Source organism: Corvus moneduloides, chromosome Z (assembly GCF_009650955.1).
Source record: "Corvus moneduloides isolate bCorMon1 chromosome Z, bCorMon1.pri, whole genome shotgun sequence".
In the NCBI taxonomy this organism is placed as follows: Eukaryota; Metazoa; Chordata; class Aves; order Passeriformes; family Corvidae; genus Corvus; species Corvus moneduloides.
Window position 1 is genome coordinate 22,831,587 of NC_045511.1, and position 72,089 is coordinate 22,903,675.

At 41.2% G+C, this 72,089-nt stretch overlaps 1 protein-coding gene across 6 annotated transcripts; it reads right to left on the reverse strand.

The window, feature by feature from the left end:
• Positions 1-7,578: 7,578 nt before the first annotated feature.
• SMAD2 (SMAD family member 2) lies at positions 7,579-58,001 on the reverse strand. 6 transcript variants are annotated; one of them, XM_032096197.1, is made up of 12 exons: positions 57,868-58,000; positions 46,714-47,006; positions 24,610-24,699; positions 23,277-23,470; positions 22,660-22,794; positions 19,050-19,124; positions 18,063-18,125; positions 17,426-17,479; positions 16,142-16,354; positions 14,251-14,388; positions 13,949-14,093; positions 7,579-9,586 (listed from the first exon to the last, which is right to left on the reverse strand). In XM_032096197.1, the coding sequence occupies exons 2-12, from the start codon at positions 46,947-46,949 to the stop codon at positions 9,463-9,465; spliced, it is 1,467 nt and encodes a 488-aa protein (XP_031952088.1). In that variant the 5' UTR covers positions 46,950-47,006; positions 57,868-58,000; the 3' UTR covers positions 7,579-9,462. The 6 variants fall into 6 exon arrangements, with proteins under 6 accessions (XP_031952088.1, XP_031952089.1, XP_031952092.1 ...); XM_032096198.1 differs by lacking the exon at positions 57,868-58,000 and adding an exon at positions 57,432-57,455; XM_032096201.1 differs by lacking the exon at positions 24,610-24,699 and having other exon boundaries at positions 57,868-58,001.
• Between the last annotated feature and the right edge of the window lie 14,088 nt (positions 58,002-72,089).

Consider the following 72,089-nt stretch of genomic DNA (forward strand, 5'->3'; position numbering starts at 1 on the left):
TCCATGACTCAGAGTTACGGGCTGCCAACGGTGGTGCCGCCAGAAAAATACTGTGGCTTCATGAAATCAGCCTGAGGCTGGAAGGCAGGAAGACGTGGGTTTAAATGCTGGTGCTGCAGACGCATCCTCGGGTGATGGCAACAGAGAAACTCCCCAGGAGTTTAACCTTATTTGAAAGTACATGGGGCTGACACAGGCAAGAAGTACCCGAGGACTCCAGCAAAACAAGGGCATAAAACACTACCCACTGACTGCACTTATCTGCTTTCCATCTGTACACAGATACTGCTCATCTCAGTCTGCCTCCCCTGGCACTCCTCCACATAAACTTTCAGCAGATTGCTTTCCCTCCCATGGCTGTGGAGGTTTGACGCCCGCGTGCAGAGAATCTGATGCCTCTTCTGGATGAAACAACCCATACAAACACCTTTTAAGGGAGTGAGGCTGAGAAAAGAGATCTCTTTTTTTAACTTCTGAAATTACGGTATTACCTCGATCATGTTCAGTATGAGTATTTAATTGGTTTTTAATCTGCACACTCAATCAGTTCTTTTCTGGAGGGAAGAGGCTCTGAAGGACCTGGCTTGTCACAGAGTTGACATTTTCTTGACCACATGGATAACAAGAAGACAAAATACAAAAAAAATCCCATACTACTCAGTGAAAGGCTTTTTCACCCAAGCCAGCCAGAGCACAGGACAGTAGAGAATATAAAATGAGGGGGAATACCTGCTGTACACCTCAAAAGGCACATCTTGAAAATCATTAGTTTCCGAATTGGCTCAATCACAGCTGGGGAAAAGTCTTACAGACAGAGCTCTTTGGATGAAGGCACACCAGTATTAGCATCCTGTACATGAATTTTGGGTTGAACTGGATGTGCCACTAAAACACCCCCTGCCAAGGGAAGAAGTCCACAAATTAGTCCCTTGCTCCTCCATTGTTTTAATGCACCTCCTTAACTAGATGATTTTTTCCATAATTAGATGACTTTCAATGATTTGGATTAATATCAAAGAAATATAAATGCTTTTCAAAAGTTGGCCCACCCACAGAACTGGCATTTGACAGGGCCATGGGAAATTTTAGGCTAGCAGCACCCTCTGCAAGGACACTGGAGCTCCTCAGGCCACAGACAGAAAAACATCTGTCTTTATTTTTTGTTAGACACACAGCTGGACACAACAGGCCCATCACTAGCAATTGGTGTGACCAGTGCCACCTACTGCAGAGCCAATTAACAAGACATCAGTTTTAAACACACCCAGATCTTTTGACAGCAGCAGACCTGGAGGCTGGGGGCAGACAAGGGCAATCTTTGCTTCTCCCATGCCAGGGATACAACTTCCCAAAATTCTGCTCATTGTCCCAAAGTCAGGATAAATCATTCTGTCTGCTCATGTGTCTCAGCCCTTGGAACATGCCTGGGGGAAGCACTGGGTACAAACAGATCCCAAAACGTTACAGTCACCTTTTGGATGAGCTCCAGGGTTTTGACTCCCAGGGGTCCAGTTGTATAAACTCATCACAGCAGGTAGAGCTCAGCGAGAACACAAAAATTATGGTCATTATCATTTAATTGTGGCATTACTGCAGGAAACCTCTGTTGGACCCCCTTGATTTCAACATGATCAGAAATAAGGTCCAAGAGAGTACGTGTGAATGTGCACATGGGAAATGAGAGTACTGATCTTGAGTTTGCGTCCTTGGGATGGTACTGAGATCAGAACTGCCTTCCCAGAGGCACCAAGTTAGTTTCTTACATCACACAAAATCAATAATTCAACCGATGGCTGACCTGTTTCCAAGAGTCTTCAGTGGAGAGAGAACACCTTTGTCACACCGCCTTTGTCAGCCAAGTAAAACTACACAGAACAAGGGTGTCTGTTGACACAGCAAACTAAAAATATAATGCACATTTAGGACCAAGTGTCCTATGCTTGAAATTAAGTCTCTTCAAGCTTCAGTTTGTCAAGGCTTTGGTCCATCAGCCAGGCAAGTTTCAACCCAGTGCAATTCAAACACAATTAAAATCTTTAAACTGTTACTTGCACGCTAATTCCATTCCTACCTCCCCCGCCCTGTTTTAAAGCAGAAAACTTTGAAGCTGGTTTTTTCTTCCCCCTAATAGTACTTCCTGCTATTGGCAACTAAGTATTCTGGAAAAATTTCCTCTTTAATATTCTTCCTCAGGGCCTCAGAGGAGCATAGTGTTTTCTCCACATTTTACAAGCATGGCTGCTGTCATGCAACACTCCACTAATTTTGTACTAAGCATTTTTAGAACAAAAGCAGGAGACAAAAAAGTTTTTTGACTTACTTTCAGTAAGTCAGTCTCTCTCCAAATCCCTCAAATACAAAGCTATCCCTCCCAAAACCCCACCACAAAACACCTTCACGCTACAGGATGAGATGTATTATTTGCCAATGAGCACTTGAACACTTCCAAGGACTGTCCAAGCATTAAAGAAAAAGCTAAAAACGTCTTTTTCAGAATAAAAAGTAATGCAGACATTACAGAAAACCTCTTCCCACAGAGGTTGTGGGGTATTTATTATAATTTATTTATAAGACTGCTTATCCTCGTAGTCAGGTCACCACCGGGAGACAGGACAAGTCCTGTCGGTTCTTCCGTCTTGAACTCAAGTTGCTCCAGAAGAGACAATGCTGAGCCTTATCTTTGACAATAAGAGAAGCAAAACTGGATTTGTGCTCCTCAGCCCCATTTCCATTTAACCTGCTCCTGTGCTCCAACAACTCTTTCAGTGCTGTAACAAAAGGAAAATGAGTTTTATGATCTTTAACGAGCAGATGCCTATCACGAGCGTTCAGGGAGCTGCCCAGAGTGCCTTTGTGGCCACGTATCACTGCTGAGGCTGAGCATCAGCCACCCTCTCATTCTTTTTTTCAGCTCCACCACTTTTCCTGTTTTACTAAACCTTAGTATTTCTCAGCCTTGGCTCTTTGCCCATTTTAATTTCGTACGCTGCACAAACCTCAAAGTCTGAATACATTACGAAGACATTTTCCCTCCCATCAATACTAACAGCAGCGTTGCTAATTGCTGTGGTTTTTCTTCCCATTGGACTCTTAGACTTCTGAAGCTGTAGAAGAAAAGATAAGTGTACTTGTCTACAAGGAAATTATTGTTTCTAAATTAATGTTATCATTTCCCAGGCCTAAGTACCAACAGAGATGCTGGGTTATGAACATACACTTCCATGATGGAGATGCATCTCCTGTGCAAAACTGGATCCTGTTAGGAATGTCCAGTCTGGATGTGGACACTCTCCAGAGTGACCACAGTGCTTCCCAACCCACAGCCTGCCCCAGTGCCTGAGAGTCCTGACATGCTGCTGAGCTCCTCAGATGCCTGACAACTCTTCATCCAAAAGACATTTTAATTTGTTCCTCACTACAATTATTTTTTTCTTCCAGGACCTCCTCTACCAAACTTAATGCCCATTGCTATTCATCAGACCACTTACAAAAACACATGGCAAAAGTCCTTTTTCCACTGTTAGGCAGCAGCCTGGGTAGTGATTATTCATTCAGCCCTCAAGTGGATCTTGTTGATCAGTACCCATTTATGCCTGCAGGGGAGACCAGCCCAGGCCCCCCACCTTTGCCAGCTTTGGAACCAAGCACATGAGGAAGCACAGCACAGGCACACAGCACAACTAATTCTATCTGTGAACAACCTGGCTCAGGCCTGTAAGAAGTTTCACTTGGGCCTGTACCTGAATCAACAGGCCCTGTGACAGTACACTGTTCTTCACATGGTGTTACCCAGCAGGGTAATTCTTCCTGCAGCTCACAGATCTCTTCGCAGCAAGATCAGGGTGATTCTTCCCAGAGCTTCACTACAATCACATCCTGCCCCTCTCCCAAGAAGCTCACCTCTGCTGCCTGAGGCTTTTTGTTCTTAACCACAGACTCCATCAGTGATCGCATGGGGGAAAAAAAATACACCAACACACAGGTGTGAAAGAACCGGGGAATCTGCACTGAGTAACCCCCACATGAATCTCACCAGCTCACACACACACATTTTTCTCAGCTTCACTTTGTGAATTCTGAAGATCCACTCTTCAAGGACATGCAACACAAATGGAAGAGGAGACAGGACTTTGAAGTGTTTCTAAAGTCATTATGCATTGGTGTCATTTCAAAGTCATTAATGGGTCTAGACAATTCCAGTGTATCTGTCCAACTGTTTGGTATCTCTGAAGAGTTCTAAGTGTGTGGCAGATATCTGGGGTGCTTGCAATTCCCTGGTCCAGGACTTGGCTCTACACCTTGACCGGCCTCTACTCCAGTTTCCTCAGAAATTGCATGCACATTTGAGGCACCAGCCTCCCTGTGTAGTTACTCCTTAATCAAAGGTGACCATCTTCTAAACAACTCCTCTTCAAGATTAAATATGAACTGATATTATGATATATAACTGATTACCCAAAGATAAACTGCAACTGCTGGCAACCTACATTTAATAAGCCTCTACACTAAGTGCACAACAGCTGTTCTTGGAATTTTACTTCAAAATGAAAAGGCAAGCAAACAAGACTTTAAAGCAGAGTAAGTTTTAAAATCAAACTGAATTTGCAGCCTCAGGTACACATTACTCATAAGCTCAATTAATTCATGAGACATAAATTCCTTATGATACCTTATTATAGTTTTAGGCACGCAAATAGAGCAAAAATTCTGCTGCTAACAGAAAAATCAAGAGCGTCAGAAGCTTGCTTTGTTTCACCTTCCCCTGCTGGGAAAACAGTAGGGCCAGAATGTCTATGCCCATAGACAGTTTGGGTCCTATTCCACAAGGAACAGGATAAGCAACTGGGCTTTATCAAATCCATTCTGACTCAATCTTCTACACGGCGGAGAAGGATCAAGAGGACCAAGGTCTGACATCATTACATATCTGTTGTCATTCACTTTTCTTCTGCCAGCTATCTAGATTTAATCCCGATTACAGTTAATGAAACAACAGCTAATGCAACATCAAAGACTGCTTTCAGCTTTGAAGCCTTGGTTCTAGCACCTGTAGCTGTGACAATCCAGGACTAGAACCTTGCTCCACACACTGTGCTTTCCCAGGAGAAGAAATGTCAACCTTACTCAGATAGCTTTTTACCTAAGAGAGATGGAAAAGAGGGCCAACATGACTGAAGGGTTTTTTAAATGGCCTTCTTTAATATGGTTTATGACAGTTATTCACTAGCCAAGCTAAAGTGGTCAGGGAAAACACATTTCATTAATATTTTCTTAATAGTGATAAAGTTTCAGACCAGCTGCAAATTAAATCCCTGAGAAGGTCCTTCCAGAAGCAGTTACTAATGCAGCTGGCATGTTATTTGCTATTTTTATAATTTTTTTAACAAAGACAGTACTTCAATGATGCTTCAGAGCTAGCACTGAAGCTTCAGCCTCCCCAAAATTAGGCAAGTCAAACTTGTTTTGGTAAAAAGAAAAGTGCTTCATACTCAAGTAGAACACTGTGTGGGTGGAGTATAGTGAAATCCTGTATTTCACAGTATTTTAACTCAAAACCCAGCTGCAGTAAGCTTTCAGTTTGCAATGCTAAAAAAAAAAAAAAAAAAGCTGTAACCACAACGAAGTGTGACAAGTTCGAAGGCTAAAACAAAACACAGTTCATTGTGCCAGCTATTCAGAGCTGCAGATGATTATCAAACCCCCAAACTTCACACCCTCCCACTTCAACATGAGAAGTTGGACACATGAAAATAAAGAGCTTGGTGAAGTATAGTAGTTGTGATTTCTAGCTGTGTGTTAATTAGTTTAAACCTATTATTCCTAAACATCTTAGCTGACTACTTTGATAGCTTCAGAGAACCTTTTAAGGGAGATATTTATATTTACTTTATGCACTTAAAACAGGCCCCTCAGCCAACAGCCTATGCTACCAGACAGCCAAATTCAGATTTTACCTCTCCCTGTCGATTTCACAGGGAGTCTGAAGTTAAATTATTTACTCTCCTTGCCTGCAATTGGTCTCAAGGAGGTTAAGTTCTGGTTAAACACAATATTCTGAATAAAAACAAGAGAACACTACAGCTGTCAAGGTGTTCTGGATTTGTGCAGCACCGCCTGGAAGTCAAAGGACCCCACACAAAATCATGAAGTACAAGAGAATTCCTGTTGCAGGGAGCTTGCCACCTAAACAGGAACCATGCACAACAGGAAGGGGGATGACTCTGCTATCAATTCTCACAGTTTAAAGCTGCAAAAGTCCAGGCATTTGACATTGCTATCACAGCTTCAGCCCTGAGACAACTTATAAACGAAATCAGGTTTTTCTTTGGAGGAAGAGTTCAGAAAAGTCAACTCTGCGCCTCCAAGCTGACAAAAGGCAACTCAAAAGTAATTTTTAGGCTTAGATGTTTACATCAACTACCTGGTGTTTGGTCACTTGGCTTTGGCAATACTATGAAAATCAAGCTCAGGCAGGGCTAGTGACAAGAGATCAGGACCCAGGCTCATGGAATTAAAGTCAGTGCAACCCAGAGTCTGTACAGAGTTTTTCCAGCTCTGATACAGGTAAGGAGCTGGCTACCCATACTTTAGTGAAAGCATCTCCACTCGAGTACTCCCTGCTTGCTATGTGTTATATTCTAGAAAATAGCCTCACTGAAAAAAAAATTAACTTTTTATTTGTATTTTGGACATCAGTACTTTGGCAGAACCGGAGAGGGAGGAAGTCACATTCCTTAGATACAATGGGCATTCTGCATTAAGATGCTGGGGTTATCTGCATGATTTTGAAGAAGAGCATAACAGCACTGGCTAAGTCAGAAAGGCAGTGGATTAAGAAACAGGGGTAGGTTAAAGTTAGTAAAGAACTGCCAAAGGCATTTAAATGGAACACAGACAAGCAAACATTACAAATACAGCTAAGTTCCCTTGTACCTCTAATCTGTGGCTGGCAGCAATGGCAGAACATTTCAGTGGCACAAGCAGAAGTCAAAAACAGTGACTTCAACACAGACCAGAACGGTCCTGCACACAGGCAGCACCACAGGCAATGTCTGCAGGGTCCTGGCACTCTCCTTGGAAGCACCCACCACGAGGAGGCAGAGTCAAGATTACTACAATGTTCAAGGCAAAGCAACTAACACTGCCACAGTGTTGGGCACATTCAGAAATCCACAGCAAGGAGACCACAGAATTAGGCCACCCAACTGATTCAAGTTGCAACCTGCTCAAAAACGTGAGTCTGACCCAGACAAGTTGCTCTTATCTGTCTCAAAGGTGAAAGTAAACACCGGAGATAGTAGGATGCAATTTGATTGTGGTAGGGAAAACCAACTGCTTCAATAAACTCCATCAGGAGTAGGAGTCTGCACCACCAAACACACACAGACCCAGAACCTCCACAACAGCTGCATGGAAAGTGGTATTAATATCTAAACTCTACCTTTCCACCCACCACATGAAGGACACTTGTGTCATTTATCTGGGTGGGTTAGGGTAACTTCTAACCTTCAACCAAAAAATAGACAGCAATTAATTAATTTTAAAAAAACCCAAAAAAACAACAAAAAACCAAACAGCCATTGTGAGAATTAAAACTTTTATTAGTGTATTCACATATTAGGCAAATGCAACACGCATGAAGCTTATCTCTTAGGTTCACAAGTTCTACCAATACATTAGTCTACTGGTAAAACTAGCACAAACTGGTAACTGCTTTGCCAATTTTTGAAAGGTGTCTGGCCCACTTTTTCAAGGCTTGATTTTTGGTATTGCTTCTATGCCCTAGTCATTATGGCATAAAAATATCCATCACTATCATCAATTCAGTCAAGTGATTAAAAGCTGTAACACTGGCCACATTTTTGTTCTCAAAGCTAAGTTATCACTAGCTGTACTTACGAAGTACAGAACTAGTGTAATTGATGAAACAATGGAAAAAAACAGACAAAGGCAATCCTGCTACTGCCACAATAACAAAAGAATGACAGACAGCTAGATCACAAGATTGTTAGTAAGATGTGTATTTTTCAAGTCAGAATAACCCTTCTATACAGTTTCCCAACCCAGCCCCAACCCAGACTTATTTGTAGAATATATTTCAGAATATTTTTAATATGGTGCAGCTGTAGTGTCCAAGGGTTCACAATAACATGCACTGTCATGAAGAACCTGGAAGTCCTCCTTCGCTGGTCATACCTCAGCAACCACTATCCTAGAGGTTTTGCAGAAGCAACTACTTTTAATAACAAGGCCCATTATGACATAATGAATGCATATGATCTGGTGTGTAAGTAAACTATAGAAGCGACTCAGATAAGAAATTTAAATTCTGTTACTGAAATATGTTAAGAAGCTGCATCTATTTAAAACCTAAACAAAAAGAGTCTAGCTTACCCCAGGAAATGATTTCTCAAGGTATATGGCTCCAAAAACTAAACCCCATTATTTTTAGTGACATATGAAAAAAATGAAAAAAATACAGATAGGAAGGGGTAAGACTTATTCAATGAAAAAAATACAGATGTAAGGTTTAAGCCAATAACCTTGTGCACTTAATCAAATATCCAAAGCCATGGTAAATTCCCATTCCATGAGAAAAACCACTCATTTCAATGATTCAAGGTACAAAAAAAGTCCCAAATTACAGCACTGCCAGCAATACTGCTGGCAACAGATGCATCAGCTCAGATGGGTATCAAAAAGTAACTGCTAGTGTGATGGATACTCAGAATTTTTAATATGAATTCACTTTAGGCCCCATTAAGTATATAAAGTGTCTTAAGCCTTCACAGATGAATCTCAAGACGTTTCTTTCCCTTCCAATGGAGGGACTTTCTTTTTCTTTAAGAACGCAGCAAAAAATTAAGCTTTTCTATAAGGAAAGTTTTTTTATGATTAGGACAACTTGAAAACCTGCTTATATAAAAAAAAAATATAAAAGAATAAGGGAGCAAAGTCTTGGAATTTTATGGGATACTTGCCCCAATCAAAAAACCAAAATGACTATTTATGGGAACTAAAATGTAGAACAGCACAATATCGTGATATTTGAGATTGTGATACATTATCTGTATATATACTTAGCTATTCATGTTATTGATAACCATTAGGACACTCAATTATATACCCAATAAAAAACACCATTAAAGAGTCTTTAGAACTGTCCCTTCTTTCTGAAGAAGGCTTTTCTATACACTAAATTTTCATCTAGTATCAGAGTATAGGAAACAGAATCCACAAGGTGCTTTAACTGATGAGACCTCAAGTGCTGTTTTTTCTTTTTTTTTTCCTTTTCTTTTTTTTTTTTTTTTCATTTTATTTTTTTTTTTTTTGTTTTTAAAAAACCTTTTTAGATAGTAAACAGTTCATGGGGACCACACACAAATACTACGACAGACGAGCTGTTATATTAAGTCTGTTGACTGGACTCGATTTTTAGCCCACTGGTGAGAGAGGAGAGTTTTAGGACATGCTGGAGCAGCGAACTGAAGGGGAACCCATCTGAGTCAATACTTTGTCCAGCCACTGTAGAGGCCCGTTCAGGTGAAGCTCAATCCAGCAAGGAGTGCTTGTTACTGTCTGCCGCCTAGAAAACAAAGAATAGGGAAAAGTCACTGTACTGGGTTGGGGTGGCCAGGTTTTGGTAGTTGCAGGGGTGGCTTCTGTGAGAAGCTGCCAGAAGCTTCCTCCATGTCTGGCAGAGTCCATCCTTGGCAGCTGCAAAGATGGATGTGTTGCTGGTCAAGTCTGGGCCAGTTAGGAATGGTGATGCCTCTGGGATACCAATTTAAGAAGAAAATAAAGTTGTTGCCCAGTTGTAATTGTGGCCAGAGAGAGAGGGGTGAGAACATGTGAGAGGAACAACTCTGCAGACACCAAGGTCAGGCCAGGAGGAGGAGGGGCAGGAGCTGCTCCAGGTGCCAGAGCTGAGATTCCCCTGCAGCCCCTGGTGCAGCCCATGGTGAGGCAGCTGTGCCCCTGAGGCCATGGAGGGCACCAGGATGCAGAGATGCACCTGACTGCAGAAGTTCATGGTGAATTGTTGCCCACGGGACAGACTCACACCAGAGGAGTTCATGTGAAAACTGTCTCCCATGGCAGGGACCTCACACTGGAGCAGGGGAAGGATTCCGACTCCTCCCTAAGCAGTGGCAGGAACAACATGTGAGGAACTGACCACGACACCCATTCCTACCTCCCTTCACAGCTGGGGGAGGAGGAAGAGCTGGCAAGCTGGCAAGGAGGGGAAGGTGCTTAAAGTCTTATTTTACTTCTCATTATCTTGCTCTGATTATGTTAGCAATAAATTCATTCAGTAACTCTGATTCAAGTCTGTTTTTCCCACGATGGTATTTGGTGAGGGATCTCTCACGGTCCTTATCTCAACTCACGACCATTCTGCTACATTTTCTCTCCCCTGTCCAGCTGTGAAGAGGAGTGAGAGAGCTGCTTTGGTGGCTGCCTGGAATCCAGCCAGAGTCAACCCACTACAGCCAGAAAGCAGGTTAAGCTGCCACAAATTCTGCATCATATGAATAAATACATTTCAGAGAAAAAACAGAGATATAAAAATCTGTAACCATTATTATAACTGTTACTAAACTTTTTCCAGGAAAAAAAAAAAAAAGCCTCAAAACTCCAAAGCACTTCACTTATGTAAGACACATCAATAATTACATGTTTGTCCATAATACATCAAGAGAATATTCCACTCTGGAGAATAGTAACAGCAGTATTTCCTTCAAGTGCCACACCAAGCGCCTGACTTCTAAAAGGAAATTAAGAAATGAAGGTTGTCCAACCAATGCAGTGTTCACACCACAAACAACTGTGTGCAGCTGTATCTCAACCTTCCAGGAGTCTGCATGCATAACTGGATTTGAATTTTACAGACAGCTACTGAGAAATATAGAATAAAAACCCTTGGCTCTGCACTGCCAGGTGGCAAAATAGCACAATGCTATGGTGATCATAAGGTCTGGCTTTTTGAAGAAAATGACATGACAAATGTATAAGGAAATTGGTAGATGTTGTCAGAAACACTGTATCAAAACACACTGTGTGGTTATACTCTGCTAACTGACGGTATCTCAAAAGAACACCAAACTTTATCTCTGATTTCCTGTAATCTTACACTTCTGTATGTGTTTTGTACTGTAACATCCTCACACAAACAACTGAAGCAGATACTGTGTTTCTCTTGTCTTCTATACTAACTTGCCCATAATTTTCCACAATAGAAGCCCTTAATTAAACACCATATAGCAACTTCCAGTAAGGACTGGAAGGACTGACAACCATGAAAGCTTCATTCTCTCTCCCATGTTCCTTTGTTTCAGAGACCTGTTATTCAAACATCTTCCTTCTCATCTCCAAAGTAAAGAAATCAGTATTGGACATACTCTGACTGAGAAATCCTGTTATTTCACTGCACCCACTCCAGGCATGGGAGTTTTCCCTAACTAGATTGGCAAGACTGTTGTTGCTAAGCCAGTTTTTCCTAGTAATTCCAGCTATCCCAAGATTCAAAGGCAGCAGATTAGTCAGACACAAACCCAGCTCCTTCATTTTTACAGCTGGCACTGCAGTCCTTTGCTTTAAGGAAAGATGTTTATATAAACAGAGGAACTGAAAAGGCAGAAAGATTAAGACAGTGAAGATTGATTTCAAAAGTTTCACATTTTCTAGGAGAAGACAGCAGCTGGGGTCTGTGCTCTTTCAGCACTCTACAAAACAGTTATCTTAGCCCCAAATGCCTATGCCAGAACAAAGTGATACAACAGAAAAACAAGTCTGAACCACAGGAAATATAATTCCATTTACTCTTGAATCCTCTCCCAAAAAAGGAAGTTCATTATTCCACCACTGTAAACTCCCCTACGATGTATTTCACAACACACTTCCTCAAAATTTTACAACTGGGTCTGTTCAACAACCCTGGCTTTGCACTAGGCTGGCAAAAATTGATTAAATACTGACAGTCACTAAGCAACCATCTTAAAGCTAAAAACTCAGCTTCTTCAGCCCACAGACTTCCAGTTCAAAGATCACTAATTACCTCTACTGAACTTTCTCTAAAAGATGATCCTGGATCTGGATAGTTCCTGCACGAACATGAACACTTAACTGGTGATCTGACCTTCTAAACTTCTACCATCCCCAATTTGGGCCAACATGTAACACAGCAAAAAGCTTTGTAAGGTATTTTGTCTACCAAGCCTATAAAACGTATTACCTTGCCATACCTGCACATTTATGCACATATGCCTAAAGTGCAAGCAATGCTTTGCCTTTGTCCAAGCCTGTTCTATGATAATAACGAAGCATGGAGGTTTTAACAAGAGTGATGGGGTTTACAGTGTTCTTTGGTCCATTTTGACAAGTCAGACTACGTTAATTTAAATTCAAGGTTGAGTTTGCTGGAGCTACCTCTTCTTGCTCTAATCCCAACTGCAGCATATTTACAAGCTTTGTGTATCAGTAATTTATTAGCATCATCTAAAAGAGAGGTGCAAAGAAACTAGTTCAGTATTACTCAGCATCCAGTTTTTGTGCTATTTTGGCAGTGCTACTACTGCACTTTTTCAATCCTATGGTCTACAAACAGTTTATAGACCAACCACCAACATTCTCCCCACTCAGAAGTAACTTTAACAAAAGCCTCCCCACAGTTTTAAACCAGCACTTACACTCTGTTCACTTCAAGATGCTTCTATATAATCTGCCTGATTAAGCCTTTCTTCTGCTCAGATTTGAATGCTGTATTTAATTATGTCTAAGTGTATACATACTCCTCCAGAGCCAAATCCAATAGCTCTTTAAACCTGAGCCAGATTTTTTGTGTACCTCTTCCTAACAAAGAGGTACCAATTTATTCCATTACTCAAATTTCTTATTTCATCTCATTAGACTATTACAAAGTTGGCTTCATTTAGCTGAGAAACCTCCCCCACATACTGGCACTGCTATTTACATGTATGTATTTCAAGAGCAGATAAAGGAATCAACCCAAGTGGAGCCTACATGCCATTATTCAACTTCAGAAATTATACGGCATTAAAAAAATCATTATGTACTGCATTAGGGTACAGACAGGTCAGACTTCATTCCTTCAGAGGACAGTTTCTAGAGAGGCTTAAGAGATTTGTTTAAAACCTCAGTTACAGTTCTCCAAAATAATGAAATCTTTAAAACTGCTCAGTTAGAAGTCAATTCCTTTTCTTCCTGAATTTCCATACTACATTAAAAACAGGCACTGTCCTCAACTACAGCTTTTTATTTGTGCTAATAGAGAATACAATTGGAATCTATTCAAAAGCAGATAGAGTGCTATTTTTTCCACTCAAAGAACTGTTTTTAGAAGTTTTACTACATAAACAGTCATCTTACTCCTGCAAAGCTTTTTCCACTACAAGTTCCAAAATACTTGCCATCCCTTAGATGCATGCTCTCCACAGCTATTTCATTCTGCAATAGGCACTGCAAGTCTCTCCGTTGGGTACCACCACCCCATCCTGCATCAAAACCTAAGGAACTCATGCTACATTGCAGAACAGGACAGAGACCAAAATGACTGCAGGTCTAACAAACAGCAAATAATCTCACAGCACAAACTGTGAAACTTCAAGATGTTGTCATGGATTTCACCACAACATGCAAGCCAGCAGGACTGAGCAAGGGAACGGAACTTTGACAACACTCCTTGCTCAACAGTTGGCTTCAATGCAACACTAAAATCAGTTTATGGACTTTGTAACTTAGCGGTTCCATAGCTGAGGGAGACAAAAAAGGAAAATATGGGTTCAATTTGCAGACAGCATATCCACAATAGCAGCAAGAGGTGTGTAAGTATTCTGTATGGCTTTCAAGCCAGACAGAAATGGTATACTAGTGAAAGAACAAAAATAACTAACTCTAAATTTAAGAACAAAGGGTTTTCTTTTCTTACCTGTATTCAGCCCCCCATCCTTTAACAAAGCTCATTCTTATGGTACACATTCTAGTAAGCTGATAAACTGCTTCAAAGCCCTGATTCACAGATTGAGCCAGAAGAGCAGCAAATTCTTGGTTATTAAAGATTTTTAGATTGCATCCTATGAAGAGTCAAAAAAGGTACAGTTAGTGAATACATTTGTGTTTGCTACACAGAAGACTGAATCAATGAAGAAATTACAAAAAAGGAATGCAAATGTCCTTCAGTGAATAACTCCACTGGGTACTTTCACACGAGACTTTTGGTAGGCTACTAACCTGGTGGAATTTTGCACACAGTTGCAGGATGCCAGCCGTATCTTTGATTACAGTTGGGGCTCTGAACGAAGATCGCGCTATCACTCAGGCACTCAGCAAAAACTTCTCCGCCAATGTAATACAGACGCACTCCCCTCCCTGTAGCAAAATCCAAAGGAACTCTAGTTATGACACTAGCAGATTAGGGAAAAAGGGAGTTTATTTTTCAGAGAAGGCCAAGGTTTTTCTTTACAACAAAAACAGAAATCAATTATCTACAGAACCTCACTGCTGTGCTAACAGCTGTAGCAGGAGCAGAACACAATTAAGTTGCACTTTTCTCCCACGAATGCACAATATATGAAGGAGAAGCAGAATTATTTTTGGTCAAAAGTGAAAGAGAATTTTCCAGCCAAATAATGGCTTGTAACGAAATCCAAGCTCAGAAGCAGTGTTCATTAAAACAGAATTAAAACTTGTGCTAATATTAAAGCATTGTATGTGAAGCAGTACAGGCCACTATGGTCAAAAGAGAAAACACAAGATCACCACTGCAATACTCTTGCTTACATGCAGCCACAGTTTCACAACCTACTGCATACACCCCCATACAAAAACGGTATGATTTCATTTAGCCCTATTACAAAAAAAAAAAACCCTGAGAAAAAACCCCCAGTTGCCCACTTTTAAATTGTTATTTTGTTCTGTCCCTCTGAGTGGAAAAAAATCTGCGTGGTTTATTTCTAGCAGAAAGTAAATAATGTGCAATTGATCTCCCAGAGAGAACTATTTATAATTAACAGACCCTTTATAGCCCGTAGTTTCCATTTGCCTTTTTTGTTAAAACAATTTTTCAAACAAAATGTGAGCTCCTCTATCAAAGAGTGAGGGCTCATGAGATTCTTGCTTTTCACCATCATTGATCATTTTGACCAGTCAGCACAGGCACAGCCTGCGTTTCTGCACATGTAAAATTTTATTAAGATGAGCATTTGGATTTGGCATTTGGACTTGGCATAAAAGGTTCAGTTCTACTGAAGAGGTTGAAATTTTACTGAAAGTAAAAACAACAACAACAACAACAACAACAAAATCTCATAAGTGTTGCTAATGAAAGTATCCAGAAAAAAAAAAAAGAATGAAGGTAGTTTACTGAAGAACCCAAAGTCAAGACACTGTGTTGTGGAAAACAACATTCTTGATTAACTGTTACAAAGAAAATCTTAATCATGTCAAAACAATGTGCTCTCAACAATAGTTTTTTCTCAATAGCAGCTTTTCCCATTTGAGAAAAGAATTCAGAATTTCATCCTGTCAGTGTCCATTCTGCATTTTATAAACTACAATAAACTAAGCAACATGTTAATATTTTGTAATTAAAGCTTAAATTTCAATTCTGAATATAAATGCTGCCCAGGGCAGAGCAGCCCATTGAGGAGCCTGGGACCCAAGAATCTGCCCCCCAGGATGCTTTGGTGCATCATCATTTTCCAGAAGGCAAGAACAGCAACGTGAGCAACAGGAATGCCATACAGCAGTGGCTTCCTCCTGTGCTGCTCTCAGCGTGACAGCTGTGTGACTGCTGCTGCCACCAGCTTAGGGGCTACTGAGTGAGGAAAGGCAGCTCCTTTCAGCTCCAGACATCACTACATCTCTTCCCAATTTAAACTGGCTTCAGTGGCAGAGGATGCTACATTTCTCCCTAATTTCAGAAGCAGTGACTCTGTGTCTTTCCACTTCTGTTCTCAGCCAGAGAGACCAAACTATCCTTGACAAGCCCTGAGATACAATATAAGGCTGATGGCTGGCTGCACAAGGGTGAAAGGAACCCAACACACATCCTACCTGGATCACCCCAGATAATTTAACCAACAAAATGAAATTTAATAGTTAAAAGATCAGAGATCTTTACCTATATGTCGCCTTGTCATTTCCACTGTAGCATTTCTGTTTACATTGGAAAGCAGACCTAGACAAAATCGTTCTGAATTTGATGGATCTGTAAAGCCATCTACAGTCAGGGAAGGCTGAGACGCATGGAAGGTTTCTCCCACTCTTTGATTCAATTCATAATATGCTATTGAACACCAAAACGCAGGCTCCGAGTAAGTAACTGGTTGCAAGTCTAAAAAAAAATTTTAAAAACCAAGCTTAACACAGATTTTGAGGCTGAATGTAGATCGATCTACCCTGCTATTTGTCTCTCCCAGAAATGAAAGCAGTAGTCTCCTCAAACTACTTAAACTATATTTTGCTTGCTGTCCTTTTTACCTACTTCAGTAAACAGAATGGAATTCAATCTTCCACACAAAGGAAGGAGGAGGGGAAGAAGGAGTGATCTAATCTGACCACAGCTCATTTAGTTCAGTACTTGCATTTTGCCCGGCAAAATGATTAAGCTAATGGTGCTCTGAGCGCCAGACGTTGAGACATTCCTGTTGCATTTTCTATAGCTTGCAAACATTCTGGCAGCATTAAAGATTAAAGTATCAAACACTGAACAACAAAAAGGGGGAAAAAAAAATGAAAATCACGTTCTTTTGTATTACACTATCTCTTTAGATAAAGGTACTTCTAAGATATTTCATTGTCCCCTGCTAGAGTGCAGTATCTTCCCAGTGTATCTCCAGTCTTTTCTTCACTGCTTCCCCTTTTTACCTACCCTAATTACTTACTCAGCGTTCTGAACAGCATTTTCCTGTCACATCCTGTCACCATTCCTTAAACAAACCCATGGCAATCTGATCTTCCTGAGGCACTTACACAGACACACAGCAATGGCACCGGATCAAAGCAGGTGGGCTACTAATGTGGGAGCAACAACTGTGTTGTGGTTATAGGTGAAACAGTACATGAGAAGAGCAGCAGAGCACACACACAAGGGAGACAGCAAGTCTAGCCAGCATTATGGACAGGCAAACATCCTTTAAGCTATTTATTTTATAAATGCAATTCTTGCACACACAAAAATATCACTCTTTCTCTTTGCTGGGAGCTCAACAGGTACAGAAACACAGTAATTGTTAACAAGTGATTAACCCAGCCCCATCATACTTAACATCAGGAAGCCAACCCAACAGTCACCTCTTAATATAGCCCTTAATTTCTTACAGTGCATTTTCACTTTTAAAGTAATTACATACATAATGAAGTGTCACCACACATAGAGAAATAATTGTAAGTATTTCCAGCTTACCCAGGCTATGATTAACTGGAGAGAGAGTACTAGGAGACAGCTCTGCCGGAGATCCTGTTGAAGCAAGACAGACAGGTTTCAGAGCAAATGGTTTTCATTATTTCAGATCAGTAGGCATAACCATTATCTAAATCAGGTTTACATTTAAGTTTTTCAGAGTAAGAAACCTCAGTTTTCTGGAATATCACACACTTACTCTGAATTAGGATTTCATTCAATTTTCCAGACTTCTGAGAACCCACCCCTCCTCATAAAGACTCAATTAACTTAGCATTGTATTTGGTAGAACTCTCACTTCGTGCACACTCTTTAACATTATTTATGCACTTATCCAGTGAGAAGGTAGTGTCTTCCCAAATTCAGTGAAAAAGCAGGTAAGAAAGAGAGGATGAGAGAAGACATATCTGTTCTCAAAGGAGAAAGTTTATCTTGAGAAAGACCTTCCAGTATCTGAAGGGAGCCTTCAAGAAAGTTGGAAAGGGACTGTTTACAAGAGTAGGTGGTGACAGGACAAGAGGGAAAGGCTTCAAACTGAAAGAGGAGAAATTTAGATTAGATATTGGGAAAAAAAATCTTTATGCTGAGGATGGTGAGGCCCTGGTACAGGTTTCCCAGAGAAGCTGTGGCTGCCCCATACCTGGAAGTGTCCAAGGCCAGGCTGGACAGGGCTTGGAGCAACATGGGGTAGTGCAAGGTGTCCCTGGTGGAAAGAGAGGGTCTCTAAGGTACCTTTTATCCCAAACCATTCTGTAATTTACGATTCTATGATCTCCAGAAAAGAGCAAGCTAGATTTCCTCATTTGAGGAAATAATTCTTTCCCAGAAGGAGGATTAAAAACTCAGAAAAACATGAACCCTACAATACAATTTGCATACAAAACAGCAAAATACAGAGACTTTCACAGAAACATTCCTACAGTGACTGCTGATGTCAGGCTGTTTTAATTAAGGTATTTATTGTCACGTAAGTGGGAAAATATTGCAGTTCTTACAGAAACTGGTGCAGCTGATTCCAGCTTACTGAAAATGGTTGCTAACATTAGCTAACCAAGCACACTCATGTCTGCCAACACTCAGCAGGAGGTTCTTACCCAGCACATTAACTGTGCTTTGTCCAAGTCTAAGGTCAACCACATTATCTAGAAACTCTTACATACAAAGGCACAAATGCTGCTACTTTTGCCATAGAACCTTCCATGCAAGAATTAATGGCAGAAGTGGTAAGTTTGTCAATTAGAGACAGGTTCTCAGAACACAGATTGTCTGTAACTTGTTTAGGCCAACAGACATTTTGCTTCAATGAACCTGTTTACTGGGGAATGGTTGAAACCAATTAGCTATTAAAATCTATTTTAAGGCTTTCTGGTGAAGTCTTAATTAGACTTGTATACTTCTGTTACGAAACAAATGTAATATACTTAATATGTCACAGAATGTTTTAAAAGCATTTCTCTGGCAAAAAATTGTTTTGTTCATTAAGGACTGAAAGGGGTATTTTAAGCAGAAAACACCAGGTTTTACAGAGGAAAACTGTGACCATCTTTTGGGCTGAATTCATGCCCTTATGCAGAGGAATCACAGCTAGTAATCCAAAGCCTGGAAAGTTATGAAAAATAAATGTTACCTGTATCCATGCTTTGGTTCAGCTGCTGGTCACTTGTTTCTCCATCTTCACTGATATATCCTGGAGGAGGTGTTTCTATTAAAAAAAGAAAAATCCACCAATTTGTAGAATGACTGGGAAAACTTCTGTAAGATTTAACTCTTGTGCATTTTGCCATCACATCTTCATGAGCTCTGTAACACCTGAACACTGAATCAGAATGTCATTTTGCTGTCTCTTTTTTCTTCAAGTAAGACTTCAAACACATTACCTGCCTTATTGGTATGTAAAATGTATCTTCACTTGTATGTCACTCAACTGCTCAAATGTGTTATATAATTACCAGAATCCTTGTTTGTTCCATTTAAGACAAGACACTGTCACTACAATGAGTAATAATTTTGCAATTGTGATCAACAGCTTTCATATTTAGTATTTAGTAGAATTACAAATGAACAAAACCATCCGGTGACTTCCACAAAAAAATGTGAGCTGTCTTTATGTAGGATAACCATCAGATCAGATACCCTCCCACACCTTATTGAAGTTGTTAAATTTAAAGGTTATTTTTCACTTCAGTCCCCAAACATGTATTTCTTCAATACCCAACTGCTGATTTGACTCATTTGTAACTGTATTAATTTAGAACATTGCACAAGTTCTATTATTACTACTACTAATACTTCTAAACTCTATTAAAACTACCATTAATTCTTTTAACCAGCTTTCTTTAAAGACAGAATTTCACAGACTGAAGTAAACTCAGTACCAACTTTGAAGTGTTCTGATACCAGAAACTGTGTCTAATTCCTCAGAAATATCTTCAAAACCCAGGAGAGTATGTATGTACATCATCTCCATTCAAAATGTTCTTTGTAATCCAGATAACGAGTTAACCAACTGCCTTTCAGGAAATAATTTTCTTTGAACTGGGAAAATGTCTTTTCCTACATATTAAAGGCAGAACCTGCATTTCTTTAGTGAAAGTGTTTGAAGCTAACTATCTCTACAATCACTTTAGAATTGTCCCTGAAACTTCCAGGGATTAAACACCTTTAATTACATTATTACCAAACAGCAGAAATTTAAAGATAAAGCCTTTTTGCTTAAGAAATAAAATAAAATTATAACAAACATCATGTCTGAGATGTACTGCAATATCATGAGATCAGAAGGAAATTAGTGAGAGGAAACTAGATTAAGGCAGTTGATTAAATTAAAATGAACTGAGAGAATTTTATCTTTGATTCATCCTGTGTGCTAAATATAGATGTGACAAAATTCAAGTGAGAATTTAAAAGGACAATTAAGGGAAATCTTCACTAGTACGAAATACGATAACAAAAATCATACCCATTTTGAAGATTTTTACAGCATTCATTGTGATAAAAGGGACTCCACCCTTCTCCAAATCATTTGCTATAGTTAAGCCCACAGCTGTGGCAAAAAGTCAATACACATTTCCAATCCAGCCCATGACTCCTGTTTCCAGCTGCTAATCTAGGCTCTTTGGCACGGATTATTTTCCTTGTCTAGCCTCTGCCTGAGCAGAGAAGATTTACTCCACCTAGTACTATTAATAGTTTAGGGTCAGAGGTTGAGCACCACACAGCTGGAAATGAACACTCAGGTGGGGTACTAACAATCTGTAGTAGAGCCTGAGCGCTGCCAGAAGCGTGGACGATGCAGCTCAGCCCATCCAGAACCTGAGCTGGAACACGCAGCTCCCAAAGGCCATCCTGCACCTTTCATGATCACCAAGCTCTCTTGTAGATCAGGTACTGAGACAGGACTGGGGTGCAAATACCAGATGTGAGCCTGCCCTACAGCTAAAGAAAACGGTTCTCTGAAGAAGGCTGTCAAGGAAATAAGGCTTATCAGAGCCCAGCCAAGCGTTCCAGATTAAGTCAGCAAGGTCAAATAAAGTAAGATACCACGATATGAGCAAAAGGAGGGTGTCAGTGACAAAGAGAAGGAGGTGTAGTTACCTGTGATGCCTTCTCCTGGTCTTAAAATCAGGAGTCAAACACAGTTAGAAGGGGAAAAGGGATTTTACCTTGGTATTTATTTTAAGGATCCTTAGGTGCACTATGTCCAGGTCAAATGCACACCCCCAAAAGATCTGGTATAACGCTATAGGTCTTACTAATTAGCATATCTATCAAAAATTCCCCAATGAGAAGCTTGAATGAGCCCCCCCCCCCTCCCCAAGGAGCCTTCCCCTGGATGGTTCTATCTTAGTTTACAGCATGTGCTCTGGAGAGGACCTTGGGGTCTGGGGCACACTAACCCCTACCTACAAAGCCTCTAAAGTGTTTAGTCTCTCAGCTTGACAAACAAGTCCAAGAATGTAGGCAAAAAGCACTAGGAATACAGAAGCTGTAAAAAGGTATAACAGGGGTATAAAAGAAAAGGCAAAAATCTTCATGGCATCACCTGCATAAACATGTGAAGATCATGTGAATTCCTACAATCACCCTGAGCAAACTTCCTGGAAATAACTACTTTAGCTCATTTCCATAGCACTGGATTTGCAAAAGGTGGCTTTCCAGTAAGTTGTTTGCAATTGTTATCAAAACCCTTCAGTTTCAGTCAAAAAAGCACACACAAGAAATCAACACCAACTTCTAGCACTTTAAATTGCTCTATAAAGGTGGCAACACATGTGGCCAAAATTAAACAGAAAAGTCAAATTAATTGATTGTCTAATGCCATTTCAATTCTTGGATATATTTAAAGAAAACACAAGCAACATTCTGCTTAACACCTGTAGGTACAATTTTTACATTGCACATATTTGAGTTCTGGGGCAGTCATCTCATTCTTTCAGAGATTCCAGATGTGAATTTTCAGCTTATTTGTAACATGAATGAATGTATTAAACATTTATGAGCAAACTTCAGCTTTACTTGGTTTTACACTCCAGGCAACTTCCTGAAGAGATACGAACAGGAAGCTGGGGCAGGAAACAAAGGTCACTGATTTTATGTTTCAATGAGGGTTAACAAGGTTTTGGGTGCAGCAGATTAGCATTGGTGTTTGTTCTGGGGTGGAAAAAGGGCCAAAGAGGGGGAGGAGAAATTCTTTAATAGTTCAATATTGTTAGGTTGTTCTTTCATACCAAAAAGACAAAACTGTATGCACACAATAGTAACAAAAAGCTAAAGCAGACCATTACTGATGTGAACTACAGATCAAGACACTTTTTAAGTCACTGCTTTGCAACTTAAAGGTTTTCTCCACATATTACATATGATGAGATCAAGCATCAGTTAATTACTCAACCTGCAATGCACAGCATTTGGCAACCCCTGTATGTTTGTGGAAGAGGCTTAAAGCATAAGGTGAAGATCTACTTTGCACTTATTAGCATTCTGAATCTTAAATAAGCTAATGAAACCAAGTAAGCTATTGTGAAATGACAGCAATATGGTTTCACACAGGATCATGTTCTGCAAACAACAGTGTTTAGGTATTTCCATTGGAATTAATACACAAAATCAACTAAATCTAATTTACTGGTGTGTATTTCAGTTAATTTGATCACTTACACGGATGAAATGACCATCTTTGTTCCAGTGGCACAACGTGAGAACACACTGTCTACAGGCTGTGGGAGTTCAGAAAATACCTGGTATGTAATTGCTCTGTGGTTCAATCCCAGCTGGAAAGTTAGTGTTCTCAGGAATGGAATGAGTATAGTCATCCAGAGGCGGCAGCTCCGTTAGGATCTCAGTGTGGCGCGGCACAAGCACAGGAGGCAAGACTGGAAAAGCAAAATTCAAAAAGCATTGGTAATCAAAATACACTACTCTGTGAGCTAAAGGGAAGAAAATAAATCTAAAAGACCTAACAGTTTCGTCAGATGTTTTGACATTTTCTGGAACTCAGCACTGCTAATACTACATTTGCACAGTTAGTTACTGGAAGAGATGGGATTCCTGAGGTGCCTTAAGTAATACTATTCCACATTAGCAAAGGTAAATCAACTTTTTTGTCCTATTCAGTCTGAAATGCACCTGGCCAGCTGGAAACTGCTAGCAGTCTTGGAAGTGTTTATAAACAAATCTGTAAGAATTTTTCAGTAACTTTGCTATTAAAAACTTTCAGGGATATGATCTCAAAACTGTATCTCTAAGAATCTTGCACTTCTATCAAGAGGACCTTTCTCTTATTTTTCATTTAAAACACTATGCTGAACAAGCACACACAGATGCTGCAACAGAAAGTCGGAAGCAGTCCTCCTACCTGGTGTCTCCACTCTCTGGTAGTGGTAAGGGTTTACACATACTTCATCCTTTTTAAGATTAAAAGCATATTCACAGTTTTCAATTGCCTTAAGTTCATGGTGGCTGTGAAGGTCTGGCCAGCGCCACAGGCGGCAGTAAATGACATGTGGCAATCCCTTGCGGTGAGACACCTGCAGACGGCCATCGAGAGATCTGCAGGGGAAAGATGTTGAGAAGCGTTTACAGACTGCGTGCCACCTCGGTCACTCGAGCAACAGAGCACACACACGGCTAGTTCTTTCTCAGAATTCAGTGCATTGACTCTGCTAGTGACATTTACACTCTAGTTAAAAGGCTTCAAATGCAATGAAAATGATAGTATCAAGCAATGACAACTTATTTTTGAGCTGCTCCAATTATTGCCAGTGAATTTAGAGTTCATTAAAAGCCACTTACATCCAACCAAGTATTTAGAATGATTGCTTCATATACTTTTTTTTAAATGCAGAAGACAGTTGTTAAAAACAAAAATCACACACTTAATGGACCCTTCCACTGCTAAAGGCACCTCAAGGCTTTGCTGTGGCATGGATGCTTTATGGTTTTAAGCATAAGAATTCCCACAGGACTGCAAATAAGCCTATAAGCAGTCAGCTGCCCAAGTGATCCACATGGCAGTATAACGGTAATGCAAAAAAACATGAATGCACATCTTGTAAGGGCTGTACAGTTTATCTTCTTCACTTCATCTGCCTTGCTACCAGCTGAAAACGTTTTGCTAGTTTTAAGACAGACTGCATATGCTTACACAAATGCAGATGTTTATGATTGTTATGGGATGGGAGACAAACCTCAATACACAAATCAAGTAATGTGACATGAAAAAATAAAGACCCTGTTTAGAATTTGCCCACCATTAACTACTAAAGAATTTACAAACAATTCATTAGTAGCTCGTATCTGAGCCAATTAGCAAGATTTAACGGAAAGCTTGTGGCATACAAAGCAGTTTAAACACTTTGTAAGATTAGGTCTAAAGAATTACGTTTTCCAACTTTGTTAATATTAATACCAAATCATGTTAGAGCTTGCATTTAACAAGTCTTCCCATTCTTTCAATAGCACTGGCATGAAAAAGGAGTAATTGTAGAATTAAGAGTTTCATTGGTCAAAACATCAGCTGTGAACACACTGATTCCTACATTGGCAAGGAAATACTTCAAAATGCTGCACCATGAGAGGCCTAGGAATCATTTTAGTCTATTTTACAGCTAAAGCATCCCATTACAGACCCTCCAAAGCCAATCCCTCCCACAAGATTTTTATGATGCGAGAGAGGGCAGAATATTCACCTGGTTTGTTCAGAGAAGCTGTAAAGGCCTGTTGTATCCCACTGATCTATCGTGTTTGGTGTACTCAGTCCCCAAATTTCAGAGCAAGTGCTGTGCATAAATTGAAAACAAAAACAAAAAATTGATATGAATATGGAACATGGTTATTCAAAACACCATGATGTCAAACATGGAAAAATGTACAGAATACTTCCTTTCACATAGAAGATAGAGCACTGTTAGACTGGCATTTAAACTGACATCTCATGCTATATTTTCTATATGAAGGAGGCTATCAAAATGGAACAAGTGATTCAAGGTAAATGATAAATGTTTTTAAAGGTGAACAAGTTCTCCGGTTTTAAATAATTGATACAGTTGCAATGTTCCTTAAAACACGCAAAACTTCCTCAGCCTAGTTCTTTATAAAATTCAATTTTAAAAGGTAGTTTCTGGGTTGTTTTTTTCTTCTTTTTTTTTTTGTTTTTTTGTTTTTTTGTTTTTGTTTGTTTCTAAACATAAACTGCCCTAAGACTTGAAACAAAGGCCATGTGTATCCAAAACTGAACATCACAATCTAAAGTTCAAGTACCACCACTTCAGCATTAATCTCATTTTCCATTCACGCACTAATTTGTTGCTATTCCAAAAAACAAAAAATTCAGACACTGAAGAAGTCACATTATAGGTGATACTTCACTGTTTTCTGTACTCTCCTTGATTAAACAGCTAAATATTCTTTCACACAGTATATGAAACATAGAACGTTTAACACAGTTTTACAGTGTAGTACTTTGAGATTCAACTACAGAGTAACAATTTTAATTGCTAAATCAAGCAGGAGAAAAGGAAAGACAACTGTGTCTTTACCAAACTGGTTCAAGGAGAAGATCACGACAACAAAGATAAAGGAATAGTCAGTCATAGGCACAAACTAAAGCAGAGGAAGATTTAAACAAAGCAAGAAAACAACATAGGATTGTAAAGAGGCAGCAGACTTTCAGAGGCATAAATGAAGCTCGGTTCTATAACATACTTGCTCAGCGACCACTGAAAACAGACAGTTTATTTTATAGAAGTAACATACAACTAAACCTCACACCTCAGAAATGAAGAGAATTTGATTCACAAGAAACTTGAATCTCTGCTTCCTAATTATGCAGCCTGAAGCTTGGCTGGCTGCTACATTACCTTTAAAATTAACAGGCTTGAAAAATTTGCAAAAGGAAGAGCCCAAGATCACCAAACTTCTGATTTTAAATATAAGTGCTATGACTGAAATCTAAATTACCAAGTTTAGCCAATACACTCAAGTTTGGATTGAGTGCTTCAGAAAAGAAAAGTGAGGTTGGTGTTTTTATTTCTCTTCATTACACAGGGAAACTTCATTAGCATTGCAAAACAAAAGAGCAGACAGCACAGCACTGGACTTTAAACCACTTTCAGGGCTGACAACCACCTCAACTCCACAGTGAGTTCTAATAAAACCGAAGTGTTGGCTACTGGTGAAGGGAATGAATGCATCTTGCTCCATTCTTGCCTCTACCACACACCTCATTTCTAATGCCATCCCAGGGAGGCTGAAATGTCCATGCCAATGAGAAGTAACCCAAATCAATAAACTGACTATTGACCGAACAAATACGGCTGAAAATACATGTCTTGAGTTACTTTTCAGGCAGATCTCTTCTATTCACTGTAGTTATACGAGCACTACAAAGGAGAAGTGAGAATGTAAGTGTGGGTGGCAATGGCCTGCATTTATCACAAATAAATATGTTAAATAAAATGCAGCCTTTTGATATTTTAGTGATTATAGACACAAGTAAAATAGTAAAATCTTGTACTAGATGACTTTGCTTAGTAGAGAGCAGCAGAGAGCCAGAGATGAAGGCCCATTCTCTGGCATAGATCCAGCTCTTCACAAAAGCCAACCATCCCGAACAAGTTGCATCCATGTCGGACACAAGCAGCGTCACAGCTCTCCAGAACGAGTGGGCAACGAGGGATCCTGCCCATAGCTGCATCAGCAGAGCCTGTAGCCTCTCTTTTCCACGTTCCTAAGATGTTGAAAGAACAGTGGGCCACCAGAAGCTTTGCAAGGATTGAAGTAGTTGCCCTGAAGACACATGGGCAGCCTGTGGGACACCAGGGAGCATCTCTGCACTGTACTGTGTCCTTAAATATGCATCACTACTGCTGGTAAGACAGATCATCCTGTACATGCAATTAGAAGAACAATCAGCAGACACAAAGCCTGCTGCATATTAATTGACATAGTGAGCTCTGACAGCTCGCTACCTTTGAGCAATGGATCTTTCATACAAAGCAGTGCTCCAAAGCTGACACTGTCACACAGATTACATGTTCCCAAAACTGTGGGGTGCATCACTGGTGTAAGCATGACAGGCCATGCATTTGGTTCACAAGGCTTTTAAGACAGCACATGCAGAAGTAAAATTGACAAAACACAACGAACAGGAACAGTATTTTATATTGCTAACTTCTTCTCTCTATAAATATTCAAACTATCAAAGCTGACAGCATATTCCACAACCTACAGAAAGACAAACAGTATCGTGAAGCAGACTGTGTGACAGAGCCACAGCTTGGAATGAAGCTCGAAACACCATGGAGGAAGGACAGGCCAGGAGGCACAGAAAAGTGATCAGTTAGAGCAGCAAAACTGCTCCAATAGTCATTGGTTTACACGACATGCTATCTTCTGGGACGCGTATCTGCTTAGAGCTGGGATTAGTATCAGTGTTTTACTGGCTCATCTACACTAGGACTATACTTAAACTCCAATAATGCACAATCAAACACAGAAGAGCCTGCAGGAAATCATTTTATATGATCAATCAAGTCAGCTCAACAAAGCTTTTACTGTTTGCTGAAAGAAATATCCAAAGAAATAAAGAGGTTTCTCCACTTCCCGCTGACATAAAAGATCCATTGCCTACAAGGTGCAAGAACATCCCCTCACCACGTCACCCAGGCAATAAATCAAGACACTTAATATTCACACACACGCGCACCAGATCAAAATAAAATTCCTCACAACCCTAAAAGCCATACTTCATACACAGTACTTCCATGAAAGGCCACAGTACTTTCATTCATACACAAGCCATTGCCTGACAGAGGCAATGTCTACTCATCCCTGAGAGGTAGCACTGGAAAGGTGACTGAATTCTGAAAGTTTTTTTAACCACCACTAAAACCATCTGAAAGTAGGACAGAGGTACAGATTTTTAGTAGTGCAGAATTACTGCCTCAAAATAAACAGAGATCACCCACTCCTAAATCTACCTTTCTGAAGCATCCAAAATCCCATCCAACGTGAACAGTCCTTTCCATGCCTTAGTCCCCAAAGATTTCAGGGGAATCAAGGACTAACATCTGTACTCTTAAGTCAAGCCTTGTCTGGAAGTATTTCCAGGCCCTGGAACATGATCATGTAGGCTAGAAAGCAGCTAGGACATTCCCCAGCATTAGGCCATGCCAATTACTGTTCTCCCACACAATTCCAGGTCTGTGAGCCGCACACCATCAGGACCCACTCACACTGGGCAGTTCAGATGCAGCTCCCCTGCTCTACTAGCTAAGGGTTGAAGAGTATGGTCAAGGCAGTTTTGAGCCAGTTGGACGTGGTGCCTGGAATGTTCCCAGGCACATCTAATTTATTAGGAGGGAGGCAGCCAAGACATATCACCATTTCACCTTCAGTAAGCACTCCAGCTGAAGCCTGGAAGCACACTTCAGGCTTTGTATTTTACCAGACAAGGGGGTTTGGTTTTGAACTCACTGTACACTATCACTGGTAAGCCATCATTGTTTTCAAAATACAATTTGGCTTCTGTGTCCAAGCTGTACCTAAATCTTTCCTGTGCAGACAATAAACTCCAAAACACAAGCTCAAAGCTAATGTATTTCCTCTCTCCTGAGTGGACACTTTCATTCCGAAGAGCATTTTCACTGCTGTTCTCAAAACAATTTGTTGACAGAGATGTCAACATCTGGTCAACAATACAAAAGCTAGTTTTTTATCTTTTCAACATTAGCTCAGAATAGCAGATCCCCATGTTCTGTGGCCTCTAGCATGCCCTGCTTGAACAGTAGATTGTTACTTTTGCAGATCCCACAAGTGAGTGAATTCATTAGAAGGGACTTCAGGGATATAAAGCACCAATTTGGCTCAGTGTCCCAGATGATTTGGAGGTCTAACAAGAGAAAACTATTTCCTAGAGAAAGGAGAAATGCTGAAAATAAACCTGGAAGGAGTAAGAACTACTCTTTGAGACCCAGGTACTTTTAGGGAAAAGTCCAAATCTAGCAGGTATCTGGTTAAGCTGCTACACACTAAACCTGGGACAACTGGGGTTTGGGACTGATCAGGGCACTGATGTGGTGAAGAAAGGATCAGACAAGGTAATACATGGTGGAATCAAAGCTACTTCTGTCAGAGTCTTTCCCTGAAAGGAAAGGGCTGTAAGAGCTGGTGTTTCAACTTGACTTTTTATCTGCTTATAAGGAGCAGCATCTCAGATGATACCGTGCAATTCTGGCAAGAAGAATCTTTAATGTGGCTATCAGCATGCAACAGTACACAGTACGCCTTCATTTCTTCCATTTCATCATTTCCTTTAACAGGAAAATCTGAGTTCCAAAAAACCTGTACTCTGGGCAAGAAATTACCTACACAGCAATGAGCTGTAGCAATGCTTCACAATTTTCAGACAAAATGCCGAAACTGACTGTCTTTATTCAGTAAGACAGAAAAAACTGACATACACAAGAAAAATGTGGACACAGGAAAACCCCAACTATTAAAGATAACCTGAAAGTATTTGTATTGCCTTATCTGCATTACATGGATGATGTTCCCAGTCATTATTCCACTACCTTAGTGAAATAACATTTAACTGTAACTCTACTACAAAAACTGGACTATCAAATCCTGGCGCAAATACAGATAAATTATTGATCTGCCCATGAAAAATGAACATGGACAAACAGTTGGTGCTACACTCATGAGTAAGAAATAAAATTGTTTTAATGTAATGTATCTCTACCAGAGGAATAATATTCCTATCAAAATCCATACCAACAGCAAAAAAAAAAAGCCCTACATGAATGAAATAGTTTAAAGAAACACACTGTAGTGATCTTCTTGAGTACAAAAATACACACAGACATCATATCAACAGAAACACACCGCCCAAAACCAAGTTCTTGTATTTGATATGATTAGGTGGCAAAGGACACTGCAGGAGAAGGCTGAACAGGGTAAGATGACCTGTGACAGCACAACCTCATCTCAGTGAATACAGAAAGACATTTGCATCTTGGCTTGCGGCAGTAGTAACTCTAAACTAGAAACATCAGTAGCTAGAGATGTATATACACAGACCAATCCACAATCCCCTCACTGATGTCCAGATGCCAACTGTTAAAGCCTTTTGGTACTCAGCATAGGCTGCTTAATTAGGATCAGTTTCTAAACGCAGTTAAACGCCAGATGTACTCATTTGCAGATCCAAGCAAGTATGTGCAAGTACTGTCCAGATATTCATGGCCACAGCATCAACAAGCTGGCATCTACACGTGGCACTGCACATCCTCCAAGACATCCCTGTGCTTTCCCCAAGTGCATTTGCAAAGTAGGAGATACAACCAGGGATAAAGGTGGTCAGTCTTGTCAATAATACTCATTTTTTCAGAGATGCTGTTTATGTGAGGCTATAGCTGAAAAACCAGAAGCCAGCAGAGCTTTAAACAGTATCCTGTGTGCACCAAAACTATTACACACTGTGCTTGGGCTGCAAGCAATTATTATTACCAATTTTTGCTGAGGAACAGAATCAACAAATAACTATCCTACCACTATTTACAGTGTTGGAAATGCTGTGTGCTCAAGGTACTTTTTGTACTAAATGAAGTGCTTTCAACAAGTAAAACATCAGATGAAAGTAGGCAGAACCACTTCAAAGATATTCACATACGAAGTGCCAGAAACTCTATAAAGAAGTTGTTAAATATTGCCACAATTCATATATAACTGCAGTTATATATTTTTCTTCAAAGTCTTGCAAGGTGGAACAGCTCTAAAGGAGCTAGAAGGCACTGCATTCAGTCGACAGCCTCCTCTTCACCTGAAGTGGCAGCACTAGAAATATGACAAATAAAACCTGAAATGCAAATAGCATGTGGTAGTCAAAGCCCACATTATAAAGAAAACATTATAGAAATGGTCTTGGACATTTATTTTGCTTATTTGTGAAGTATTACACTGAGTCTCTAAGATCCTTCCTGAATCTCTCACATCTCTCAGAATCTGCAGCCACTAACAAGTCTGCCAAGTTCATGTTGAAGGCAATCTTCTCCATTTGCCTTTCTCCTCCATCTTAATCATGAGCCTTTCTCCCCTGAATCTGATTTGTCTGCCCTTACATTTTCTGAGACATTTGTAGTGCTGGAGCTGTGGCTGACATGAAAAATAATTTCAGCAATCTGTGACAGTACTCCACTTATCTCTTTTAAAATGTGAGATGAGAATCAAAGTCAGTTTTCCAATTCTAGAATTCTCATGCAAAGTCTTCCCTATAGAAGTGAGCCTGACGCTGGTTTTCACTGTTTTTACTCAAAGACTAAACAAGAAAAAACACAACAACAAGAACATAAAAATGATCAGGTTTTCCCTTGAATTAGAGAAGTTATTTATACAAGCACGCAAGCACCTTTACACCAGCCTAACATTTACTACACTTACAACTTTGACTGTTATTTTGTCAAGGAGGCAGAAAAGAGGCAGAAAATTTGCTTCAGGAGCTAAATCAAGCCATCCAAACTGGAGTTAGAGCAGTAAGAAATGGCCACTAGACTTATGGAATCCCATTTTCTCTTAATAAATGGGCAAATGCCAGTGCTGTAGCATTGTTCATGGCTGCTTCTGTAAAGTTGACCTGAGAAAACAGGTTGAAGTATGCAAACTCAAGATCTGTATCTTGTATACTGTTTTAAAAAAAATAAATCCATCTTGCTATGTAAGATCTTCGATCCAAGACTTCAGAACAATACACTGAGCAGGAAACCAAAGCAGGAACACCACAACACTGAGTTAGCCTCCAATTTCTCACTGGTGTAGCTACACTGAAGCTGCACTCCTGCGAATACACTCCCATTACACTCCACTGACGCTATCTTTGAGAAAAGGACCAGTGAATTGATGTACAGAAGAACAGAATTCTCCCTCTCATACCAGTTATCTTCTTCCTGATGCAACTGAGATTCAAGAACAGCTAAGGAGATATATCAAGCCTTTGGAGCTAGTTCAGAGAGGGTCTCAAAGTCTCCAGTAATAGGAAAAACTGAATTGAATGGCTTAGGTGTAACAAAGATGAAACTAAGTCAGCAATTAAAAAAGTTCACTGGCTTACATACAGTATTGTATTCAGCACAGACAGTTCCTACCAAATCTGCCTGATCATGGTTTCCTTAATTCTGGGTTTCAAATGAAAATATGTGTAGCTGCTTTTATATTCGGATTTGATAGTCCTTTCTATACACCGACAATTAGCACTTTTTCCCTATTACAGCCTAAAATGCCAACAAACCAGAAGAGCAATGCTAACTGTATTACCTGTCTTTCCAAACAGCACCTCAGCTAGCTGTATAGCCTGAACAAACACGCTCTAAAACGCAGTTTGATCTACCTAAGTGTCTCAACTACTGAAATGGATGTTGCTTATGTTTCTTTTCCCCATGCTGGGGGTGACAGGGGAAAGGTTACTTGCACTATGCTCACTTAGGAAAGACTAAAACAACCTGCAAAAAGGACATTATTGATAAGCTCCTTTAATGAGATCTCTACCATACTCCTCCTTCGAATCATTTTGCATCCCTGCAGAACTGATCAATGTTTTCACTTGCATCTCCAGCATCCCATCTTACAGTGACATAATGTCATCTGCTCACTAAGTGTACAGAACCAGGCATACACATTCATCAAATGGAATGACTCAAAGCTACAGCAGTTCATTCCTGCTTGTCAATGACATCAAGTTACAGAGGTCCTGATCTCATTATCTTGCAACAGAAAACGTAAAGATTCAGTATGAAATGTAATTCAGTATGAAATACTGATTTCTCTTCCAATCACCTGCTAGAGGGATGAGCTAGTAAGTTAACAAAAGTCAAATAAAAACCACAGGTATGAATTCTTCCTGAAAATTATTTACACTGCTCTGTGGTGGCACTCGCCTTTAAGAGAAGCTGGACAAAGGTTCTTCCATTGAGACCATTCTGTGGTAGACCCTGGGGTAGAAGAGCAGACCCCCGGAAAAGTTCTGTTAAAGGGCAGTATTAGCAACCAGAGTAAATGAAAATTTACACATATTTACACATAACTATAGGTGGATAGGTAGTTTGCCACCAGAATCCCCCATTCTTCAAAGGAGAAACAGAGCCTGGCAAGTCTACGAAAAGGATATTAAGTAACGTCTTAAAAAGCCCTGGACTGAATATTCTTGCAGAACTGAAAGTACAGATTTCTCTCTCAGTATAAATTCCACAAAACAAGAGTAAAAGTGTGAGCTGGGCACTGAGCTCCTACAACTAGGAATGCTTCCTCAAGTGTCTCTAACCCCTCAGATTTACTTATTTAAGTAACTGGCCTTACATAGTTACTAAAAAAAAGAAAAAAAAATTGTTTGCCTTCCTCCCCAGAATCCAAAAGCAGACCTTTATGCTTCAAGCAGAAGACAGAGATTACTTGCTGAAAACTGTAACTGCACCTTATTTCCCTGCCTCCCTCCACCCCACATACACATTCAGGACACACTACAGCCAAGAAAAAACATTTATGTATGTGCATATTTAGTGGAATATAAATCAGGAACCATTACACAACCTCTCACCTTTCAGAATGCTTTGACAAATAAAGTTTACATAGAATTTTATAAAGTATATTCAAAACCATTACATCAAATACAAAATGCAGCACCTGAACTGAGGAAAATGACTTAATAACCTTCCTCATAAATGGATGTATGCTAAAAAAATTAACACATCAAAATAGCCAGAAAAGCAGGAGGCACAGGATGCAATTAACCTCTCTAACACTGTGGGAAAAGAAAAAAGTCATTCAATGACTTCCATTTACTTCAGATTAAAACTTCAAGGATGTCCACAGGGGACACAAAAGTGGAACATGATGTACAAAAGATACTGTTAGAGCCCAGCATGTGAGCTGCCCAGTGTTTGTTTCAGGGCCAGTAGCTAGTTTTCTCTAGCTCTGCTGAGTGCCAGGCCAACAAGTGATCTTGATGAACACTCAAGGCTCCTGCTGCCTTTTCTAAAGGCACACTTCTTCCTGGTCACATATGCAACAAAGTGCCTACACAGGAAAAATACAGATATAAGGCTCTTCAAAGCACTTTATCATCCTCCCTTCTCCCAAATCCTGACATGCTAGCCCAGTGCTGTTAGACAGAATAAAGCAGCTGACAAAAATCACTGCTACCTTTATTTTTCTCTCAATGCTAGGAGATCCTGGAAGGATAGCACCTCAAAGTTCAAGAGCAATTTTCCCAGGATACCATGGAAACCAAGCAGAAGTAAAATATTTCTTTCTTTTTTCATTATCCACATGGTCTGTTCAAACGCAGATCTGATCAAGGAGTCTCTACCTGGCGTTCAAAGGCAGGTGGGGAGTAGAGCCTGAAAACTTCTAAATGGCAAGGACAAGCAGCACAGAGGTGGTGTCAGGGCTCAGAAATAAAAGGTATGCAATGCAGCTCAGCCTTCTTCAAGACTCAGCAGGGACTTGGCCACAAGTCTTATGCTCAAAGACCAAGGATGTGGAGCATCCAAAAGCAGCCCACAGAAATCATGAGCTAACAGCTTTGCTGGGAAACTTGCCCTGCAGTTCCCTACTCTCCACCAAACACCACAGCTTTCAGCAGCTCAGCATCTCACAAACACTGAAGCAGTCTAACCGGAGGTAAGAAGAACCTAAGCACAGAAAAACTGCCCCCAATCACATATTCAAAAACAGCCATCAAAACTAATGACTCCTAGATGCCCTGTATCTAGTGAAGATGACAAGCGTGCAACAGCATTCACAATGGCAACTCCCTAAAGACTAACCAAGGGGTGGAGGGAACCCAACGAAAAAAGCAAAAACAACAACAATAAAGAAAAACCTATTACCGTGTGAATCCAACAAGCTCTGAGGACAGGGATGTTTATGCTTTAAGACGGCATTCTTGAAATGGTAACTTTGAATTCCTACACTGCTTTCGTTACACTGTTATATTCAATAAAGGTTTTCTAACTGCTGCAGTTTCTCATCTTTAGAAACTTAAACTACTCTATGATAATATCAGGCAGCGGGTTGAGATGACACTCAGTGCATTTTCACAGGTTAATGCTATTTCTTTACAGCTAATTCTTTACAGATCTGAAACTCAGAAATATCAAAGGACAAAGTACCTGTACATGAAGACCTATCCAAGACAATAGTGGCTGATATATTCACAACAAATTGGTTTGTTAACAGCAGGCAAATCTCACAGAAGATCATACTTTCAACAGACATTAAAAAATGACCTTTATCTCAAGTTCTCTAACCACTATAAGTCACAGTAGGGGTGGTGAAAGCTTCCCCCACAAGCTAACAGGTACAGCTATCAAGCAAGGGCCAAGTCAAGTAATTTTTCTCGAGTAGTCCGTCATCCTCCAAGAGGGTGAGTGGCTGATGCTACCACTTGCGTGGGCTGTTTTGCAACTGATGGACAGCTGAGAAAACATGAGATGTTTTGATTAACCTTCCCAAACTACTGTGTATTCGGGGTAGTGACGGGGAGAGATTAGCTCTGCAAGATATTTCCCTTGTCCACAGTCCTCAAAAAGTACGTTAACTTGGCAAAAAGATTACTCCTAGAACAACAGTTACAGGATCTTTGAATACATTATTTCAAACTGAACTTTCCTCTGGACAACCCCTATGAATTACACACCCATCTTGAGAAACCCAAGAAGAAAAACAGAGGTTATATGTTATGAAGTGCTCAATGCAAGGAGGCCACCACAATCCCTGCTGCATTCCAAGCCATGCACACCTGGAAGACAGCTGGTGAAGCAGAGAATACACTGACCTTGATCCACATCCCAAACAACAGACTGTCTTTAAGAAAACTTTAAGAAACACCAACTATTATATAGCTAAAGCATAAATGTTTCCTATAAGGAATTTTAAATGAACGCTTAGAGAACGATTCCCCAAGCAACACACTATGGCAGAGAACCAAATGATACTTGTGACATCACTGTTTGCCAAAAAAAATACAAAATTATGCCTGAAAATAACATCACCCACACTGACAATGCCCTTATTAAAGACAATTCACAGCTAGCAAGGAAGCCATAAAAAGCCTTGAAGAGTTGAATTGTTCAGATAGAAGCAAGCAGTATTTTATTTCTAAAATGCACTTTGCATCTTTGCTTAGATATTATATTACATTATATGCTTCTGATAAGGCAAAATCAAGAAAGTAATAGCAAAGGTGCCTAACTAGAGGCCTCTACTCTCCTCAGGCCCAGAAGAGAAGATGGGACCCCACAGCAGATACTATAACCAGAATACTGGAATATGCAGGAGACACCTCTAGAATAAGAATCGAAGCTACTTCCTGAGCTTTGCTGACTAGAGCTTAGGCAGAAAGGATGTGTTAACACCTTGGCCAAGTCCTGAAGTCTTCACCACCTTGCTAATGATCCACACCCACAAAATGCATCTGAAGACTGTGCCCACAAGTCCTCTTGCCTTACATCCAATTGCTTAACAGGTAAAGCACCTTCCCAGGACATCCAACAGTTTCTTTTCCTCACTCCACCTACCAGAAGACAGCCCTGATCTACCACCACCTACCCTCTACTGAGGTGCCAGTTGCTCTGCTCTCTCTCTCTCTCTCTCTGTCCTACGGCAGCCAAAAAGATGGGATTTTCAAAGGCTCAAAGAGCATTAACATTGAACTTAACAAATACATGGATTTTTCTCTAAGGACAGCTGCTTAAATCCTTCTTGGAATCTCTGTGGTTGTTGGCCAAAACGATGAGGGGTTCCCAGAGGATCAAAAAACACATCAGCACTCAACTCCAGTAAAAGTGTCTTCCCATCAGTGAACAGAATTACAGAATTTTTTAAATGACTGCCATTAATACAGCTTGCACTAGGTAGAGCCCTTCTGCTTTCCTCCCACATTCATCTAATTGAGACATAACAGTGGACAGCGAAGCATTAATTTTTGGGTACTAACTCTGTTTAGACAAGGCATCAGACTGCAAGACAGGTACATGGGACAAACAGAACATTAGACATTCAAAATTAAAATGCAGAAGAACTGAAAAAGCATTTTTGTTATTAGTTTTGTGGAATTTATGGGTAGGGACACATTTGAATTCCTTTCCCTGGTATGGCTGTTGAATTTATATTCAAGTTCCCCTCACTGTAGCAGAAGGGGATATTTATGACATAAAGAGAGTAAAGAATTATCAATGAGCTTGGGTGACTGGATGCTGTGCTGCTGTAGGCTTATGCAAACACAGCAAGGTTCAGAAGCCATTCCTGAAAAATGTAGTTGGAGTCCATGAGATGAACATTTGAATAATCTATTAAAGAGACAAGACTTTTTCAGCCAAACACCTGAGTCAAAAACCATTTCAAACATGACTTGTGTCATAAAGCTGCAAGATTCCACATCAGATGGTATAAGCCTTTCTTCATGTTACCTTCAAAACTACAGCATGAGTTGAAATTATTTCAAGTATCAGAGGAACTCAACCTGAAGCCTTCCACAAAACTAAGGAAAACTAAAGACCAGTTCTGGGAGGTAACTCACTAATTTAACTGAACAGTAACTCTGAAATTCTGGCATTTAAGCAAAACTGAGTATGCTTCATTTGCACTGGGCTTTTCTCTATCCAGTACTCAAGAAAAGAACAAAGGAAGTACCCAAAAAAGGGGTCTGTTTACCTACAATTATGAGCAGAGATTTTAAGTGAAAATTTTCAACTCTTGTTCTAAAACTGGCTTGTACATTTTGTAATGGAAAGTGACAGTTTGGAGGATCTTTCCTGCACAAACGCTGAAGTCAGATTACTGTGCAGCGCTTGTTCAAGGGGATTTCCCCAACCTCATTGTTCTTCTGCCAATTTTAAAGCATATGCAGCGAGATGTGAAGTTACTACAGCTCCCGATTGTTCTCTTGTATCCTGCCAGTCAGCCTCAAACAATGCACTGTGACAGAAGCCAAAGAAAGCTGTTCATGATGAGACTATGGCACTTCATACAGTAAATTTTAGAAGCTTTCCACCAATCAGCAGTGCAACTGAGTCAGTGGAAAAAAAAAAAAGGCAAACCCCAAGCAGTAAACAAGACATGGGAAATTACTTTTATTAAATTAGCAGGTGTACATTACAAGCAGGATTAAATCAGTAGGGAGCCTATTAACAAGCTATTTGTGTTCAAAGCTGCAGCAGTAGAGGAACTCCAGTATCTTGTTTAGCCTATAAATTCTTCCTAGGCTAATAGCCTGAGCTACATATTTGGGAAGTTTTTCCTGTAAAATTGGGCGGGTTGTCATAAAACAGTCACACTAGTAAAAACAGCACTGAGGTGTTTTGTTACAGTACCAAGAAAATTAAAATGGCTGACTTCTACAGAAGAATATAATGAGGAGAGGAATCTTCATCAAACTGAATAGCTGGCCAGATACAAAGGCACAAGTTACCACAGCAAGCTATGGAATAGTTCAGCATTGACTGGGGCTGGGTAAAGACTAATTCCTTTATTGGAGAGAAAAAATAACAACTATTTACAAGATAATTTTGGGGTCAGTATTGACAATAAAGCACAGTCAACGTATTTTTTTGGAGTGACTAATACATCGTCTTAATGACAGCACGACCTGACTGTCAAGATGCAGGTATTACTCTTCCTAGTCAGAGCTTTCTACCAGAACCTACTGTGCAGGTAAGTTGCTGAAGTAACACAAGTAGCCCCAGTATCAGTTGTTAACCTGATAATTAATCGCATATTTAAAAAAAAAAAAAAAAAAAAATCAAGCAAGCTTTAACACCTATTTTTGTTTCAGACTCTTCCCGCTTCTTACCGTTAAGGCAATCCTAATGAAGTACAACACTAACTTGAACAAAAATTTTCACAAATTCTAACCGCTCACATTTTCACTCCCAAATTTGCTTTCACATCACTGATATTCCAACAGCAAAACATACTTTATGGTTACTCCCTAAACAATTAATATGCCTTATACCAGTGAAGTGAAGGTGGCCTTATTACAATCCTTAAAAAAAAAAAAAAAAAAAAAAAAACAACAAATCCATTTATAGACAGAAAAATCACAGCAAATTAAAAGCTTAGGTTACCTGGGAAAAAGCAGCAGAGCCAAGGCCAGAATCCACATTCCCCAATCCTTTATCCAGTGTTTCAGTTAGTATACAATATCATCCTCAAAATTCAACATTTTTTCCTCCTGACTCAAGAGACAAGTGCTTTTGAACTATACAGCATTTTGCTACTGGCTAAGTATCTCACACATTTTTATTTTTACACATTGACCTAGCTCAAATGACATGCCAATACTCTCTGCCTGGCACACCAACTCTAAATTATGTGGCTAAGTCACATGGCTTCCTGACTCACACGAGCTTAAAACTGGCAGCCCTAAGTATCTTTATTTAATACTCTAAGACTTCCTTTTTCAGGATGACATCATTGTAAGATGCTGTAACCTGAGCTATGCCTACACTAAAGCTTAACCTCAGCTATAGCAATTCAGTCCTCACCACTAGCCACAGCTGTGCCACAAAACAAGTTAACAGTTACGTTTTAGTATTTGTAATTAAACCTCACTCAATTACACTTGAACACAATTGCTAGTCTTAACACCCCCTGCCATGGGCAGGGACACCTTCCACTGTCCCAGGTTGCTCCAAGCCCCTTCCAACCTGGCCTTGGACACTGCCAGGGATCCAGGGGCAGCCACAGCTGCTCTGGGCACCCTGTGCCAGGGCCTCCCCACCATCACAGACAGCAATTCCTTCCCAATATCCCATCTAACCCTGCCCTCTGGCACTGGGAAGCTATTCCCCCTTGCCCTGTCACTCCAGGCCCTTGTCCAAAGTCCCTCTCTTGGAGCCCATTTAAGGTACCTGAAGGGGTTCTAAGGCATCCCTGGAGAGAGACTATTCCAGTAGGAAGTGGCAGTAGAAGAAAACTAAGCTATTAGAGGGAAAAAAGCATTACCTTGTGCTCATATTAATCCTGTGTCCTTCTCTACACATGAAATATACCAACATCATGAATCAAATAGGAGAAAACTAACAAAATTAGCTTTTAGGCAAAAATGTGGAAATTATATTGAAAGGGTTAATAAAAGAAGGAGTAACATGGTTCAACACGGTAACATTACCAACATTGCCATATTAATTGCTAAACTCAAGTTTAGACATTAAGATTCAGGGAGACTTGAAGTCAAACCTCATGTGAATTTTTATTTCCCACTGTAGGTCCATGCAGCATCTAAAGGTGTTTTGCAGCCTACAGATTGAACATGTCATTTTACATAATTACGGCCAGTATCCTGTTGTCTATAAGCACATCCTTTAGTCTTTTACAGAGAACAATATTGAAGTGCCACCCTAATTATGGGACTGCAGAGTAGGGGCAGTTTGATCCTCCTGCTACACCTTTCCAATGAACACATCTGAAGTATTCACACCACCAGGTATCACAAGGAGGAGCACAAGATTATGAAGCTAATCTTGGCTAACCCTCCACAAAATCTCAGCTGTTTCTTGCCATACTTCCAGAGAAGATTTCTTTGGCTTTGTTCTGAAGAATTGTTTTTATTGAATTTCCAACAAGAGAAAAGCAGAGGGGGGTCTGCCTCATTCTCATGAGATGAGGGAGTCATGAGAAAAGGGAGTCAGTTTATCAACAAACAATTTACAAGCATGTTACTCCTGTAATCTCAGCAATGAAAAGGATACTTCAGTGAACTCTGATGCATTGTCTTAAATATCTATACGTATTTTTGAAAGCTTAAGATGTTCAACTATAGTTTTGATACATTTAGAGAACTAATTTACATCTAACTGAATGCATCCAGACTGAGAAACACACGGTTTGAGAACATTTTTAATATATTAAACTATGATTAAGAGTAAGTGTCCATCCCCAGCTTGAATACTGGATTACCCCAGCTCTGCTACAAACTATCGGACAGTGCCAAGTTTTGTTTCTGGGAAAACAGGCTTCACCTCTGTCTGGACTGCAATGTTATTTTAGGATCTACTATGCCAACCCAACTGCCTACTGCTGTCCTCTTCACTAACTCACTCATAGCTTCGCAGATGTTGGGAACTCTCCTAGAACAGTTCCCAGTGAAACTCTCCCTACTCTCCAGTTTGATTGCTGAAATCACCCATGTACTATGGCTTTAACCCGAGAATGAACAAAGGAGTACCTGTATTGCTGTCCTCTGAAGTAATCTATTTTGGGAAAAGATATTAAAGCCTGAAAACAATCTATTCTAGAAGCCACATCAGCTTGACAGCTCTGCTCTACTGGTGATCAAAAGCATTCCTAAAACTAGGTTACTGCATGCATCACTTTCCTGCCAAATATTCCCAAGAAATCCAAGAAAACATGCTAACTGGTAGAAGAGGAGGTTTTTTTCCAATAAGAACTGTGCTCTTTATACCCAAATTTACTTTTTACTCATTTATGTGAAGAAAAAGGCATCAAAAAGCTATAATTTTAAAAGATTTGTTTGTTTTCAAACAGCATTTACATGCCAGTTGTCCCATCTTTGAAAAGGGCATTTCTTTGCCCAGTGTACACTCTTGTGTAGAGACTGATATCAGCACCTGTAAGTTCCACATATGGAGGCTCAGAGTAACTAACAGAGAGAGCCAACCTTCAGAAAACAATTCTAACAAATGCCATAAACCATGCCTAGGCTCCCTGTCTTACCCACAGTGCTAACTCACTGTAGGGAATGAGGAAAGGGCTGCAGGGCAGGCAATCAAAGGAATAACATTTATATAATAGAGAAACACAGGTTTTTTTAAAGGATTTTGATCGTGTCAAATGGCCTCATTTTCATGTGTTCGATAAATTCTCATCAGATTCTGCAGTTTTAAGTACTGAGCCATCGTAGAATACATCAGAAATACAGGAAAAAATTAAGATATACTGGATTTATTTCCCTGATACTTTAAGCAAGTCTAAGAGAAGAAGTCAATTGTCAATAGCATTGTTCACTTCAGCACGAAGAGCAGTCTTTCAGGCTCAGAAGTCACATGGATATTTACTTGACAAAAAAAACCCCTAACCAAACAACAACCAAACCTAAAAACATTACAGCCTTCAGATGCAATCAAGATATGCTACTCTATTTTATATTCTTTAGAAAAGAGTATCAGAAGGTATTCTGAATGCAATGCTTAAATAACAACACCTTATTTCCCTAACAGAACCAGGGTGTGATCAATTCCATGGCAGCAGTTAAAAAGATTACCAGCCTTCACTACCAGATGAAGTAAATGCCATACAAGTATGGCTTTAAAACACTTGAGATATTACTACTTCATCCTAAAAAACTCACAGAAACACCAAAGTCAATGAAGCTGATCAGTAATTCCAACCAATCACTTCATTTGTAGCTGTCTGCTTCACATTCCCAACACTCCCTCACAATCTTCCACATTCCCAAAACCATGGAACCCATTGCAGGGTTTTTTCTTTGATTCTGAATGGTACAAAAAACCAAAATTCAACTCATATTGGAAGTAGAATGCAGGTGCTCTAGAAATCTAACTGTGGACTGTGAATTCCATAAATCATCTATATTGTTACTCTCATTCTAGAAGTCAAAATTGGGAAGCTGCAGAAAAGCAAGCAAAAATAAGCTTCTAAAAGCCACAACACAGAGATGCTCTCCTCATGTTAAAAATGACAGAAAGAGAGCACATGTAAGACCAGATAATACTAAAACTCTAATGGCAAAGCAGGCTGAAAAGCAAGAGCTTGACAGGAGTATTAGCCCTCGCTCTGCTCTGGAAGCAACTGCTGCGTTTCACCTGAGACTCTGAAGCACCTGCATGGAACCAGCACCCCAGAAGAACATCTCTAAGCTGCTATTTCAGAAAATTGGGGTTTTAAAACTTTACTTCAGCCAAAAATCTGTCAGATTGCTTTACATCAACATTCCACATTGCTCTGCATTTGTGATGCAATTTAATATAAAGCAGCAGTAAAATTTACCTCCTCTGCAGGAAGTAAAGCTGGGATTCAACTGTTAACTACTGTTCCACATACAGTACCAAAAACAACTATACATAATAACTGTAATATAACTACTGCTGTTAATGTCAAAAAAATTTGTCCAAATTCAGTGCTTCCCTTCCTCTAGCTGTTTTTTAAAAATTTATTTCCAATTTTGCAAAAATAGGAACTACAACAGTCCAGTCAACATTATTCCAAACCTGACCCAACTAAATTCTTTTATTAGTTGTACATTACCAGGCATTTTAGCAAAGCAACTGGTTTTTGGTCTCATTTAAAAGAAGCAAAAATAAAGCATGAAGCGTATCTTTACTCTTTTTAAGACAGAAAAACCACTTAACTTATCACACCAAAATATTGGGATGCTGAAACTAGTTGTGTTTCTGTACTTTGGATTCCAATTCTCTGCGCTGTTACCACTGAAACAACTTTTTAAATGAAGATAAGACTATCAATATGCCAGTTGATTATTCACTACACGGCATGGTTTGGTTCGTTAAATGCTTGGATTTTAGCTGTCACTAGTTACAAAGCATTTATGGACTGGGTTTTGAGGAACCAGGTCTAGTGGAAGATGCCCCTGCACATGGCCATGGCAGCAGTTGAAGCTAGATGGTCTTTAAGGCTCCTTTCAACTCAAACTATTCTAAGATTCTATGATTCAAAAGAATAATCCAGGCTAAGAAGGAAGAAACTGCTCCATCAGAAGAAGGATGCTCACACTGTTTCTTCACTGACTGCACCTTGTGCCCATGTCAAAACTGCAAGGGAGAACATGAAGACAAGCTCTTAAATGCCACCAAATTCATTATGTATTCTAGAAAAGTGAACTCATGTGCCAACATTAGTTTCAGAATACATAGGGATTATTTGATTAGAATCCCATTAGAATGCTGGGAGGATTCAGCAAGATAACTACAAATTACTTAGAGGGCTGGTGTCAAAAGGACTTCTGTACTTATTTAGCCTCTGCTCTAGATTACTGACCCACTTATGGAGAGCTAAGAAGTCCTGCTGTGCAATGCCAACACCCACTCCATCTGTTTGTTTCTGCTTTCTCAGAACCTCCATTAGTCTCCTAAGAAGTTGTGTTAATTACCACATGAGCAGCTTTTGTGTAGTACACACAGGATCAGACTCCCTTAGTGTGCAGTCACCTTGACAAACAGCACAGGAGCAGAACAAACCTGATTCACGTGATTATTGATAACACACAGTAAGAAATGCAGATTTCTGAGTAGGTGATTTAACACAACTTTTGTTCAAGCTGCTCCTCAGTTTTGCAGAAAGTCTGTAGGAGTTTAGATGCTTTAAGTTTCAATGATGAAAAAGTATACTAGAGTTAAACACTGTATCAAACTCTCTGGAAATCTCCGAGGGGACCAGAAACTTGGGAAATTGCAACTGGAAGTTTTCTTGAGGGAATAATGCAACAGTGGCAAACAGAAGCATCCCACAACGGTTGTCAGTATCTACAGCAAATAAAAGAGCATTACTAAGTAAGACTAAAGCTAGCTAAAAAACCAACACACACAAAAACCCTCCCCAAGCAGAACAACATTTGGAAAGCTAGCCCAGCTGTCGCATCAGAACTGCATCTCAGCAGCTTGGCACCACAAACTTCCTGCTGACTAGTAAGGAAAAAAGTTTCAAATTCAGCATTTTATTATTTATCCCTGCTGATCTGCAGATCTTTAAGACATTCATTAAAGTGGGTCTCAAGCAGTGGTTTCATTAACTTACTAAATCCAAGAACAGAATCTCCAAGAAGTCATTACAGTACTGAGTTGATGTTTGTTATTTCTTGGGAACCCAGACTACTGCTGTCAAAGTGAAGTAGTATCAACAATACAAAACCCAGCTATGAAATTCAAAATTTCTGTATGGCACTGCTGGTGACCCTGATATCACCCTGCCCCTTAATGCCAAAGCCATTTTTTATTTTAAAAGTAAACCCTGTATAATAGCCAACATCACTTGAAAAACTCTTTCTGGCTTAACTCCTCGGGTACTCAGGAGGAGTAAAATCAAGGTCCAGTCCTTTTTACAGCTGAGTCGAGGATAAAGAACAGCAAGAACTGCTGGTCCCAGAACATTTGTATTCCATTTTAAAGAATTATTTATTATGTCTACTTTAGCACAAACGGTTATGCAGGCATACTCACAGCAGACTAGAGTCTACTCAAAAATAATGATGTATTAGAATATTGTTTGTATCTTCTAACAAAATTCAGTGTAGACGTCTGTTCTTCTGAGGTAGCAATATCTACTGCTCCAGTGTCCCTGCAGGAGAGCTTTAGAAAATCCAAAAGCTCTAGAACATAGATACGCATTTTATATCAAGTGTGTTTAACTTCTGTCATATAACACCTTCCAATTAAGCACTTCATCTTAGTCACAGTAAAGACTTGCTAAATACATAAAGTCATCTCACGAAATATATAACCTTACAGGTTCCAATCTTAGTCTGCTGATAATACACTAAGATAAAAAAGTGCTAATGTTTTTTAATTGATTGTTTCCATCTGGCAAATGGAAAAAAGCAGAAGGGAAAGACAGAAAATTTTGGGTATATTCTAGGGAAGAAAATACAAGTAGAGGGCAGCATTAGAAACAAAAGGTGAACAGAATAGAGAAAAAAAAAAAAAAAGAATTAAAGTAGTCATTCATTCAGGGCATACTCATGACCTTCCCAGACAGCTGTGTCAAATCTGAAACAGAATGCTGAAACCATTATCAGATAACAGCTACAACACATTTGATATACAGAATCATTAGTGACATCAGTCAAATCTAGTTTGCACTATGATTAATAAGAAGTTTAAAAGGAGCTGGGATGAATGTGCTAATACAGAAATGAAGTTCATATACCAGATGTAGTTCCTCTTCCCTATAAATAATTTTAGTGTCGAATGCCCGGAAAAGTGAGATCCTCTAACTTTCTCAGGGAAAAACCACACCTGTGAAGTGATTTGATACTTCTGTCACACACAATGAGCTTGCCTGGCACCCCAGTGGGATTTCAGTGCAACATGAATCAAGAGCAGACTGCATTATACTTACAAACATAACCCTTGCTCTCGCACAGCAGTTGCTATGAATTAAGCTGGGAAAGTCAAAGGGGTAGAATGCAAGTTGTTCATCTAAATGTTTATATGTATCAGGAGCAGAAGAGTAATTCTAGAAATACCCCAAGTTATTAAACAAAAGTGTTTTCATTAAATGATAACAATAATTACAGTAAATAAACTGGTCTTCAGACAACCTGCCTCCAAAGATAAAATTTCCCGTCAAAAGGGGGAATGGAGGCAGCTTGTAAAATTTAAACTAGCAGATATAACTGAAAATAATTAGATGACTGAAGTGTTGACCAAGGAAAAACTAGTCTTTTGGGTTTTTTTTAAAGTGAAAGTGTTGCCTCAAGTATGCCCCCCTCCCCAAGTATAGACAGGGTTATTAAATAAAAGCATAAGGCAGTGCTAAGAACTAAGAGCAGTGTTAAACATCACCAGAATACACACAAACAGGAACCTACACAGCAATGAAAATTGAAATGTAAAGAAATTGTGACTTCACAAAGCATGTGACTCAGTTATAAGTAAGCACTATATAAATCCAATACAGGTTTCACATAATTTTAAAGAATCAAAAGCATGCAACTGTTTTTCTAGTCATTTGTCCACAGGAGGTATGAGCATCAATTTAGTCACTTCCTAAGTGTCTGTAACAATCTCAAACACAACAGCACTTACCTTGGTATTGTCACACATTTTGTATTGCAATTCTGAGTGGTAATTGCCTTCTCAAGCTCATCCAGCTGTCCCGTTTTCTTTAGCTTCTTGACCAAGCTTTTCACTGCTTTTTCACACCACTTCTCCTCCTGACCATTCTGCTCACCACCACCAGCCCCTGCAGTGCCACCAGCGGATTTCTTCCACCCCAGAAGTCTCTTCACAACTGGTGGAGTGAATGGCAATATGGACGACATGACTTTCACCAGACAGAGCACTCAGCAAGCAATAAAATGGAGATTCCCGTCTGACGCCTAAAAACACAAACAAAAACAAGAGACACGTTAGCAGTGAGGTTTCACATGAAACAAATACCTATCTCCATTAGGACCTTTCACTGCCAAATGTCACAGGACACTGCATCCCAAAATAAAACACAGATAAACAGCTCAGAAGTAGTCTGTATCACGGTTAGGTACTTCATGAATAAAGATCAAGTGTGCTGTAGACTCTTCAACAGCTAACACAGACCAAGATTACTGTTGCAATAGAGATTTAATTTTTTCTCAAGTCTTTCCTGACTAAAGCAAACTTCAGCAAATACAGAAGGTAACTTGAGTCTAGCTTTGCACCTAGGCTAGCTGGTTTAAGTAATCTATTAATATTTTCCACAAGTGACTGGCAAATTACACACATATATATGCATGTTCTGCCCATCTCCAAATTAATTGAGCAGGCAAAATTGTGTTTGGAAGGTCATTTAGTCATTATGGCTTGACAGAAATCTTCCAACAGCCAGCCATTTCGCAAACCTTTTCTCATTTTGTCCTGTTTTAAATAACTACCAATTTTTGTTCCATGGGGGACACCAATTTCAAATTCCCTCTAAGTCTGGTAATAAGCCTATTCCCCTCTAAAATTCAATGGCCTACAGATAATGAATTCCCTCAACTGGCAGCCCTTAAAATCAAGTCTTTCAAAATTCATTAAAGGAATAGTTAAAATCTTAGTTTGCAGGCACCAGCGTAGTAGAACTGTCTGTTTTCAATTTTGATAGCCTTTCATTCAGTATAACTATCTGATCAGGATATTAATATAAAATGAAATATTAAAAGGGATGCTGAAACTGGGGCTATGTTTAGCATTCACTGCAATATGCACTTCAAATCATTTGAAAGAGAAATGATAGCCACTTAGAAAAAAGGCAGCTTGCTTTTGCAGCTTCCATTAGACCAGTTTTAGGTATTAAAATAAAATACCTGAAATCAACAAGCAGACAGCTGTTAGAAATTGCTCAAGGACATTAATGGGCCTACAGATGGAAGCATAGCTTTGAAGTCTAAAATGATCCTATCGCCAGGCAACAAATGGGTATTTGAACTCCAGAAAGTTCCCATATTCCCAAGCTGTGTAAGTTAGTTCAGTCAGCAGAAAATACCTTGTTTTCGCTAAAAGCTAGTGCTACCTTCAGGCTACTTGATTTGAGCTTTGAAGGCAGCTTACGTGCCTCTCCAACATGTACGGGCACACTCCCCATATCTATCCAAAATATACCAACTTCATCTTACTGAAGTCTCCCACCTGCACAACAGTGTGATTCGAGGTAATTCAGGCTACAGCATTCATGGCTAATTTATGCCTTGTCACATTTTTGCAGTTTCAGTGAGGGTCAAGTCAACAAACACTAGATTATATTCTACAGGTAACTTTAAGTCATAACTTTGCAGCTTCCACAAAACAGAACATTCAGTAGGCATAACATTTCAGTTTCAAATAAATTACACTTCCATAAACCAGTTTCTCAGACCATCCAAAAATATGACTGAACCAAGCAATGCAGTTTTCTGGGGTCAAGGAGACAGAGGTTCCAGTTAACAGGGACCAAGACCAACACTGATAATTTTATGCAAGTCATTCCAAATACTCCATCCTAAATCACAGAATCACCGAGTGGTTTGGGAGGGGACTGTTAAAAATCATCTTGTTGCACTCTCTGCCATGGGCAGGGACACCTTCCACTATCCCAGGCTGCTCAGAGCTCCATTCAACCTGGCCTGCAACAGCTCCAGGGATGGGGCAGCCACAACTTCTCTGGGCAACCTTTGCCAGGGCCTCACCTCTCACAGAGGCAAGAATCTCTTCCCTATACCCAATCCAGATCAACCCTCTCTCTCAGTTTTAAACTGTTGCACTTTTTTTGTCAGTAGAGACCCTGTTAAAAAGTCAAAGCATTTATTTTCACACAAGACTATGAAGAACTTTCATTCTTCCAATAACGTTACATTATTACCAAATTGTTCTCAGTAACTCCAACTGCAGGTTTTGCTGACTGCAAAAGCATTGCATTGGAGGCCTGGCTACAGCAAACAAGAAAAATAAATTGAATAGACATTTTTAATGAAACACTGACAAGGACACTCAGGGTACAGTTTCATAAGGAGTCAAACCAACACAACAGCTTCTTGCCACAGGAAGCCCACTTCTGCTTCCTTTCTTTCCTGTGGCACCACCACCTCAGCACCATTGTTAATGGTCTTCCACAAAAATTCAGCCAGGTTGGAGTAAAAACCGATCAATTTTGTGGGTTTTTTGCCAAGTTAATTCTTTTAAGCTAACAAGCTGCTCACACATGGTACTGATGTACTACAGGTGATGTCAGATGAGTTACAGGAGTGTGGAAAGAGAACTCTAGCCCTGGACTTCAGTTGAAGTGCTAGTGTTGACTGCATAGCTGCAAATGTGCTTTAAATTCAATCATTTTGGTAACAAAGCCAAATTAAGCAGCCTGACATGTTCTGAACCATTTGAGGGTCCAGCAGTGAGACACATTAGACCCCTAATGAGTACACCAAGTAGCTCCAGAGATTAAACAGGCAAGCTTGCATGGCCTCCACTGGTTGAAGAAGCACACTTGGTTTCTAAAACATAGAGCAGCAGTCACTGTGAGCTTTATAAAAAGACTTCAACCTTTCAGCAAGGCCAACATTGGGTGCTTCAGAAGCACACACAAGAAATTCAGAAAGACTGAACTAAAGGAGACAACCTCTTTGGCTTTCAAGATCCTGTTTCAAAGAGTAGCAATTGATGGTGTAATATCTGAACACTAAATTCAGTGCTGACAGATGTAGGCAATCAAGTAGCACAATCATTGCTGATCCACACACCAATTCTTATCCTTATCTGAGTATTTCCTGTCCTTTAGTTTCAAATTTGACACCTTTCAGTGCCACAGAATACTCCTTTGACTGTCAGCCTTAAAAAACGCAGACTTCAGAAAGGTCTCATTTACCACCAAGGTGGTAAATAGCCTCTTTCAGAGCCTATTGTTCCAGGCCCTCCAAACATTCTCAATACTTTTATCCAATTTTTCAGCTTTATAATACTCCCTGTGATGAGGTACTCAATTTTGCAGTATTCTCTCCCTTAAGAATGATACGTAATTTTCTGTATTCTGGTTTGGTTTTTTGTTTTTTTTAAACAAAGATTTGCCTTTTGGCTTCAAATGCACATTGAGTGACTTAAGTCTTAGAGCGGGAAAGCATTTCAAAATTCCATACATTTCAGTTTTTCTCTGTATTTGAACTCTCATTATTTTGACATACTCAGAGGAAAATAATTTTTTTTTAAAAATCTCTTTTCACATTTACAAAACACCGTAGGCTCAGACCTAACTAATCAGAAGTTTCCAGATACCATACTTAATTTTATACAGTTGCCTTACAGATCTAGCTGCTCATCCATCTTCTGCAAAAGATGTCAAAAAGCACAAACTGATCTGCTACCTCCATGAAAATTAGCTGTAAGAAACCCCAAAACACCAAGGCACAGATTTGAAGAGCCAGCCCTTTATAACAACGATTTTTGCAGATTAGCAGCTATTTAACAAAAACATAACATACATCACAGCTGCAGACAAGGAGTCTGGGAGGCTTAAACTAACTTCTTCCTTCTAGCTATTGTTTTGCCATGTCAGGGATTTGCCAGGAGTTATCAATAAGAATTTCAGTAAGTTATTCCAGTAGTGGCCCTGTATCTTTCAACGGGTGAGCAGAGAGAATGTGACACAAGTAGGACAGGACTTCATTCAGCTTAATACTTCAGCCAATTGTGATGAGTACTCACATGAGAGTATTTCAGACAGCTTAATTTATTAAAAAAAGGCACTCTGCACCAAGCCTAGAGAAGACAGTGCAAACTGCAAGGCATGACTGGACTGAATTACGAGCAATTCGGATAAATGCACATTTTGCAACAAAGAAGCAGTAATGGCGCACCCAGCCTAGTGCTCCAATGGCTCCAAGGGTGGCAAAAGGACATGCTACTCAAGGAAAGCACGTGAATCTGGCTGTTTTCTGTAGCCCACTCTCCTCATAATGCTTCAGCAATTTAAACTGTTACAACACAAAATTAAAGGCTACATTGCTACTTATTCCCATCAGCAGCAATTTATGGACTTTCTGTCCACAAACCCAACTAGAAACACCTTTTGAACATGCCTCCACAACCTCTTGTGGCAGACTGCACTAGTATTTAACTGTCCACCGTTAAAAGAACTGCTTTTAGTAATTTAATTTATTCCCTTCCTAGTTTAAGAAAGTCCCTCTTGTTCTACCACTGCACACCTTGCTGAAGAACCATTGATACTCATCTGGTCTGCAAGCTTCATGATTCTGTACACTTAAATCACGTCCCTCCCTCAAATAAGTGGGCTCTCAGCCTCTTGTCACAAAGAAACTATCTGAACACAGCTCACCCAGCTTGGGATGCTCCTCTGGACAGATGCCAAGCATGAAAACTTTACTTCTTCAATTAAATTACAAGTACTTGAAGACACTGCATAAGGACTAATCTAAGGACCATAGAAAAAAAAAGTATCAGCCTAAGGTTATCTTTGCACTTATCCCTTTGGCCATATTAAAGTACAAAGACATTTACACCTCATGAAAAACTGGAGATAGAAGGCAGGGTGTGTATGTCTGCTGCCGAACATCTGTCAGGAGCTCAAACAAAAATATGGAGCCCTACACCTGTGCTGGGTTCTAACTGTACCCACCCAGAGAGTACCAGAAACACTTTGTTTATACTAACGGGTTTAGGAGCCACTGTTAATGCTCATTTTTGATCAGCACATCCCATTTCTATTCATCAATTATACCTTCTACCTTCAAATGGATACAGTAACAGAAGTTTTGATCTCCTAAAGAACAATAATTGCATACATTGCCGCTGCTGACACTTGCCTCTTGCCAAAAATGCTCCTCTAGATTTTTGCCTGGTACACATTCTTTATCTGCTAAAAAAAAAAATAAAGTATGTTCTTCTCCGAAACGCACACAGAAAACAATTTTTACCAATGCTGCAAAAAACATTTCCACATTGCTGAAACGGCCTCAGATTAAATACATGCTGAATATGTAATGTCCCCTCTTACTTAAAATGTTTTGTGATTCTCTTGTAGTTTACAGCCAACCGCCTCAAAAAGCTGCATACTCACAGCCTTTGCTTTTAAAAGGAGCTCAGAGGTGCTTCCCCATCACTTACTCTTTGCACCATCTCCCTTTTGCTCTCCTTTACTGAGGCGCAATGGCATGGGCCAAATCTGATCTTTTTTTCCTTCCTCTGTACTATCTCCAATATCCACTACAATACACTGAGATTCAGGGACTCAGTGGGTAACCGTAGGGAGATTTTCAAGATCCCTTTCCAAGCTCAACTGTAGTTGAACTAGTAGTACCAAGTCAGCAGTGTGTTCCACAGCAGAAAACTTCCACTGCATCCCTTTCCATCCCAAGTCCATCTCTGGACTGTGTCTTCAAACTGCAGCTTTGGATACTCAGGGAGTACTCCCTGTTACCCAGAAAGGTACAAAAGTTCCTTTAGATTGCTGGAACACAGAAAGCATGTGCTGTTACTCCCAACAGATTAAGAATGGAAAAGCTACAAATTGCCTAACTTTGGTGGTATTTGTTTCATCTCTGCCCCCGCAGCATATCTCTGCTCCCTGATGCACACATGTTTCTATAGTTGGTCAAACACTGTCATAGTTGGCAACTTCTAAAGTCAAAGTTTGAGTCATGTCTGCTATTATTCCATTCTACTGTGGTTCTCTGGAACAAGTATTAAATATTAAGCCCATGATCCCAGCAATAACTAAGCATAAAAGATGAAGAAAACCTTAAGGGCAGCACGCTAGCAGACTAAAGTCTTCAAGGGAAATTTTCCTTTCCTGAGTGTCTGGAACATACTATAAACACACTGGTGCTACCAAAAATATCAAGTGATTTCTGGCTAATTTATTCTAAAGCCTTATGCAACATATTTCATATCAGTCTGCTTATTCATCTTAAACTTGAAATAAAGAAATCTGATCTCTCCTGGTTTTACTAGAAGTATTCTGGCTTACAGAAATCTCATTTTTAAGAGCTCTTCTGGAATAAAGAGGACAGAAGTTAAGCTCCCAAGGAAAGAAGATCGAGGAAAATAATTTGTGGTATTTGAGAGAAAGTCTACAAGCTTATTTCCTCCCTATTTTAGTCCCATTTTTGAGATTTTTTTAAAGGCAATGATTTTTTCATTAATCCTGGAAGCTGGAGAAGATTCTTTATCAATTTCACCAAGTGCACAACATGCACCTGCATTCAGTATGAACTTCGAACTAAAATCAAAAGTCAGTCTCTTCCATTTTAGACAGAACACACTCTAGCTTAAATCACTTGGTGGAATAGACAAGTCTTCTGCACCCACCACTCCTCCAAAAACTGCTTTTCAGGATTCCAAAAGGCCCAATTATTTCATTTCCTACAAATGAATAATGGATACCTGGTTTTGTGATACCTTTCTGGAAGAACAATCACCAAAAAAAAGCGATATGGTGCTCATTCTTACCTCCTCATACTCAGGTCAGAGTAGGACAGTATTCCCTTACTGGGGTTTGGGTGGTAGGGTTTGTTTTGGTTTTTTCTTTGAGGAAAGGGGAGATCAGCCCCTACTGAGTAATGTCCTCAGACTCATTTAGGTTTTCAGCCAATTAGCCAGTAAGGGGGGTGGCTCTGAGGAGTTCCCCTCCCAAGGAGCTCTGGCCAGCTCAGCTCAGAGACCAGAGCTCTGAGGGGCAAGACCAAGGTTCTGTTTTGACACAGGCTGATGAAGTTCAAGGCATGATGCTTGTGATCTTGGAGGGCAGGAGGAGCAAAGGGATTTCCTCCTCTGGGCCAGCTTTAGAGTGATAAATTGAAACATGCCTCTACAGAGACTCTATTTACACATTAAGTTTACCATGCTCTAGTATTGCAATGCATCTTGAAACTCGACATAACTGTATTCATTGAAAACATAATTACTCACCTATTATGACAGTGTATTCTTTCCCTCTTGCTCACTCCACGAAGTTCATTTATGAATCAAATGAAAAAACTCAAATTTCTCATATACTAAATTAAATAAGCATGATCATGATCTTAAAAAAGCTTGGGAAGGTGGATTTTTCTTCAATTACTAACAGCTACCTCAAATTGCAGCCAAATGCAGTAATGAAAAGGTGTATTGCTATTAAAAAATTAGCACTCCATCTAACACATGAATTCACAGCACACAAAAATTGCCTGCAACAGGAGACACGAGAAGGAAGAGTTGTTAATTTTACTGACCTTTGATTAAACTACTGGAGGGACCAATGTATTTTAGCAACTCTCTTAGAATTGCAGAAGAGGAAAATTACCACAACTGCAGTTGGCCAATCCACCTGTCTCTACAAAGATGCAAAATTCTTCCACTTATTTAGTATTACGAAGAATATCAGAGTACTGCTTCTTAAAACTCAAAGGACATTAACAGCCCCAGAAAAGCAGTGAATAAGCACTCCAAACCACAGTACTTTAGCCCTTCTCACCTCATTAATTTTGACTAAAATTTTCTATGTGCAACAGGCAAGTGTCAGCTTCATTATTTTAGAAAATAAATACTCCTGGGCTAAATTTGACAGGAATATTCACAGAACTGCTATCAGTTACCTAGGTACCTGTTTCAGTTTATAGCTTAGCATTTAACAATTAGTTAACATGAGTTCGCTTTCAATACAGGCCTAGTGTTACTACAAACAAGCCATCCCCCCACCCCCTTGATAAGCAGGGTTCCACTGTGCTATGTATCTGATGTTAAACTCTTATGCTCCAGTGTTTTAAACCAAACTCAAGCCCCAGACTAAGCTGATGGGAGACCCAGAAGCTGCTCTCTTGCAGTCTCTGCTTTGTCTTAATTCGCACAGTAGCTGTCAAACACATAATCAGAGTAAAAAGTCATCTGGAATGAAGGCTTGCTGTTTGCATCGGAGCTTCTGTTACTGGAAGTGGAGAGGAATGTTTAGGAAGGTTTTCTGCAGTAGCCAATTTCTTCTAGCCCAGAGAGTATTGAGCACAGGGCTGCCCATACTCTCCATTCTATTACAAAAACCTAATCCCATCGCATGACCTGCAGCAATTCAGTTTAACAAATCAACAATTACAAATATTTTGGCAAAGTAAGCTTAGGTATTGTTTGCCTCTCGGCACAGTTCACAACCAGTTTATGGCTTTATGATAAAAGTCATTAAATCCAATCTGAAAAGCAGAATTTACAGCTCACTTAGCAAGTCAGGCCCATAAATGGATGCTTTCAATTACAGGGCATTTACATGCACAACCATTAAGGCAGCATTGAATACATTTAAAAACTCTGGAATACTTTTTATAATAATTAAAACTTTGCGTACTGTTCTTTATACAAACAAAACTTAGGAATTTGCTTCAGTCTCAAGCAGAGCTCAGATTCATTGTTACCCAGAACCTACTACAAAGCCTGTTCTCCCAGTACTTTTGTGGGAAAGGGATTAGAGAGATGGAAACAAGGTTTGTTTTTTAAAGTTGTTCTCAGTAGCAGGGAGGTTTTCTGAGCTCCAATAAACTCAATTATATCAACTGGTGCTCAAGACTTCTGAAAGATCAAGTGGAACAGGAAGATGGAGGAGGACCCAGGGACAGCCTTTCATTTGGAGATTTGCTGTGCAATTCCAGCATATTTGATTTTTTTGGTGAATGTAGCTGCTGGGTAGAAGAAAACAAGAGAACAGTTCAGAGACCAATTTTTTAACCTCATTTTTTTCAACTGTGCTGTTTCTTTTACCGTTAAACAGAACCTCAGGAAAGCGGATGAGTTCTTCTCCAAGACTCTATCACGCACGTCCAGCCTCTTCAATAAAGAAAACTGGATCTTCAAACACTTACACTCATTTTGGTGACTGTTGGTGTATCTGACCCACACAACTGCAGAACAACAATCAGCTGCCAGGTTACTCTTCTCAACATCCCAGTATGATGTTCAATATGTGCTCAGACTCATCTTTAAGTAGAAGCCACCTTAAAAAAGACCCTCCCCTTCCCCTTCTTAAAGGCATTTGTAACTAATGTTATCTTTCATCATGATAGTGCTAAGCAAAGGGGGGAAGGGACTTCGCAAACACCTCCTTTACTCACATTCTCATCCCCCTCGAATTCGCTGGAGCTTGTAAACATTAGAAATTTGAAAGCTGCGCCTCAGAACAAGCACACAAACAACCTGCTCACACGCCAACACCTTGACAAAGCACGAGAAAAGCTAAACAAGCAACCTCGCTCTGCTGGCCTCTCACCTCAACCAGAGGGTGTTTCTTCTCCAGCCTAGAGAACAGAGCAAGGACTAATCAGTCCCGCGCTACAGAGTCCAGCCCCCACAGAAATAATGTCATGAATCAGCCTGAAAGTACTGCTCTCCGGGCTAAGAGAGAACACTTCAGAAAAGACAATCCTGCTGTTACCTGCGGTCTCCTAACACACTGTTATTATAAACCTCTTGCTACCCATGGAATCTAACTCGTTTATGCCTGTGGACTGTGATAGCATGAGCTCCACACACAATACACAGAGGTTGCAGTTTTTCGGGGACACTTGTTTTGGTAAGCCCAGTAAGTAAAATTTTCCCTAATGTTATCCTGCTCGCAAAGCATTTGAAAAAAGCACAACACACATGTTGGGTTCTTTTCAGTCAGAAACTGTGATGGACAACCAAAAAGACAAGACCAGCCTGCAGCCTGAATCCCAGCTGTTCAACAGCTCTCCACAATCATCACAAGAGCTCTTCACTCATTCACACACTTTTTTTCCTTCTTTTATTTCCGCAGAGTGAAGACTAAAAGACCACGCTGTATTGCACTTCTCTTCCCCTCGACTCTCTACAAAATGAAAAAAAACCAAACTACAAACAGGAACTCCACAACTCTACAGCAACAACACCAACTACTTGCCCTTATCACGACACAACTTGCCCCGTGCACTTATCGAGACAGATGAGACACCAACCAGGTTATGTTTGTTTACAAACAACACCCAGGGATGGAGGGAGCAGCCACAGCTTCTCTGGGCAACCTGTTTCAGTGCCTCACCACCGTCACAGGGAGGAATTTCTCCCAGTATCCCACCTAACCGTGCCCTCTGACAACACACAGGTTGCTGCAGCATTAAAGGCGTGAACAAAACCAGTAATCTCAAGTCCTATCTCAGGCGGGCTGTGTGTATTTTACACCCGCGGCTCTGCAGACAAGGAGAGGGGACAGACAAAAGGCTAAGGAGAAGCCTCGCAATCCCAAACGCAAACTCCTAGCTCCAAACACAACTCCTCACCCCACATTGCTCCTAACTTTCTCCTCCAGAACTCCACGGAGTTTGGCACACCTAACCCTGACTGCACGTCCAGGAGGCACATGGGGGTGTCCTGTGCAGGGCTAAGAGCTGGACGCGATGATCCTCGCGGGTCCCTTCCAGCTCGAAATATTCTGCAGATCCCTGCAAGGAGAACACACCGGGAACGGAGAGAAGGAGCGGGGGAGAGAAGAAGGAGCAGCACAACTTCTTTATTCCCCCCTCCCCTCACCCACACATACACACGGGCGGCACAGCGCGGCCCTCCCACCCCAGCCCGGGGGTTATGCCGGCGGGAGCGGGGTAACCCAGCTCGGGTCCCAGCACAACAAAAGGGACGAGGGCGTAGGGAGGCGCCCCCGGCCCCGCCAGGACCAGGCCCGGACGGTTCCCCACGGCCCGCGCAGCGCCAGCGGGGCGACCCTGCCCGTGGAGCAGGGACCCGGACCCGGCACCCACTAGCACCTACCGGGAGCCACCAGGATCCGCCAAGAGCCACCGCTCCTTCCTCTTCTTCTTCCTCCTCTCCCCTTCCTTCTCCTCCTCCGTCTCCCCGAGTGCTGTGCGGCCGCCGCCTCTTCCCTCAGCGTTACCTCCTCTGAGGGCCCGCCCCCCACGCCGCCCCGCCCCCGCCGCTGGGCGGAGAAGTCGCCCATTGGCCTCGCTTATCCTCTCTTTAAGGAGCCGGGCGGCAATTGGTCCAAGTCTTTGATTGGCAGTTAAAATCACCAATGGAATGCCCGCAGCGTAAAAAAAAAAGCGATAAGGGAAGGGGCGTGGAAGAAACAGGCGTGAGGGGAAGGGAGGCTGGTCGAGGTCGCGGCACTCATTGGTTGGATGGGCTGCCAATCACAGCCCCGCGCGCTCGCTGCGGGAGGTTGATCGGGGAGCATCGGAGGTTTCGGTGAGCTGCGGTAGCGCGACCGCAGTGCGGCGCCCCGGAGCCGTATCCTTCCGCGGCGGGCACGGTGCGAGCCGGGAAAAAGTGCATCGATTCCCGGCAGGAACTGCCGCTGGACACCGGCTGGGGCCTGCCCGGGTGGGCAATGGCACCTGGCTTATACCAGCAGTAGTGTGACACCACGACCAGGGCAGCGATCGCCCCCGTGTGCCGGCACTGCTGAGGCACCTCCAGTGCTGGGGACAGCTCTGGGCCCCTCAGGACAAGAGAGACATGGAGGGGCTGGAGCGTGTCCAGGGAAGGGAACGGAGCTGGGAAGGGGCTGGAGCCCCAGGAGCGGCTGAGGGAGCTGGGAAAGGGGCTCAGGCTGGAGCAAAGGAGGCTCAGGGGGACCTTGTGGCTCTGCACAAGTCCCTGACAGGAGGGGGCAGCCGGGGGGGTCGGGCTCTGCTCCCAGGGAACAGGGACAGGATGAGAGGGAACAGCCTCAGGTGAAGTTGAGGTTGGAGATAATGAGGAAAATTCCGCCGTAGAAAGGGTTGTCCATCCCTGGCACAGCTGCCCAGGGCACTGGTGGCATCCCCATCCCTGGAAGGGTTTAAAAGCCACGTGTGGCACTTGAGGACATGGGCTAGTGGTGGCCTTGGCAGTGCCGGTGTCACAGTTGGACTCGCTGGTCTTGGAAAGCTTTTCCAGCTTAAACGATTCTGTGGTTCTAAGTAGATTCAAACTGCCCAAAGCTCCATCTCCCGCAATGGCACAACATTCCAGGCCAGGGGTCCCGAGGTGTGAGACGGACATGAGGCAGCCCCGGAGCCTTCCCAACCTCCCTCTGCTGCCTGCACCCACGCCAGGCTGCCCCCCAAACTCAGTAAGTCTTAACACAGCGGTTTCCCCTCACATGTTGTTTTTTTTTCTTTTAGCTGCTGCCTTCAGTAGACTCTGCAAAGCTTTAACCACCCATCCTGTGGTGATGGTGAAAGGTTACCAAATACCTGTGCCTAAGCAGGGGCCTAGGGTTACCACAAAGGAATCAGAGCCTGTTGCCTGCCAGTGCATGTCTGGGCACCCGTCAGTCTGTGAAACCCATGGCTGTTCTGGGTGCAGAGACCCTTGCAGTGATGCCCAGCAGGTTCCCTGGGGCTGTTCAACCCAGCAAAGAGAAGTTTGCATGGAGACCTCACAGCACCTTCCAGTATCCAAAAGGGCCCACAAGGAAGCCAGAGAGGGGCTCTCTGTCAGGAACTGCAGTGACAGAACAAAGGGGAATGGGTAGAAATTGAAAGAGGGGAAATTTAGGGTAGATATTAGAGAGAAATTGTTTGCTGTGAGGATGGTGAGGCACTGGGACGGGATGCCCAAGGAGGCTGTGGATGTCCCAAACCTGGAAGTGCTCAAAGCCAGGTTGGATGGGGCTTGGGACAACCTGCTCTCTAGTGGAATGTGTCCCTGCCCATGGCAGTGGGGGTCAGGACTAGATGAACTTTAAGGTCACTTCCAACCCCTTAACATTCTATGATTCTATGAGTGGGAAGCCACAAGGTGGGAGTTTAATGGGTTTTTTTGGGGGTGAGAAGGTTTGCTGTAAGTCTGTTGGAGATCCTCTGGTTTTTTGCTTTTCCCTTTTTGATACTTTTCCTTATTATATATCTCCACTTCAAGCCTCTTCCTGTACACCTGAGGTCACATCTCCCTAACATAGCAGTTGTCTCCCCATAGTCATGCTCATCTTCTAGACTGGAAGGGTTTCTGCACTGAGTGATGTAGGTGTTATGATTCAGTGTCTTGGGCACAGGTCCCATCTCAACAGGGCTGGTATTCCCGGGAGCCAGGTGAGACACCTCACAGTATTTAGCCCTTCTACAGAATGGTACATGTGGACTCACAAAAATCCACCTCTTGCCTCTTTTGTGTTTGGATTTTTCCAGCTTGAAGCAGAAATGTGGCTTAATTTTTTTGTAGCATTTTCACCCAGTTGCAAACGTTTGAGATTCAAGCTGGTCGTGAAATTAACAGCAAAGTGAAATGGAGAAGATCCCCTGCTGCAGACAAAGCAGAGCATCTGAGAGATTGCCATCATGTTTTTGAAAGATAAGGTGTTCCAGTCATGTTGTGCCTGGAAACAGGCACAGGCTATTCAGCCAGCACAGCACTTGCTTTGTGGAGGTTTCACTGCATTCAGAGAGAAATTTTTTTTTTCTATGAACAGCAAGTTAATTAAGCTCAGTTTTCATATGGATTTGCGTCAGACATTCCCTTCACCTCTCCTCTGCAACAGATTCATGGCTCCTTCTCCTCCTATCTCCAAGGCTGATTCCTGATACGTCCAAATTTCCCTTCTATGTCCGCAGCCTGCTTGTGTTGGCCTTCTGTCTGGAGCAGCACATGCCGTGCCTGGTTCAGAGATGTGTGTGCTCTGGCTGGCCAGCTGCCTGGCCATTATCTACTGCCAAGGAAGCCAAGCAGTGCTGATAAGGGCTGAGCTCTCCCTGCCTTTCTCCCCGGCAGAGCACTTAACAACATGTGTCTTTCCTAATGCAGCCGCTGTTTGCCATGAAACTCGATAGACTTTGTATTTCCAGAAGCTCTACTTCTCTTTCAGGTGTGGTTGAAATCAGTCAAAAAGTTGGCAAGTTCCTCCAGGGGCCCCTAACACACACACACACACACACGCACCCCCACAAATCCAACATTGCATTAACCTTTCTCTAGGAAAGGAAATTGCAAGCAGCAAGAGGAAGAAAGCAAATGGAAGAAGGCAACATCTGGGCTGCAAATCCCAGAGCCCAGAAGTTACCTGAGAAGCAGGGTGGCTGTGGAGAAGGCAGCCAGGCAGGATGTGTATCTGCTCTAAAAAGAACTCCCAGCCACACACCTGCACCTCCAGGAAGAGCATTGATTTCTGCTGGATATTAGAAAGAAGTTTTTTTGATGAGGGTGATGAAGCACTGGCACAGGTTAGCCAGAGAGGTGGTGGATGCCCCATCCCTGGAAACATTCAAGGTCAGGTTTGACAGAGCTTTCAGACACCTGATCTCATTGAAGATATCCCTGCCTTTGGCAGGGGAGTTAGACTGGGTGACCTTTAAAGGTCTCTTCCAAATCCAAATCCAAATTGTTCTATAATTCTGTGAAATAGTACTTGATGTAGTAAAACAGGCTGCAAAACTCAATCCCTGACTCCAAAGCTGGATATTGCTAGATCCTATTAATTAATCACGGAATCCTAGAGTCATTTGAGTTGGAAGGTTGGAAGTTCATCTCATTCCACCCCCTGCCATGGGCAGGGACACCTTCCACTATCCCAGGTTGCTCCAAGCCCCATCCAGCCTGGCCTTGAACACTGCCAGGGATCCAGGCGCAGCCACAGCTGCTCTGGGCACCCTGTGCCAGGGCCTCCCCACCCTCAAAGGGAGGAATTTCTTCCTAAAAATCTAATCTAAATCTTTCGGTTTTTAGTTTTAAAACCATTCCCCTTTGTTCTTCCACTATCTGCTGTGTAAAAAGTGGCTCTCCATCTCTTTTATAAGATCCCTTTAGGTACAGAAAGCCCTCAGTGAGGTCTCCCTGGAGCCTTCTCTTGTGCAGCTGAACACCCCCAGCTGTCCCAGCCTGCCTCCAGAGCAGAGGGGCTCCAGCCCTGGGAGCATCTCCGTGGCCGCCTCTGGACTCACTCCAGGTCCACAAGTTTCTCAAACCACATAGCTCAGCATATTTTGGACATTAGCAGTTAGGTACAAATGGCTGTCAGCCCCGTGCGGATTTGAGGCTTCAGTGCAAGAACATCTCCCTCAAGGTCTCTGAATGTGTGTGAGGGGTTCAACATCCTCACAAAGGACGTTCATGTGCAGAGACAGCAACAGGTCAGTGGTATCTGTCATCTGTCTGCTAGAAAGAACAAAGGAGGTTGAGCAACTTAGTCTAGTGGAAGGTGTCCCTGCCCCTGGAACAAGATGATCTGCAAGGTCCCTTCAAACCCAAACCATTCTGTGATTGTATGAAATAACCTAGGACCTAAAAAAACATGATGAAGCAGTAGCTGGCTGTGCTATTCTACAGAGGACACACATTGACTTTCCAAAGCCTGTGACCAAATCCTGTAAGAGGTAAAAGAAATACAACATCAATATCAGATAACTTCAAAGACACCTAGGATTTCTGAATGACCCAACACTAGGAGATATCACTGCATGGAGGTGGAGACAAGTGTGAAGTGCAATGCCAGGGAGACAGGCCTTGGCGGCAGAGCAGATAGTTTGTGTGTTGAAGTCATTATTACCAACATGTCAAAGTGATGTGTTAAACTGAAAAAAATGGAAGAGCTTTGAGCAGAGTTGTGATACATAAGGATCAGCCAGCATGTTCAAGACAGGAAACAGTATATGACTGAGGGAATCCTCACCCTGGTCTGCAGCTTCTTCATGAGGGGAGCTGAAGCGTCAGGCACTGATCTCTGCTCTCTGGTGACCAGGAACAGGACCCAAGGAAATGGCTGGAGCTGTGTCAGGGAAAGTTTGGGATGGATATCAGGAGAAGGTTCTTCCCCCAGAGGGTGCTGGGCACTGCCCAGGCTCCCCAAGGAATGGTCACAGCCCTGAGGTTGCCAGAGCTCCAGGAGTGTTTGGAAAATGCTCTCAGGGATGCCCAGAGTGGGATTGTTGGGGTGTGTGTGCAGGGCCAGGAGCTGGACTCATGATCCTTGTGGTTCCCATCCAAGTCACGGTATACTGTTTACTTCTTTGTATAAAAACAACCACAAATCCATGGAAAACCACTGTTGAATGTTCCTAGATTTCTTAGCTCATCCTATTAAAGAACTGTCCTGTAATTCAGTAGGTGCTTTGTCTCTTGCATCACTGGCTGCAGTGTTGCTTCCCTGCTTTCTCTAAATGCCATCCGAGCACATTATTTTCTCTCCAAACTTACATGGAAGTAACTTTCCCCTTGCACAAATCTGCAAAAGATTATGAAAGAGGGAATGGCGCTGAGTCTGGAAGCTGTGAAAGGGACAGATTCCCTTTGGCTCTGCATTACTTCACGGCCAAACATGGAAACAGCCTGTCCATGCCATTGCAGGACGGCCTGCCATAGGGGAAACAGTACAACACTGGCAAAAACTGCCCCTGTTGTTGGTACCAGCATAAAAAAACTCCTGGGGGACTTAGATCGTGTCTCCCTCAGAGGGTTAAATATGGATTTAAACCCCTTTTCCTTGTATCTCATCAAGCTTGCACACAGCTTCACGCTGTATCAGTTCTTCTGGCAGCACAAAGAGGGTTAAAGAGAAAACCACACTCTGCTTTCCCCATCACATCATGAGGAACATGTCAGTTGATTTTCAAGACAAGTAATGTCTGGCATACCATCAAAACAGGCACTGCATTAAAAAGTGACTAGAGAAGAGCTTTAGCATCATAAATTTAAATAAAGCCATTGCATGAGGGATAAAAATCTCCAAAATAAACATCAACTTAACTCAGTCATACCAGCACAAATTAAATACTCACAAAACTTCTTAAACTTAAAAAAAAATGCTTTGACCTAGGGCTGAGAATAACAGCAAAATACATAAAAAAGGCATTGCATATTTCTGTTACTCTTATCTTTTCAATAATGAAATTATTCATTATTTCAGTAATGAAATTAATAACTTCTGAAACCTTGAAACTCAGATCTGTTCACTACCTCTTCTGAAATGCAGAAGTATGTTTCCAATATTACACAAATCACTGTCACTTCAGACTGGGCTGTTGGGAGATTTCAAAACAAAGCCAAAAAAAAAGAGGAATCAGTTCCACAGTGAAAAAAATATTGACAAAAAATAAAACTTGACAGCTCTTGATGTAAGCCTGCTGTGTCTGTCCTATCCTGTTGGCAAAGCAGACTTAAGAAATAACCACTATTCAAAATAATACCCTAAAAGCAAAGTTCTGCCTTTCTGACCCATCATCACATGAACCGGTTGGTGTTTGTGATATAAAGTACATGGCTTTTATCAGATGGAATGGAGTCAGACATAGTCCTTAGAAGTGACATCCCCCTTGAGACAGTCACAGCACAATGAGAAGACTTACATATCTGTTCTTAATTTACACTGTGTAATTTTGATGAGTAAATTATTTAACTGCCTTAACTTACCTTAATTCCTAGTGCCTTTGTGCACGTAAACCCAGTTGCCATGAGTAACCAAAAGCATGATGAATTGACAGACGACTTTGGCACGATCAGACACTCGAATTTTTAATTCCTTTGCTGCAATAACTTGCTTGATTTTGTGCTGAAATTGACAGGAAACTTTCGTGCACTGAAACTGGCTTTTCCTTCCCCAATTCTGTTTTTTATTGCTTAGAAACATTTCATGTTGCCAGCATTTATGTTTTTCCTCAGATTATTCCTTTGTCCTTTTTTATTCTTCCAAATACTGCACCATTCATCTGCCTACATCCTTTATTTTGGATTAGTTGATTAGAAACACATTTATGCTAACCCCAGATAAGCCATCATTAAAGTGAAATAGCCTTGTTTACAAAGAGATTTACACAAGTTTATTGACTTAAATAAACAAGTGTAATTTGTGGGTAGGCCTGGGGGACAATAGCTTTGTTTCTGAATTAATGGTAGGCCTTGGTCCAGGAAGGATTTGGGTATGTGCTTAAATCTGTGCAGTGAATAAGCCAGTGGGACCAGTCATAGAAACGAAATTCAGCATAAATGCAAACCTGGTATGATTAATTTTTTGATCATCTTCATTTCTTTTTTCTGTGTGCTTTTTCCAGGAAGCTGACATTAATTCATTATGCTGAAATCTGGAAAATAATCAAGAAAAAATAGTTTGTGCCTCCGTAGGAAGGATCAAAATAAACCAATTTATGCTGTGATCAGTTATTGCAATACAGTCTGTTTCTGTTTTACACCATGTAAGATGCACTATGCTAATTAAGCATATGTTTGTATAGATTAGTCTCAATGAGATTTACCCCAGTTTTCTACACCATCTGTGCAAGATTGGTAGCCGAGTTGGAAGTGATCTCTGTATATATTGTTTGTACTAGTTGAAGAAGTGTTTAGAACACTTTGAGGTAGAAGTTTTCTTTTTGTTATTGTTGGTCTACCAGACCTTTACTTAAGAGATTTTGGCCATTCTCCTTGTGTTTTCAAAAACTAGTGATTTATGACAATATCAATTTAAAAGTTTTGATTAAAAGTTATAATCTTAAAAGATTTATTCTGATGGACCAAATAAATCAAGCAGGACTTTAAGGGACCTGACAAATCCTTTTTTGCTTAGATTTATTTAGAGATTTAAAACATATATTACTGTTAAGCAGGTGAAGATAACACAAAATAAAAATGTTGCCATAATAAAAAATTAGGCCTAAAAAATATAGTGGGATTTTATCACTACAAAGCTGTCATGTTGTTTATTTTAGCTCTTGGCATTTATCATGATGAATAACTGATGCAAAAAAAAAGTCTATCCTTCTTGCAGTGCTTGCAGCCAACTGATAGCTTTTACTTTGTAATCCCCAGGGAAGCCTGTGTCAGAGCCTCCATCCCTGGCACTCCACATTACCAGGGGCTGGTTTACTCGGCTGGGGTGGCAGGAGAAGGAGCTCTTTGCTGTGGACAGCCCTGGAGCAATGCTGTGACTGCAGCTGTGTTTATGAGGACGATGGGGAGAACTGGAGTTATCCCTGGCTCTGCTGGTCGGTGTAAGAGTCAGCTGGCTGTGTCCTCCCTCAGTGTAGGATCGAGCTGGTGCAAGAAGCTGGTGCTGGGCATGTGTCCTCTCTCAGCACAGCAAACTCCACTCTGCAAAAGTAAATTTTGCCCTGTTTTACCCTTAGGAAGTACTTTGCTGGCAACACACACCAGATCTCACCAATATGTGGGCAGTCATTGTCCTCATGCTGTGTTCTGGCTGCAAGGCACCCAGAGGTTAAAAATTAACATTTTACCAGAGTCTTCAAATTTATGACTAAGATGGATCATTATGACCATCTACTGTATGTTACTCACTTCAAAGACCAGATAACTTCCCCCAAACAATCACTTTTAGGGTCCACAACCTTTGCAGCTTTGAGCTGTTGCAGAAAAGGCAGCTTGGCTTCAATTACAAACTTGGGTTGAGAAGGATCCTCTATCTGCCTGGTACGTTGGTGTGGTGAAAATGGGGCCCTCTCTCTTTTATCTTCGTGCCATTAGATCTCATTATACCTTTTTGTTGGTTTTGTTTTGTTACACTGATGTCTTCACATAGAAATCTTTATCCCATGTAAGTATTTGGCAAATGGGAGTGAAACACCTCAGTGTTTTTTTTTCTTAAATAAACGTCTAAACCAAGTTTCTTTGGTCTTTCCCTGCACGGAGGATTTCCAAACTTCCATGTTTATCCCAAAGTCCCTTTACCTCTTTAATTTTCTTTTTAAAGTATGGACATTGAAACCATGAACAGCCCTTTAATTCATTTACAGTGGTATAACAGTTCTCTGCCTTTATTCAGTTGTCTTCTGTTTATGCATTCAAAGGCCGCTTTGCACTCTAGGCTACTATGTAAAACTGGGAATAGATACAGTGACCTGTAAATCCTTTTTTAAAGCCACTGCTTTCCCAAATGCAGTCCCTGCTCTTCAAGTTGAGATGTGCAGCCCTTATTCCTTCAGACAGCTGTCTTAAAAACACTAATCTGAGTGACTACATTTACTGCACTGTGTAGATTGGTCTGTAAAAGTAGTTTGTCAATATTTATGAGACATGGCAGTAAGAAGAGACTCCCTGCTTCCAGCCACAGGCAAGGACAGCTTTTGATTTTTCAGACATCCACGCTTTACAGGTGAGGAAAAGTCAGACAAAAATGAGAACTTAAATGCTTTAGAGTGGTATTGCTGGTGGAAATGGAAATGGAAATGGAGAGGTATGTCTTCTGGTAGGTGTGACCAAACGAAACCTGGAACTGCAGTCTGGCTGAGTTAGATCCTTCATGCAAGTTTGACATGGCTGCAGGCAAACAGATTACAGGTCATACAGTTTTACACAGCAGAGATAAGGAAATCACTGCATACAGACTGCAAAAGTCAGATTCAGGATTAATCAGCCTGTTGATATGTGTCATGGCAGGGAGCGGGGCAAGAACAAGCTACAAAAGATGAAAACCTTGGAAAACATGGGAGATGACACCATGGACAATAAAAAGAAGCAGCATCTGAAATAGAAACAGTGGTCTGCAAAGGGCAAGAAACAAATGGAAGAGGCTAATATTCAATAATCCTGCTTTATGTGTTCATTCCAAGATACATTGCTTTCCAAGCCTGCACAAAGAGCAATCTGCAGCAATTTGGAGTCTACAGCAACAGAAGAAAAACAGTAACAGCATTCAGAAGGAGCATCTTGGTCTCATCCACTGGCTTGAAGATTAAAGCAAAAAAGTCCAACCCAACCAACCAAAACAAAAAAACAGTTTGCACCTCAAGCATTATTAGGCATTATATGAGAAATGTTCCAAGGACATTATGTCTTCGTTTGCAGAATGAATGCAAGTGTCTTTCAAAAACTTAAAAGCTAAATTAAAGATTTAAGTGAAGATTTAAGGCAAGTTTTTAATTTTTGGACTCAAGGATCCACGTTGTCCTCTGTGTGTAGTTTTGACATTAACTGTGTTCAGTGTAACCACAGACTTCTCCTTTGATAACAAAGGGGATAGATGTTTGTGGTTTGCAGGGCAGAGGCTAAGAATTTTGGCCCAAGCACTCCTGGTGGGTGATTTTATCGCAGTGCAATGCTTTGGAGGACCTTGAATTAGGTGCAGTTGTTCCTGTTCAGTTTAGTGTATGAAGCTCAGCTGAACTCTGGCCCACCAGTGAGAAAAAAGCCCCTTAGAAGTTAAAGAAAACAGAAGAATCATCTGGAAAGCCATTTTCAGGATTCATCTGTAGTTTAATGAGAGTTGAAAACCGCTTGATCGAGCTCAGTATCTCAAGGTTTGTGAGCTCTGTAACCAGCGCAGTGTGGAGTTCAGGGCTGGCTGGCTACCCAGGCCCTGGTGGATTTTGCAATGCACCAAGCTTGGCAGATGATTACATTGTTTGGGGAGGAAGAGAGTCAGGGAATGTCAGTTTGAACTCTGTCCATTCTTAAGAAATACCGTGGAGACATGCCTGGAGTGGGTTTGAGTCCAGCAGTCATTCTGCCCAAGGAAAGTGCCCGGCACAAGCTCTAATGATTCTGCTGATGGGCACTGGCAGTCACAATGCTCCATGTGAGAACTGCCCTCTCCTGAAAATGCTTAGACAAGTGACAGCCAGTCACTTGGGCTTCTTTCTGATCATCCATTCCTGGATGCTACCTTCTCATCCTTCAGCTGATGCTCCTGCTAGTTCTCCTGTAGTTGATCGGGAGGCAAAGCACCTGCAGTGTCTCACCTACCACGTGTCAGTGCCAGACAGCTGATTGTCAGCCTACCCGTGGAACTGTCTAGACACAGTGATGTGCTGTCAAATGCACAAAGTTAACAAAATGATAGGGGAGAATATTTTCCCCGTGAATCCTCTTTCAGTCATGATCTCAGAGGTTATTTGTGTCAGTGGCAAGTACAACATTTTCAGATGAAGATACAATTTGATGAATCAACTCTGCCTCTTTAAGATGTTCTAGGGTTTAGGGCTTTTTTTCCAAAGTCCATCCCTGTCATCAGCTCAGGCTTACACAAATTCCCCAGGCACATGCAATGCTGCAGTTACAGGTAGTTTGCACTTACTTAACAGCTAATGTCAGTAGATAGTGGTCTCCTGCTGCTAGATAAAGCCAGAAGAAAATCCGTGACAATTTACACTCTGCATACATTTAAAAATTAAGGCTAATGGCTTGGAAAAAAAAAATCTGTCTTTAAACAGAACATCAGTATCTCTTCTTAGCTTGCTCCCCAGCAAAAGGGTGAGGAGCAGAGAAGAGTGAGAGAGTTATCCCTGCATCATTTATGATTCAGGTAGATAAGATTGTCCCCATGAATGAATCCTGCCGTTCCCCTCTCCTGTCTTTTTGCCCTTTTCTGAGCACAAAGACTTACTGGCGTCTGATATGGCTCAAATCTGTGACATGACCCAACTACAGCCTCAGCTGTTGGTGAGGCTGCCAGGTCACTCACAGAATGCTTTACGTGGAAGATCTCCGTGCTCTGAGCCAGGAGCTGCATTGCACGGCCACTGTCTGTGGCAAGAACAAAGCCTTGAGAAGGAAGATCAGGGGAACAGGGCCAACCTCATTCCGTGAAAGAATATTTGTAACATGGTTTTGCTCTATAATATATACCAAAAATAAATGCATTTGTGGGATTTACAGCCCCGGTCTGTGCTGGCTTTTGAGGGTACCTTGAGGCTATATCCAACACCAAATCTTAGCGGACAGATGGCTGGATGCACTTCGCCAAACGTTAGAAGTTAGACATCAAGGTCCAAGTTACTCACCCTGGAGTTTCTAGAGGGCAGTTCATCTGGCCGATTTTAGGATGAGATGAATATTTATAGGAATTCCCTCTCTCTTTCTGCCCTGGCTTTAAAAGCAGCCTCTTAATTTTTAGATACCTCCGGCTGCTTCAAGTCTGCAAGCCTGGCTCCAGACACACAGCAGAGCATGAAGGGTCTAAACCTGCAGGGTCTAAACCTGGAACCAGGTCTGAAGCTGGCCACAGCAGTCTCATTTTCCCCCTCCTGCAGCAGTGTGAGCAGATCAGCAGAGCATGGTGTAGGTACTGCAGCCAGTGTGGAACCAGCAACACCCAGAGAGAGCCAGATTTTCCACTTTCCAAACAGGGCGGGCACGAGGAAGACGTTGCTGCAAATGGTCCCTGGCCTGACCTACATCCCAAACCATGCCCAAAACTTGTCTGTAGAGAGCAACTGGCCCAGGGCCTAGCCTTTGCCAGGACTGCAGCAATCAGAGAGCATGGACAGTGGAGCTCTGTGTGCTGGGCTTTCTCATCTGCTTCTTCTTGGTGCTGGGGTCAGACTGAGCTGTCCCCAGGCGTTGGCATCCTGTCCTGCTGCAGAGCAGACCTGACATCCTTCTTGGACCAACTTGAAATTACCCTTCAGTAGGATAACACATATACTAGGCAACAGGCTGGGGTGCAGAGTTGGGGTTTTTGGTGTTTCTAAAGGTTTCAAGCTTTGGTTTATTTGTTTGTTTTGTTAGGTTTGGGATTTTTTTGTTTTGATTTTTTTTAACGTACTGAGAAAAAACCTTGCTGTCCCAAAAATCCTGAGCACAATCACAAGATGTAGTCTCAGTTCGCCAAAGGCAGGCATGATAAACTCAAGAATTAAAATACAGATTTGTTGACTGCCAGAATTTCTATCTGGCATGTAAATCTCTGGTGTAACACCATAGTTTCCAGCATAGCTGGGAAAACTGTATGACAAGGTCGGGACAGGGATTGATCTGGGAGCTCTGGAATTCCCTTCCTTGCTGACCTTGCACAACATGACTGCCTGCCAGCTGTTGCCTTTGCTTCCTGTTCTTCATCCTACAAGTTTTTAAGCAGCTTTTTAGATTATTGTATGTTTGCATTCCAGTGTGTTCAGGAAGAGAAGACTAAGAAACTTCTGTAGAATTTTTTTCACCTTTTGATTTTCTTTTTTTTCCATTTTTGTACAGTTTAATATCTAGATGTCAGGTGTTCTCCTGTGGGACTGCCTAGGGGTTCTGTGAGGGGATTTCTGATTATTTTTCTGCCCTTCCTGTCAGTGGACAGCCATCCATATCTGCCAGCTTTGCCACTGACAGCAGATCTGTCCTGCATGAGTTGAAGGAGCTGGTGTGTGGCTGCATCTCGCATAGACCCCCTTCACAAGGAGCCAGTAATTGTTAAATAAATTATATGCTTTATTGTCCGCATGTTAATAACTCTAATCCCACCTCCAACTACCACGTTTAGAAATGTGATTAGGGAGGATTATACCTCACCTAATGCCTAATCAGTTGTCTGTTCTTAGCTGGCCTTTTATTTCCACACACGCAACATAAGGGATCTAATCAAACATCTCGCACGCATGGAAAATGCCGAGCGAGTTAAAAATCAGTTGAGTGAGAAAAGGTAACAGCTAGAAACCAGACGTGACTGAAACATCAGCCAGTGTGGTTACAGCTCTGGGCAACACCCAAACTCACACCCTGAGCATTTATTTAGGCTGATTAAAAACCAAAAGGGCTGGAGGTAGATCTCCATCAGACTGGTTTTCTGGTGGTTTGGGTTTTTTTCCTGACAAAATGTGGTTGGGTTTTTTTCCCCTCCTCATACAATTCTTGGTTTTATTTTATTTTATTTTACATAGGAAAATATGGATGCCTTTTCCAGCAGTACTAATGAGCAGGCTGGTGAGTGCCACAGCTCAGGAGCTGCCTAACCAGTGTCCCTCAGAGCTGGTCCCTGAGCACCACTCCTTGCTCCCTATCTTGATGTGAGGTTCAGTTGCTAGGACTTGGCAGTGAACATGAAGTGACATCCTACTGTCCCAAAGTAATCCATGGGTGAATCTTCAGTGAGTAGAGTCATGGGATAGGATGCCTTTCCCCCTTGACTGTGCAGCCTGAAATCACCATCTACTCCACCTCACCAAGGATTCACATCACACAAGCACCCAGAAATAATCACTTCTTCCCCTAACAAAGACAAGGGAGACAGGCAGCACGTCGTGGAGTTCCCCAAGTACTTTAACACCAAGAGAAATGGCTTAATGAGAGCCAGTAGGGTCTAGAAATCCCCTTCCAAAAAGATGAAGGACCAAAGAAACCTTCCC

Bases quoted from the DNA above. Each gene is read 5' to 3' on its own strand.
- SMAD2 (XM_032096197.1), bottom strand. From the start codon at position 46,949: ATGTCGTCCATATTGCCATTCACTCCACCAGTTGTGAAGAGACTTCTG. The intron at 17,480-18,062 runs GTATGGGGCAGC...TTGCTTCAACAG, and splicing joins CTGGCCTTGGACACTTCCAG to GATCTCCGGCAGAGCTGTCT. The intron at 14,389-16,141 runs GTAAAGATCTCT...ATTTTGCTACAG, and splicing joins AATGACAAGGCGACATATAG to GGAGGGGAGTGCGTCTGTAT.